Raw genomic sequence first — 71,328 nt, forward strand, 5'->3', positions numbered from 1 at the left:
TCCTCTGAAACCACTTTTCCATCACAATAATTATTTTCTCTAATTCTACAACAAATCTACATAATAATACTAATTTATAGCACTATATATTTACATTAATATACACAATAATACACAAATAATTCATAATTTGTGAGCTGTTCATCATGCTAAAATATTTGATCAAGTAATTTAAAAGCATCACTCTTATGTCACATGTCATCCATCTATACATATGTGTAGATTTTTTTTACTCATATCACGTACAAATAAATATTCTGACCGGAAGCGAGAACGTGCTCTCTTCTTGATGATCTAATGACATTCGGCAAGCATTAGTTGTAATGGTTGAATGTTGTATGAATAGAGAATATATTGCTGCAATGGATCAATATCTTAATAAGATAGCCATTGGTAATGCACACTTGGCCTTCTAGGATTTTTCTATAAACTCTGAAAGATTATATGGGCTATGATATTCCAAAATTAGTCTCAATTTTAATTAACGAGCAACTTTCATATACAGTAAACACAAAAATTATATTTGCATGCTATATATAGCTATAGTTTGCATAATTGTGTTTTATAGCAAATATAAATATTATATTTCGCTATACATATACAAAACAAAGCAGTTGTATATACATTGCTTCTGTTTCGATATACATATACAAAAGATCAATTGTATATTTTACATTTGCATAAAGCGAGAAAGAGAGAAAGGCAAAGGAAAACTGACAATGGAATAATTTTATTGTATAATTACAAGTGTATAGGACGAATACATATGTATGTGCATGTATATATACAATTTTCTCTTGTTTTATACAAACAAAAACGCAACTTATACATTTTTGTTTGTATAAGGGAGAGACTAGTTAGCCAGATCAAAAAGTGGTGAGCGAGATCTGAGAGAGGGGAACGAAAGTATTATATATACAATTTTCTCTCGCTTTATACTATACAAACACATTTTATACATTTGCATTTGTATAAAAACGAGAGAGGCGAGGGAGAGAACGTGAGTGGCAAGCGGGATTCACCTGGAGAGAGATAAAATTGCAACAGTTTGCTACGGGGTACAATTAAATCAAACTATGTTTATAGCATTAAATTTGAATTAATAGTTCGTTATTATATGCAATTTTCCGTTTAATTTACAATGTCAAACCCCTGTGGAGGCTTAAATTAAAAAGACATACAAATATATAAGTTTATTTATTAACTTGGATTTAACTTAAATTTATGTTCTATAAACATTTAAATTTGTATAAAATTATATAAATGGACATCCATATTTGCTCTATAATCAGTTTGAGTATATCTTACTAGAATTGTCACGTAGGACGTATTTTTCTAATTTTCAACTTTATGCAAGTTTTAGTTTCTATTTGTGCACCTTCAAAGTTGAAAGACATAAATAACAAATAAAACCAAGTCAAAAAAGCAATTATATATTATATCAATTATAAATATATTTAAGTGTTGTAGTAAACTCCATGCTAAGGGTAACACACGTTTAAAATCACAATTCCAAAAATAGATTTTCTTATTAATGAATCATCATTCTTGCTCAGTCAAATAGATTTAAATAAATTGATTTTAACTTTATTGAATCACTTACCCATGGTAAGTCAATACAATTCGATATGATATGTTTTTTATTGTAGAATTGTTTTTCTAGGCCAGTATCTTCTTTACGACATATTTTTATTTGTCTACATAAAAGATGTTTCCTCCTTCTAATAGGGAAAATTACGTTGGGAAACAAACTTATGGTATTTAATTACTCATTATAGATATAATTTGTTATAATTATCATTCACAATTAATATTATACATTAATTATATGGGCTGATTTCGTTGTATAATTAGTTATGCACGTTTGTATAACTATAATTCGCCAAAATATATAAATACATATGTATAATATACAGTTATTCAACATATATACATATAGAATTCACCTTTCTCCCACTCTCACTCGTCTCTCTCTTCCCTCTCCTGATCTCGCTCGCCTCTCTCCTCTCTCTCTCCAAGTCTTGCCTCTCTCCTCCCTCATTCTAACCGATATACATATATAATTCACCTTTCTTCCACTCTTTTCCTCCTCTCTCTCGCCTCTCTCCTCTCTCTCCCAGTATCGCTCGTCTCTCTCCTTCATATAACATGTAGCTATGAATTGTAATTATCAAACTATAGCTATGGAGAGTAATTAAGCTATTTTTAAGTGGCTACACGTGAAAGTTCTTCCTTATATTCATTTTGTAAGTAACGAAGATATATTAATTCCTCTGTTTTTATGCTCGACTAATTTTAACTATATATATATATATATATATATATATATATATATATATATATATCATATCATATTATATTATAAGTGGAAAGCCTCTACTTCAAAAGTTGAATTACAAAAATGTCCTTATAACATCATAATATTTTTGGACAAAAATGTAAATGTATATTATTTATAAATAAAAGCTATTGTATTTTCTATTAAATACTACACATTGATTATAATAAAAAATTAATATTCTAAAAATGAAGAACTTATCATCTATGACATGAATTTATCTTAGATACAATGAACATTTGTAATTAAATGACAAAAGGAAATCAGAAGTTTTGTAACCGTTAAAATTATCATTTAAGTGTACCTCCTTTACTCCTACAGGGTAAAGGTATATAATTTTTCAGATGAATTATATTCATAACATTATATTAAATGCTAAGTAGTTGGTTCAAAAATATTTACAATGGAAGCTTGCAATCGTTGGGCTTTCAATTTTCTTTCTGTTATAATTAGCACAAACTAACAATGAATTATATACTTGGTAAATTGATTAAATTTATCTTATAATATATATCATATTATATTAAAAATGAGAAAACTTTTTTTGGTGCAAAGTTAGATTTATCAAAATATCTATCAAAAATTAAAATTTTATACCCTTTTAAGGATGAAATTAGTCATATAACATTAATAAAAATATATTAATTAAATTTCTTGTAATTAATAATATTGTTTCAATTTTTTAAACAACTTAATATGTCATTTATGTGAAGTCTTTATAACTTCAAAAGTTATACTTTTCAAATTCTAATACCTTAATCATTTTCCCATTCTTTTTTCAGATTTTTCTTTATTAATTATTTAAAAAACTAATCATACTCAATCTTATTTAATAAATTTCATTAAATCTTAATTAATAATATATTTGATTTCTTATCAGTTATAACTTCAAAAGTTATACTTTTCAAATTCCAATACCTTAATCATTTTCCCATCTTCTCTTTTCAGATTTTTCTTTATTAGTTATTTAAAAAACTAATCATATTCAATCTTATTTAATACATTTCATTAAATCTTAATTAATAATATATTTGATTTCTTATCAGTTACAAATATTATATATTTTCATATTAACTTCAATTGTATTTGTCTTCTAAGAGCTTCTCTAAAATTGCATCATCTTATAAAAGTTCAAAAGTTAAGAGAGAAAATAATCAAATTTTCAAGAGTTTTTTCTCTTTATAAGTTCCTCCAACTCTTTCACCCCTTCCCTTTTTAGGCAATCTATTTAGTTATTTGACGTGTTTGTAGTTGTATCTCTTTTGTATAGACTATTCGTTTGTAAGAATATATTTATTGCAATTAATCGTTACTCTGATAATATGTTTGTTGTACTTTTTAATTGTCAATATCACTATTCATTGTTGATTTTTGTTTGACTTTATTTGTTTCTTCTTCTTTTTCTTATCGATACACTCTAACAATGTATTTGATTTTCTTCCTTCCACAGATTTACGGTTAATTGCTATCTATGTGATTGGACTTAGAAGGTCTTCACGGCTTGCAAGAACGATGAGGGAGATGGTAAGTTAATTATCAGTTTCTCTATATTTTCACAACTTTTATCATATAAATTATTCTAGCTAGATATGTTGATTAATATATTGATGTATAGACTTTGAAGTAAGAATGAAAAAAAAAGGGACAAGAAGTACTAAAATATTGTATATGAAATAGAGAATGCATTGAATTCATATATTTTCATTAATTAATATGTGAAAAGATGGATATATAAAGAATGACTAAATATCATTCGAACACATCAAAACAAGGTGTGATTCGATAATTTTTGTAATAACAAATATATTTTTATTTTTTTACAGCACTCTAATATATATATATCCAAAGTTGAGAAGTTGAATGAACAGTCATTTTGCCCTTTAATCTAAAATAATTCCTATAATAAAAAATGGAAACATCAAAACTTCAAAGTTGGATTATTATTTTGTCGTCTGTCCATATACTATAGTTAAATATTATACTAATTAAATAGTAAGTATTAGTTGTAATTCCTTTTTCTTCCTGTTAATATTAATTAAACAATAAGTTAGTTGTAATTTTTTTTCTCTGCATGTTATTTAATTTTCTACTCCTTAAATTTTTAATTTGATAATTAGTTGAATTTCTATTTTAATGCTCCTCATAATGCTTACTTTAATTCTCCATTGGATTACTATTTTATCTCTATATCAAATCGAATGTTATATAATATATGGTTATATATAAAATTTATATTATCACTACAAATTTTCAGATGAATTAGAATTATAGATCATTTTTTAATTTTAATTTCTAGAAATATCTCAACAATTTTATTTGTAGATTAGAACATTTTTCAGGTTGATGCATCATTCACTTTAATTATAAGAATAATTCAAACTTTCGGAGTGTTTAATTATTAATGTAGTATTATTAAATACTAAGCAATGACTACAATAAAATATTTAAATGAAAAAATATTTAAGAATAAATAGTAACATGTAATCACTATATGATAATGGTAAATCACTTAAACTATTTGTCATTGATATGCACTTCAAAACTCAATATAGAATTGAATTTTTTAGATTAATATTTGCATATTTGTTCTTAATAAAGCTTTCACTAAATATATACTTTAACACTTTATCATCCCATTATATTTTCTTCATTTACAGAAATCTGATATTTAAAATTCACTTATTTTGATACAATAAAATACAAAAATGAAGTGTTGTAAAAATAATTAATTATAATATTAGTAAAAGCTCTTAAAAAAGTTTTCATTTCTCCATCAGATACAAGATATTACAAATAAAATACTAAAGAGTTATTGTAAATAAATTGTTTAAAAGTGCAAGTCAATAATTTCTAGGTTTAATTTTTATTCATTATGTGTTTTAATACTATACACCTTGACTATCTCCTCATTAATCTTCCACACTCATATAATCTTTTCCACATTCTCAAGAAATTAATGTCATATTTAAAACACTCTTTGATTTTACTTAATCTGTTGAATGCCTTGAATCGGACTCGTTACAACAGAAAGGACGGAGAATTCAAGGACAATGTTGTTGTATTGGGCTCTTAATTATCTGTCAATTCTGTATGTTGGGCCCAAGCCTGTTAGGGCGTAGCTTAGCATTATATATAGACGTTATGGCAAACCCTATTCTGTAATTCTGTTTTTGCCTCTCCCTAATAAAACTGCTCCCTCTCTTCCCCGTGGACGTAGCCAATTTTTTGGTGAACCACGTAAATCTGTTATCTTGTTTTTCGCGTTTATATTTTCTCGTATTATCTCGAATTCCGCACAACAAATTGGTATCAGAGCCTCTCGGTTAATCGGTGTTCTTGGATAATTCGAGATGTCTGCTTTGAACGTGAAAATCAAAAAATTCACAGGGAGGAACAGTTTCAGTTTATGGCAGATCAAAATGCGAGCTTTGTTGAAACAGCAAGGCTTCCTGGCGCCGTTGGCGAAAGACAAGAACGCCGTCGTTACTCCTGAGATGGCGATTCTGGAGAAAAAGGCGCACTCGACGATCATGCTGTGTCTCGCGGATGACGTCATCACGGAGGTCTCGGATGAAGAGACTGCTGCTGGTCTGTGGTTGAAGCTGGAGAGTTTGTACATGACAAAATCTCTAACCAACAAACTGCTTCTGAAACAACGTCTATTCGGTTTACGAATGGCTGAAGGTACAAAACTCATGGAACATTTAGAGCAATTGAATACTTTGGTATTAGAATTGCGTAATATCGATGTGAAGATCGAGGATGAAGATGTTGCCCTGATTTTGTTAGTATCTCTCCCAATGTCGTTTGAGAATTTTGTTCAATCGTTCATTATTGGGAAAGATACTGTGTCGCTGGAAGAAGTCAGATCGGCCCTTCATAGCAGGGAATTACGGCATAAGGCTAACGGCACAAGTACGGACATACAGCCTTCCGATCTGTTCACCAGTAGCGGAAAGGGGAGGAAAAACGGTGAAAAGAAAAATAAGCCGATGTCGAAGGGTGCAAAGCCGGATGATGTTTGTAATTACTGCAAGGAGAAGGGACATTGGAAATATGATTGTCCAAAGAAGAAGAAGCAATCGAAAAAACAATCAGTTTCTGCTGCTGTTGCTGAAGAAGACATTGCCCTAGTTGCAGATGAGCACACTCATCATTTAGATGTGTGGGTTCTCGATTCTGGGGCATCCTATCACATCTGTCCTAGGAGAGAGTGGTTCACGACTTATGAGCAGGTAGACGGAGGCAGTATCTCGATGGCCAATAGTTATGTCTGCAAGGTGGTTGGGACAGGCTCGATCAAGATAAGGACACATGACGCTAGCTTCTGCACATTGAACGAGGTCAGGCACGTTCCATTGATGACGAAAAATCTGATATCTCTCAGTCTTTTGGACAGCAAGGGATTCAGCTGGTCGGGAAAAGATGGAGTCTTGCGGGTCTGGAAGGGTTCAAATCTGATTCTGAAAGGTGTCATGCGTGGTACTTTGTATTTTCTACAAGGTTCCACGGTTACAGGTTCAGCCCATGTTGCATCGTCAAAAGTTCACCCGGAGGATATGACTAAGTTATGGCACATGAGACTTAGTCATATGGGTGAAAGAGGGATGCAAATTTTGTCAAAGGAGGATCTTCTTGCTGGTCATAAGGTTAAGAGCCTAGAGTTTTGTGAACATTGTGTCTTTGGAAAACTACATCGCAACAAGTTTCCAAAGGCCATTCACAGAACAAAAGGCATACTTGATTATATCCATTCTGATTGTTGGGGTCCATGCCGTGTTGAGTCTTTGGGAGGCTGCAGATTTTTTGGGTCCATTATTGATGACTACTCAAGGATGACTTGGGTGTACATGATGAAGCATAAAAGTGAAGCTTTCCAGAAGTTCAAGGAGTGGAAAATTTTGATGGAAAATCAAACAGGGAAGAAGATCAAGAGGTTGTGAACTGATAATGGGCTGGAATTCTGCTGGTCTGAATTTGATCAATTCTGTAAGGGTGAAGGGATTGCTCGACATCGTACAGTCAGAAATACACCACAGCAGAACGGTGTAGCTGAGCGGATAAATCAAACACTTCTGGAGAGAGCAAGGTGCATGCTCTCTAATGCTGGGCTAGATAGAAGATTCTGGGCAGAAGCGGTTAGTACAGCTTGCTACTTGGTTAACCGCGGACCACATGCAGGCATACAGTGCAAGACACCTATGGAGATGTGGTCAGGAAAAGCTGTTGATTATTCAAATCTGAAAGTTTTTGGTTATACGGCTTACTATCACGTCTGTGAAGGTAAGTTAGAACCAAGAGCCAAAAAGGGAGTATTTGTGGGCTACGGAGATGGAGTGAAAGGTTTTAGAATCTGGTCTCCAGTAGAAAAGAGGGTTATTATGAGCAGGAACGTTGTCTTTGATGAAAGTTCTCTGCTTAGAACCATTGTGAAGCCTACAACTACGTCAAAAACTGGGAGTCTTGATAAACAGGTGGAGTTTCAAGTCATTCAGAACGAAAGAGATTTGAAAGAACCTGAAGAGGAGGATCAAGAGCCACAGACAAAAACCGATATTCCAGAATCTATGCCATCAGATATCCATCAGAGTATAGCTCAAGATCGGCCAAGGAGGGTTGGAGTTCAGCCACCTACGAGGTATGGTTTTGAGGACATGGTGGGTTATGCACTGCAGGTTGCTGAAGATGTAGATACATCTGAGCCGTCTACTTACAAAGAAGCCATTTTGAGTCCCGATTCTGAAAAATGGTTTGCTGCTATGATAGATGAGATGGAGTCCCTACACAAGAATCAGACATGGGATCTGGTCATACAGCCTTCGGGGAGAAAGATTATTACTTGCAAATGGGTTTTCAAGAAGAAGGAAGGGATATCACCAGTAGAAGGAGTCAAGTATAAAGCCAGGGTTGTTGCCAGAGGTTTCAACCAAAGAGAGGGAGTGGACTACAATGAGATCTTCTCACCAGTGGTCAGACATACTTCCATCCGAGTGTTACTAGCGATAGTTACACATCAGAATCTGGAGCTTGAACAACTTGATGTGAAGACAGCGTTTCTACATGGAGAGTTGGAGGAAGAGATATACATGACTCAGCCGGATGGTTTCCAAGTTCCAGGGAAGGAAAATCATGTCTGCAAGTTGAAGAAGTCCTTATATGGACTTAAGAAGTCTCCAAGGCAGTGGTACAAAAGGTTTGACAGCTATATGGTGAAGTTGGGCTATACTCGGAGCTCATATGATTGTTGTGTCTACAACAATAGGCTCAAGGATGATTCATTCATCTATCTGGTGCTTTATGTAGATGATATGATGATAGCTGCAAAAAAGAAGTATGACATTCAGAAGTTGAAGGGTTTACTTAGTGCTGAGTTTGAGATGAAGGATCTGGGAGCCGCTCGGAAGATTCTAGGGATGGAGATCATTAGAGACAGAGAGAGAAGGAAACTTTTCTTGTCACAGAGAAGCTACATTCAGAAGGTCTTGGCGAGGTTTGGCATGTCTTCATCTAAGCCCATTGATACCCCCAGTGTTGCCAATATCCATCTCACTGCCATGTTCGCTCCACAGTCAGAAGAAGAGAAGGAGTATATGTCACAAGTCCCTTATGCCAGTGTCGTAGGAAGTTTGATGTATGCTATGGTCTGTAAAAGGCCAGATTTAGCACATGCAGTCAGTGTAGTGAGCAGATTCATGGGACAACCAGGGAAAGAACATTGGCAGGCTGTGAAGAGAATTTTCTGGTACCTTAGAGGTACATCTGACGTTGGTCTGCATCATGATCAGGCTACGGTGTATTGTGACAGTTTGAGCACAATTTGTCTAGCCAAGGATCAAGTCCATCATGAGAGAACCAAGCATATTGACGTGAGGTATCATTTTCTGAGAAGTGAGAAGAGAATCAAGGTGAAGAAAGTAGGAACTGCTGATAATCTTGCTGATATGTTCACAAAGCCGGTTCCACAGAGCAAGTTTCAACATTGTTTGGACTTGCTCAACATCAGAAGTTGTTAATTGCCCTGCGGGGCAATTCTGAGGAAGAGGGGGAGGCCTGGCACTATCATAGTGCGTCTGAAGAATCTGTTCGGAGAATTCAAGTCAAGGTGGAGATTTGTTGAATGCCTTGAATCGGACCAGTTACAACAGAAAGGACGGAGAATTCAAGGACAATGTTGTTGTATTAGGCTCTTAATTATCTGTCAATTCTGTATGTTGGGCCCAAGCCTGTTAGGGCGTAGCTTAGCATTATATATAGACGTTATGGCAAACCCTATTCTGTAATTCTGTTTTTGCCTCTCCCTAATAAAACTGCTCCCTCTCTTCCCCGTGGACGTAGCCAATTTTTTGGTGAACCACGTAAATCTGTTGTCTTGTTTTTCGCGTTTATATTTTCTCGTATTATCTCAAATTTCGCACAACATAATCATATCCTAAAAATGGTGTCATTTTATACATTATGAAGAGACATTTGCCAACTTCGAAGAAACAAAAAAAACATCTCTAACTGTCACTATATTTCTGTTAGTTTTATCTTTCAGTAGTATTAATTTTAGCTTCATTTTATAACACTAAGCACTTTGTTACTCATATATTCTTTTGTTGCTTACAGAAACAAAATATATTATGTACAAATTCTTACTACTCCTAATCGAGCTTGCAATGAGAGAAGGCATGTTGAAATCTATAAGGAGACTGAAATCAATCTTTTGACGATCGATGTGGAATGTTAACAACTTAATTAGTAAATGTGATTATTTTTATATTTATAAAGTTAGGCTTATATAAATTTTATTGGATCAAACGTGCAATGCACTTTTCCAAGACTAGTATTATTATAAGAGGGAACCAAAAAAGTTGAAAGTTGAATTACGATTTTACCCTTATTATAAATTAAAATGATATAAAAATATTTAATTATTTAATTTAAATATTTAATTATATTATTTTAATAGAAATGTTTATGACTTTTGTACTTCTTTAGATTAATTCTTAATTAAAATATCTAATTTAATTTATCTTCTTTAAATATTTACCCTTTAAATAGATACATGTATATGGTTTATCTTCTAGATTAATTTATGTTCTTAATTAATATTTGTTTTTAAATTTTGTAACACTTGACCTTTCAACTTTGTAAGTTAATCTTCATATTCCAAAGCTATATTTTTTCCTATAAATACAATCTTTTAATATTATTTTTATAGAAAGATTTACATGTGATATTGTGTGTGGAAGACTAGAGAAGTTTTAATCAAGTGAAGAAAATTTCAAGGCAAGAGGATTTGTGTCAAGATGACAAGGCATAATGTGATTATAGGAATGAATGTTAATTACTAAAATATCGAAGCTTGATGTATTTATTTATTTTTACTTATTTGTCGAGATCAGAACTATGGTAAGACCCCTCCATTTATGTAGTTGAATATCACTTCCATTACCTTGTCTTCCAAATATTTTAACTTTTTATGGTCAAAAGTTGAATTTTGATTACTATAACTTTGTTTCTATTTGCATTATCAAGAAAAAACAGAAAAAAGATTGTCTTAACATTTTTCTATTTTTCGTTGGTTGCGTTATGCTAAACTTGCTCCTATATATGATACTTTTTCTTTGTATTTGTAATTTTGTTTTAAGAATATATTTGATTGAAGGGTGTATTTTTTGATTTAGAAAATGAGACAAATACAATCATAAAAATAGTGTATAAGACATGCAGAACAATTAATGCTTACAAGATATTCTTATTTCAAATATTAATAATTGTATTTTTGCATTTTAAATTTTAAATATTTGTAAAGAATCATTCTTACATGTACTTGTGGATAAAATCTATAGTTTTTCGATAATTTTCATTAAAATTATCATGAGATCCAAATTTCAAAGTCGAAAAAATGATACACCAAAATGCTTAAGAAGTTAGAAGATCTTTTTATCCTTTGACCAAATATTGCTCCTATTATTTTTTTAACAAAAAAATGTAAAATATATTTTAACAAACTTTTAATTGTAAGAATACTAATATTGTCATTTTGACTCTCCATTAAATTAAAATCTGATTTATTTAATTAATATTAATATTTTATATGTATAATTACATAATTTAAATATCAATCATTGCACTTTAAATCTTAATTATTTTCTTCTAATAAGTTTTTTATTTATAAATTTTAATTACTTAATTGCATTCTACTTAATGAGAAGGAGAATTTCATCTTTTATGAATTAATGTCAAACATTTATCTTCTTGAAATGTATAAATATTAATTTAATTTCAACATTTTTATGAGACAAAAAAGACATTTTAAGAAAGTTAATCATAAGATAGTGTGCCTCCATTTTTGTTTTTGCTACTTTATTTTATCTTTTAAAACAAATATATAATTTATATATCAAAATTATAATAAAGGGAGGACTAAATGTAAAAAAAATTCTTCAAGTTAATTGTACATTACAAACATTTTTTTAAAAGTTAAATTGTTTATCGTTTTATTCATCGTTATGAAGTAACGTGCAACGCACGTGTCCATATACTAGTATATATATATATATATATATATATATATATATGATTGGTTTTAATACATTTATGTGCTTACCAGATGGCACCCTTTCTAGAAGGGTGTCTTTGTCTTTTTTTTTCTTGTCGATTAGGAAAAGGAGAAGTTAGTTGTGGTGGAAATCAAGAGTATTCTTCTTGTATTCATTTTCATTAAATAAAGGGTCACATTTCGCCACGCCTGCCTTTCAGCTAAATTCTTGTGCAACATATGCATAATATATATATATATATATATATATATATATATATATATATATATATATATATATATATATATATATATATATATATATATATATATATATATCAAATGGTCGGGTTGGGTTGAAATTGAAAACATTAAAAAGATTAAATCTTAGCAATAATAAATATACTAATCGTATAGCTATAGTTTTGCTATTTCGGCTCCATGGCCAAATTATGTTTACTATAGAGCATCTAATTTGTATAAATCGGACGCTATAAAAGGATGACGGTATATATAACACATTAAATTCCTTAGGGAAAGGAAACATAAAGTAATGGAGATTGTTGCTTACTTCTTAGTCTTATTTTTATTAGCAATTACTTTTGTAATATATGCATGGAGATTGTTGGACTGGGCATGGTTTAGGCCAAGGAAACTAGACAAATGCCTTAGACAACAAGGTCTTAAAGGGAACTCTTACAAATTGATTTTTGGAGACATCAAAGAATTGTCGAAAAGCATTGAAGATGCTGAGTCCAAACCATTGGATGTCTCTGATGATGACTTAACACCAAGAATTCTTCCTTATTTCGTTCAAACAATCAAAAAATACGGTATGCTTTATGGTTTTCTCATGTATCTTTTTGGGGGTTTGAATTCACACTGCAATGTCACATACGGTTGAGCTCTCGTTTGACTATAGATTTTGAAGTTGAAGCTTGAGAATTGAGTTTTTGAAGTTATTACTTTTTGAACTTAAAAGTTGTTTACTTGGGAATTTTTGAAGTCATGTGAGTAAAAGTGAAATTTTTCCATTCAGTTTTTGGAACTTGGAGATAGATTTTCAAAGTTTGATTCAAATCTATGGTCAAACAGATTCAAAATCTATGACCAAACGCTAGGTAAGAATAGAGGGGTGCTTACCCGCCCACAACAACATGATCCAATGGCTCAGCTATAGTATCAAGTTAAGTACGAGTTCAGATAAACTAGTTACTTTTGTTTGGACCATATATTTTATAATAAGAAAATTTTTAAATATGCATATATACATTTAGGTTCAAATCCAACAAATAGAACGAGAATCTAGCTATAAACTAAATTTCAAATTTTAACTCCGCCTCTTTCTGTACTTATGAAAAGTAACAAAAGTTGAGATAAGAATTTTGGACTTGCAATATTTTACAGGTAAAAACTGTTTTATATGGATTGGGACAAAGCCTTTGGTGATTGTAGGGGACCCTGAGGTAATAAGGGATGTGTTTAACAAACATGCTCTCTATCAAAAGCCAAAATCAACTCCCCTGACCAAGTTGTTGGCTCAAGGAATTGTAAGCTATGAAGAGGTTAAATGGGCAAAGCATAGGAAAATTCTCAATCCTGCTTTTCATATGGAGAAGATAAAGGTACTCTTTTTTTATTCCTCTCCCTCCCGAAAGCATAATATCTTTTCATGTAGGGGCGAAGCTAGGGGGTTGAAAGGGTTCATTCGAATACGCTTTTGTTGAAATATCACACATTATGTGTAAGGTTAATTATTTTTTTTACGTATGTATAATAGAAGTTGAATCCCTTTGGCTTCTTGGTGTGTTCAATTTTCTAAGATTTTGAATTTTCTTAGTGAAAATGTTGGTTCCAATCCACCAAGGTCCACGACTCCACGTGGTTGGCCTATGAGAAAAAAACACTCTTACATACGCAACATTTTGAAGATATAACATAAGTATTAGCAATTTAAACTTTTATATAAATAGTCGCACAATTGAAAAGAAAATACTTCACTTTATAATTGTACTGATTATCACAAATCGATGATATCTTCTTGTATTGTGGAATCTTTTTTGCTCCTTTAGTGACTCTTACCCCACAATCTTAGGGTTGAAGGTAAGGGGTTTATCGTCGGAGCAACTTCCTCTTGTCACAAATCCATGATATTAACTCTGCTTTCATTTTGTCTTGTCTCTAGCTTGCAAATATGTTCTAAGCTCTTTGAGGAGATGATATTTCTACAAGATGCAGTTCATTTAATTTGTATTATTGAGTGGTTTACAAATATGTAGGATATGCTTCAAGCAGTTCATTTGAGCTGCAGTGAAATGGTGAGCCAATGGGAGGAGGCTGTCTCAATGAAAGAATCGTCCACCGAACTCGATATATGGCCTTACCTTCAAAGATTGACTAGTGATGTAATTTCTCACACAGCCTTTGGGAGCAACTATGAAGAAGGTCGAAAGATATTTGAGCTTCAAAAAGAACAAGCTGAGCATGTCATTGCAGTTTCTCGCACCTTATATATTCCAGGATGGAGGTAATACGATGCCCTTTTTCCATAGTATAAGTTATGTATTACAAAGTTCATCACTAATCTGTTGCCAAATCGTCCCTAGCTAACATATTTTTTGGTAATGATTGCTATTCCGTCCTAAAATAGGATCATCGACAAGTTTTTGTGGAATTTGTACGCCACTAATACCTATGTTTGATGTTTCTATAGTGCCTGCAATGACAAGTTAAAACATATTGATAACAAAAAAACTCTTTATGTGTGTATATAACTTAAACTCTTATTTCTATATCTATACATATCCGAATATAACAGGAAAAAAAGTTTAAAATAGTGATTTTTTAATGATGATATACATGTTTTGTGTGTGTTAAACTAATGTAGGTTCTTGCCAACTAAGAGAAATAGAAGGATGAAGGAGATCGAGGGAAAAGTTCAAACAACAATTAGGGGAATTATTGATAAAAGAGTGAAGGGAATAAAAGCAGGGGAGGCCAATACTGATGACTTATTAGGCATATTGTTGGAATCCAACTTTAAAGAAATCGAGCAACACGGTAACAAGGATTTTGGTATGACTATAAAAGAGGTTATTGAGGAGTGTAAGTTGTTCTATTTTGCTGGACAAGAGACAACCTCTGTATTGCTTGTATGGACTATGATTTTGTTAAGCAGGCATCCTGATTGGCAAGTTCGCGCAAGAGAAGAGGTTTTGCAAGTGTTTGGAGATGGCATGCCAGGATTTGATGGATTAAATCGCTTGAAAGTTGTAAGTTATTATTTTTTTTATTGTAAGTTATTTTAGCGTGTTTACCTTCCTTTTAATTTCTATATCTCCGCAACACATGGTTTTAATTTTATTTAGCATCGAATGAAGGATTTAAACTTAGGTTTATTAGCATTGAACTCATTGTTACACACTCAGACACTCTCCAATTGTTCCATTTTGTGTGCAGACTTTTCTTTTCAGTTTGTCCAAATGACAAGTTTAATCTTTAACTTTTCAATTACCCTTGATGAAAAACCTTTATAGCCATAGAAATACCATGGAATGTTTATGATCACAAGTTTTAAAAGTCTTCTTTTTTTAATTTAACTCTTTGCCAATCAAATAGTGAGTATCCGTGTGTTTATATTGTTTCGAGAAAATATTAGATTCATTTGACCCCGGTCGACATAGGCTCCATCAGTCTTTGGTTCTATGTTCTTGATTTCCTTATTACTATGCTAATTCAATGCTGAACTGATTTTAACAATAGGTGACAATGATTTTGCACGAGTCGTTAAGGCTATATCCACCAGTTGGTGCACTTGGTCGAAGGATTACAACTAAAACGAAGCTAGGGGAACTAAATTTACCAGCAGGAGTGATGCTGTCTTTACCAACAATTTTGGTGCATCATGACAAGGAAATATGGGGCGAAGATGCAACAGAATTCAAGCCAGAGAGATTCAATGAAGGAATTTCAAAGGCAACAAAAGGCCAAATGACATTTTTCCCATTTGGCGCGGGACCTAGGATATGCATTGGACTCAACTTCGCAATGATAGAAGCGAAGATGGCTATGGCTATGATTCTGCAACGCTTTGCGTTTGAACTATCTCCTTTGTACACTCATGCTCCACAGTCGGTAATAACTATGCAACCCAAATATGGTGCTCCTCTAGTGTTGCATAAATTGTAAGTTGAGACTTACATGAAATGTCTTACATTGAATTAATAACTATTTCAAACAAGCACAATTAAGTTGATATGTATTGCAGTTTTGGTCCCTGCTTTCATTCGACCATAGCCATATCTAAAGAATGCGAAAAGGCTCAAATATGTCATTGAACTTTATAACAAGTTTCCTTATACAATTTGTATTCTAAACAATATTGGTGATAACAAAACTTTGCAGAAACAGTGAATTACCAAAATTTAAATTGCCTGGTCAAGAACAAAAATTAATTAACAAGAAACTAAAATTTGTTGAAACGTATCAGAATCTGTATGAAACAGAATGGAAAGAAATCGAGCTCACTGAATTCACAGTGCTCCCTTAAGAAACCCAGGATAGAACGATCTTACTACTGGTATTGATACCCAAAACTTTGGTGTCAGCGAGCCACTCAACGGCAGTAAGTACACGCATAAAATTTGTGCAGAAGAAGAAGAAGTCAGATTTTGTTAGTAAGAATTTTGAAGATTCACATGTATTTATACCAAGAAGCAGTGGTTGCGAAAGATTGCAACATTTTAGAAATCACACGACCATTCATGAAAGCTTGCAACCTTTCAGAACAGTCATCTCCAACGCGGGTCATGCGAATCAATCATTTTTCAAAGTCGAGCGAGCAATGACGGCCCGAGGGGGTCCCTCTTTCCAACCCCTTTAACAACTAATAGAAGTGTTTCTCTATTAAACACTTCAATTTTGCTTCCCACCGCCAATGAGGGAGAAATGCTTTTTACTAAAGCAAACTCTTCAAGTTCCTCTATTCTCATCTTCCATCTATTCCCCATTAACTCTTTCTATATACCCAATGGGTTTATTTATGTCATCCGTTAAAAACTCGATTCAATTATGTCATTTTTGTTAAATTAAGTACTTATCCAGTATCCATGCTAATATAAGACAACTTTTACTGGATGACATAAATGAATCTTTTTTTTAATCAAAGGTCGATGATCAGGATGTTCATGATTTAGATAAAAACCAATCCAAACCAACAAATTGAACCAAATCGATTATAGGAACTGGTTTTATTTGGATTTGGATTTGTTTTGTTTTAGATTTTTAAAAACCAATAGTATTTGATTAACTTTGATTATGTTTTAAAGGCTCGAATAAATTACCGAACTGATAAATTATATATATATATATATCTCTATGCATTGCTATCATATTTGGTACATCTTTTTACTAACGCATATTCTTGCCTACATTCTTATACATATGTAGGGTCCGACGTTCCAAGCTAAGTTCTCATCCCCGTGACTAGAAGTCACCTTGATCACACTTAGTAGTGGTAAAGCATTTCACTTTGAGGACTGACCCTTTTATCACTTTCAGTCTTTACTTTTTCAATATTGTACGTGACGCCAGGGTTACGTCTTGATCACTCTTGATATAAATATGGCTATTGAGACTATGCAATTTTCCACTTCGCTTTTAACAACTCTTTTATAATGTAAACTAACCTTTTATAATCTCTTGAATTTCTATTATCTTGTTTATGTATGTTAAGTTCATTGTGTAGGACCTCTAGCAGTTCTATACGTGATGTTACACCTAGGGTATACCTTGGATCATGACATTTAAGTTCATGTAAAAAAAAAAGTAAATTAAATATATAACATTGGTCAAACACTTAAAATTGATTTTTTTGATTAATATTTTAAATTTATTTAAAATTATAAAATTCCTTAAAAAAAGAAGAAAAAAAAAGAGTATTCAAATATAAGCATTTGGTGAATGGAAGTTTTGATTCATTTTAAAGCTATTTTAAGTTATTTTTTACCTTGTCAAACACTACCTAACTTATGATAATTTATTTTTTTAAAACTTATTTTAAAGTAATTACTACATTTGTCAAACACTTCTAGAAGTCATTGACTTGAATGTAGGTTTGTCCAATTTTGGAGTCAATTCAAACATCTTTATATTTAATTTAATTTTGAAAATGAGACAAATTTTTAAAAACACAACATAACAAACAAAATTTGGTCAGAGAGAGTATTAAAAACTTCATAGTATATATAAAACACAAACACATTAAATTTCTTATAGGGGAAGCAAACATAAAGTAATGGAGATTCTTGCTTACTATTTCTTAGCCTTATTTTTATTAGCAATTACCTTTGTAATATATGCATGGAGGTTGTTGGACTGGGCATGGTTTAGGCCAAGGAAATTGGAAAAATGACTTAGAAAACAAGGTCTTAAAGAGAACTCTTACAGATTGATTTTTGGAGATATCAAAGAGCTGTCTAAAAGCATTGAAGATGCTGAGTCCAAACCATTGAATGTCTCTGATGATAACTTAACACCCAGAATTCTCCCTTATTTCGTTCAAACAATCAAGAAATACGGTAATATTTTGTTTTATTTTTTTTGGTTTTCTCATGTATCTGTTTTAGGGTTTGATTAGTTCAAATTCACATATGAATTTAAGATTTTTTGAAATTCAAGTTGTTGTACATGGAAATTGATGATGTTTTTTGACTGAAAATGAAACTTTTCCATCAGTTTTTGGAACTTGGACATAGATTTTCAAAGTTTGTTTCTAATCTATGGTCAAAAGATATTTGAAGACAATTTTTCCGAAGTTTTGATTGAAATTTTATGACCGAACGCTAGGTAAGGATAGAGGGGTGCTTACCCACCCACAACAACATGGTCCAATGACTCACCTATAGTATCAAGTACGAATTCGGATAAACTAGTTACTTTTACTTGGACCATATATATATAAAAAGGATATTTATTAAATACTTATATATATATTTAGTTTCAAATCCTACAAGTATAACGAGAATCTAGCTATAAATTTCAAATTCTAACTCTGCATCTTTCTATACTTATGGAAAGTCAGAGAAGTTGAGCTAAGAGTTTTCAATTTTCAATATTTTACAGGTAAAAACTGTTTTATATGGATTGGGCCAAAGCCTTTGGTATATATAGGGGACCCTGAGATAATAAAGGATGTGTTTAACAAACATGCTCTCTATCAAAAGCCAAAATCAACTGCCCTGACCAGGTTGCTGGGACGAGGAATTCTAAGCTATGAAGAGGATAAATGGGCAAAGCATAGGAAAATTCTCAATCCTGCTTTTCATATGGAGAAGATAAAGGTGTTCTTTTCATCCCTTTCCCTCCCAAAAGTATACTATATTTCCACGCAAGGGCACAGAAGGGGTTCATTTGAATCCCCTTTGTTGAAATGCTAAATTTGTTTATTTTTACGTATGTATAATAGATGCTGAATTAGCTTGGTTTCTTGGTCTGCTCAATTATTCACATTTTAAGCATTTAATTAAGATAGTCACACAATGCAACAAAAATAACTATCTCTGTGACAGTATAAACAAAAATTACTTCACTTGTATTGATCATCACAAATTCATGACATCATTTCCCCCCCCCCCCCCCCCGCAAAGAAGCTCCCCTCTTTTTACACCATTTCATGAAATTGGCTCTGCTTTCATTCTTTTTTCTCTCTCATCTTGCAAATCCAATTGATTTTCCTTTGTATTAATGAAAGGTTAACAAATGTGTAGGATATGCTTCAAGCAATTTATATGAGCTGCAGTGAAATGGTGAGTCAATGGGAGGAGGCTGTCTCAATGAAAGAATCGTCCGTTGAACTCGATATATGGCCTTACCTTCAAAAGTTGACTAGTGATGTAATTTCTCGCACAGCCTTTGGGAGCAACTATGAAGAAGGTCGAAAGATATTTGAGCTTCAAAAAGAACAAGCTGAGCATGTCATTGAAGTTTTTCGCACCTTATACATTCCGGGATCGAGGTAATACGACGTCCTTTTTCCAAAGTTTAAGTTATGTATTACAAAGTTCATCACTAATCTGTTGATAAATGGTCCCTAGCTAGCTAACATAATTTTTTAGTAATGGTTGCTAATCCGTCCTTAAATAGGATCATCGACAAGTTTTTTGTGGATGGTGTAAACAGCTAATTCCTATGTTTCTATAGTGCTTACAATGACAAGTTAAAAATACATTGATAAAGTAAAAACTCTTTACGCGTGTTTATAACTTAAATTCTTTTTTGCCATATTGATATCCGAACATAATAGGAAAAAAAGTTTATAATAGTGATAATATGATGATGATATACATCTTTTTGTGTGTTCACCTAATGTAGGTTTATTCCAACCAAGAGAAATAGAAGGATGAATGAGATTGAGAGAGAAGTTAAAGCAACAATTAGGGGAATTATTGATAAAAGAGTGAAGGGAATGAAAGCAGGGGAGGTGGCCAATACTGATGACTTATTAGGCATATTGTTGGAATCCAACTTTAAAGAAATAGAGCAACACGGTAACAAGAATTTTGGTATGACTACAGAAGAGGTTATTGAGGAGTGTAAGTTGTTCTATTTTGCTGGACAAGAGACAACCTCTGTATTGCTTGTATGGACTATGATTTTGTTAAGCAGGCATCCTGATTGGCAAGTTCGCGCTAGAGAAGAGGTTTTGCAAGTCTTTGGAGATGGCATACCAGAATTTGATGGATTAAATCGCTTGAAAGTTGTAAGTTATTCTAGCTTCTTACCGGTAGATTAAGGGTTTAAAGTTTACGTCCTTAACATTGAACTCATTTTACTTTTGAAATTTATATGTTAATAATTCATTACACACTCTCCCTTGATCCATTTCGTGTGACTCTCGTTTCTTTTAGTTTGTTCCCGAAATAATGACACATTTCTACTTGTAAATAACATAATCTTCAACTTTTCATTTACCCTTAACACTATTATAGCCAAAGAAATGTCATGAAATGTTTAAGATCACAAGTATTAGAAGTATTTTTTCTATTTAATTTTGTGTTCAATCAAACAATAAGTATGTGTGTGCTTATATCGTTTGTGGAAAATATTAAATCCATTTAAATCCGTTCAACATAGGCTCTATCAACACCTTGTTCTATGTTCTTGATTTCCTAATTATTACTATGCTGATTCAATGCTAACCTCATTTTAACAATAGGTGACAATGATTTTGCACGAGTCGTTAAGGCTATATCCACCGGCTAGTGCACTTCGTCGAACCATTACAACTAAAACGAAGCTAGGGGAACTAACTTTACCAGCAGGAGTGTTGCTGTCTTTGCCAACAATTTTAGTGCATCATGACAAGGAAATATGGGGCAAAGATGCAACAGAGTTCAAGCCAGAGAGATTCAGTGAAGGAATTTCAAATGCAACAAAGGGGCAAATGACGTTTTTTCCATTTGGTGCGGGACCTAGGATATGCATTGGACTGAACTTCGCAATGATAGAAGGAAAGATGGCTATGGCTATGATTCTGCAACGCTTTGCGTTTGAACTATCTCCTTCGTACACTCATGCTCCACAGTCTGTAATAACTATGCAACCCAAATACGGTGCTCCTCTAGTGTTGCATAGATTGTAAGTTGAGACTTACATGAAATGCCTTACATTGAATTAACAATTATGTCAAATTACAAGCATTATTAAGTTTATATGTATTGCAGCTTTGGTCCCTGCTTATCTAAAGAATGGAAATGGCTCAAATATGTCGTTGAACTTTAATAAAATGTTTATCTATTAACTCAATTATGTCATTTTTGTTAATTTAAGTGTCTATCCAATATCCATGTTAGTATGAGCCATTTTTTTTAACAAATGACATAAATGAGTGTTGAGTCTTTTTTTTGTGGGTTCATATCTTAAAAGATCATTCAACTTTCACAATTTATCTAACAAAATCATTGAATATTATATCAATAAAAGCACTGAACTTATATAATCAACTTAGATGGTCATTTAAATTTAAAAAAGATTAAGGGAGCTTCAGTGAATCATAAAATTAGAAAATTAGAAGATTAAGTTAATGATTGAACGAGTTTTAACAATAACGTTTTAGTTCCAATCACTTGAAACGAGAGCAGAGCTGAGATCAGAGACCTCAAATAGATGACGTCAGAGCTCTGTTTTGGCCATTATAACTTGAGCAAGAGCACAGCATTTTCATTGACTTCTTAGTGAGTTTTCTTCAATTTAATTTATTTTTGAGCTTTCATGTCATTTCTGCACACTTCTCTATAGAAATTTCTTGAAGAGAAATAAAAAAAAATTGTCTTTCATGTCATTTCTGCACACTTCTCTATAGAAATTTCTTGAAGAGACAAATTTTTATTGATAAATTTAGTTGGATAATTTTATTGAGAAAAGGTCTAAGCTGGATGATTTTGTTGATATAAAATAAAGTTTAATGACTTTATTAGATAAATTGTTAAAGTTGATCAATCTTTTAAGATATTATTAACCTTTTTTTTTTATCAAAGGTTGATGACTAGTGAATGGATGTTCATGGTTTAGATAAAAACCGATGTGGACCAAAAAAATTTGAAGCAAATAGATTAAATAAATCAATTTTATTTGTATTTGATTTGGTTTTAAATTTTTAAAAACCGATAGTCTTTGATTTGATTTTTTTAAAAAAAACTCGAATAATTAAATCATTATATACATATATTTTATTATTATATATGCATAATATAATATTTTTATAAATAATTTTTAATATCTTATAAACATTTTCATATAAAGTTTATTTATAATTTATTTATGAAAGATAAAATGTTCAATATGAGAACATTTATATTATTGGTTTCATGTGTATGAGTGTTTGTCGCTATTCTTAGTGGGACTAGAAATGTCAGTATCTCTCCCCTCTAGGTCAAAAAGATGAATTTTGAAACTTTATTCACGTTAAATTTAGTGATGAAAGCCCTTTAATGTTAATCATTCTAACTATTTTTCATTTTGAATGAATTGTCGTCTTTTTTCCAACTTTTGAATGAATCATTTTTAAAATTTTGTGTATGGTTAATGACCTAATAAACGAGTCGAACCATAACAGATAACAACCAATTAGATAAGTGTATATTCTATTTGTTTTTTCAATTAAAAATCAATTACAGTAATTTAATTTTGATCAATAATTGATCCAATCGGACTCATGAACACCCTTATACATGACATATTTGAACGTTTTTTCTTTAAAGAATGGTGACCTACAAGATACTCTAGTTTATACATAATGTCGGAACTGATTATATAAATTTAAAAACTTTTAACCCAAAAATAAATAACGGATTATTTTAACATCCCTAAATTTGACGTGTTTTATTATGATTTTCACCTAAGATATCAATCATGTTAATTACCCTATCAAATAAGTCAAGTCAATTCGGGGATAATTAAGACTATTTATAGTTAAGCAAATCTGAATAGAACATGCCAAATTTAAGTTCATCTATAAAAAATAAATAAAAAAAGAAGTAAATAGAGACAATAACATTGGTCAAACACTAAAAAATGAATTTTTTAATTAATATTTTTAAAAATTTATTTAACGCGGTAAAATTCCTTTTAAAAAATGAAGAAAATAGAGTAGTAGGTGAATGGAAGTTTTTAGTCATCTAGAACTTATTTTAAGCTATTTTTAATCTTGTCAAATACTTCGTGGCTTATTCTAAGTCAATTTTTTTTACTTATTTTAAGTATTTTTATATTTGTCAAATACTAAGCCAAAAACGAACTTAAAAAGTAGGTTTTGACCAACTTTCAGGTCAATACAAGCACTTGTAATCTAATTTAACTTTGAAAATTAGTCAAATTGACTTTCAAAATGCGCAACATAAAAAATAAAGTGGACAGAGGTATAGAGAATAGCAGAACAAAAGTATATTCGAAAAACATTCTGCTAGCCCATGATCATTAACTAAGATCAAAATATTCAATTAAAGAAGAGAAAGCTAAAAAAAGAAATAATATTATTTTGGATTGGTTAGGAGAACTTGATTATGGACTAAAATTAATTGATTTGGGTTGGGTTACAAATGTCTAATGTTACCCTTATTTATATTTGTATATGGATGTTTCTAAAAAGTTATTCTAGATACATCTATAAGAAATATCTATATATTCCTATTTTTAACTATGTACAAAAATCTAGATATTTCTATACTTACTATGATTATCTAATTATCAAGAACATTTTCTTTTTACTCTACAAAATTCTAGAGAATTCTACTTTAAAAAAAAATGTACCTCCAAAAGTTGAACTTTAATTTTTCACAAGAGGGAGTATTAAAACTTCAAGTAATGGGGATTCCTTCTTTCTATTTCTTAGCCTTATTTTTATTAGCAATTACTTTGTAATATGTGCATGGAGTAAACTGTATTTTCATTTCAAATCCCAAACTCGAGATCTTTGACTAAGTTCTTGTTTGACCATAGATTTTGAAGTTGAAGCTTGAGAATTCAATTTTTTAAGTTATGATTTTTTGAACTTAAAGTTGTTTTACTTGGGATTTTTTGAAGTTCTATGAGTGAAAGTGAAATTTTTCCACCGGATTTTGGAACTTGAGATAGATTTTCAAAGTTTGTTTCAAATTTATGGTCAAACAGATATTTTTTCAAAAGTTTTGATCCAAAATCTATGGCCAAACGCAATATAAGGATAGAGGGGTGTTTACAACAACATGATCCAATGTCTCAGCTATAGTATCAAGTACGAGTTCGGATAAACTAGTTACTTTTGCTTGGACCATATATTAGTAATAGGAAGTTTATTAAATATACGTACATATTTAGTTTCAAATCCAACAGGTATAACGAGAATCTAGCTATAAATTTCAAATTCTAACTCCTCGTCTTCCTATACATGTGGAAAGTAAGAAAAGTTCAGCTAAGAATTTTTGGACTTGAAATATTTCACAGGTAAAAACTACTTTATATGGGTTGGGCCAGAGCATTTGGTAATTGTAGGGGACCCTGAGGTAATAAGGGATGTGTTTAACAAACATGCTGTCTATCAAAAGCCAAAATCAACTCCACTGACGAAGTTGCTGGAACAAGGAATTCTAAGCTATGAAGAGGATAAATGGGCAAAGCATAGGAAAATTTTCAATCCTGCTTTCCATATGGAGAAGATAAAGGTATTTTTCCATTCCTCTCCCTCCCAAAAGCATAATAATTTTTCACGTAGGGGCGAAGCTAGGGGGCAGAAGGGGTCCATTTGAATCCCCTTTGTTTTGACATGTTAAGTTTGGATATTTTTACGCATGTATAGTAGATGCTGAATTCCCTTGGTTTCTTGGTGTGTTCAATTATTCACAGTTTAGGATTTTAAATAAGATAGTCACACAATGCAACAAAAAACATCATCTCTATGATAGTATAAACAAAAATTACTTCACTTGTATTGATCTTCACTAATTCACAACTATTATTTCCCCCCTAGAAGCACCCCTCATTTTTGCTCCTTTGGTGACTTGAACCGACAATCCTAGGTTAGAGGTGAGGGGTGCTTACCGTTTGAGCAACTCTCCACTTATCACAAATTCATGACATCGACTCTGCTTTCATTCTGTTTTCCATCGAGCTTGCAGATACGGCTTAAGTTTTTTAAGTCATCTGCGATCCCTTAAAGTTGTCCACATAATTCACTTAGACACCTCAACTAGGACTTATATCTATTGAACACCTAAATTATCAAGAAATGTGCCTACTCATCTTCCTTCAACCCACCATTTTAAAAACTTCAAATTTCTCTGTCTTTTGTTATGATTCTTTTTTTTTTTTCATTTTCTATAAACAAAATACCTGCTGGATTTTCAAGAAGAAAAAAAATGGACCATTTGGAGTTAAAAAGTTGACCAATATCTGTACATTTTTATTTTCAATAACTCCAATTGAGCAACTATCACCATTCATAAACTTATAAGAAATGCTATAAAATATTTGATATAATTTTAATTTTTTAAAATAATTTATCAAGGTCGATTATATTTACAAAATCGGAATAGTCGTCGAAGGAATAACATATAACGAAGAAAATGAAAGAGGAAAACATTTGGTGGATGAATTCGGAATGAGATGGGGTTAGGCATTTTCTTTTTTGTTATGCAGAGTAATGGTGATTGTGGAACAACAGAGAAGAAGATAAGAAGATGGAGAAAAAATGGCAGTAAGTTAGATAGGGTGGGGTGAGGGTGGGGGGAAATATTTTTTTTTATCAATTTAATTTTTTATATATTATTAAAGGAAGGAAAATATTTTTTATTTTTTAAAATTAAAATTATGGGCCCATATGCCAGTGGTCGTAGTTCTATTTGTAATTTTTGTCAAGATAACGAGTGTGCATTACACGCACAATATTTGTAAAGGTGGTTGTTATTTTATGTTCAAAAGATAAATATTTATTAATATTAAAGTGTCTAATAGGTAAGAGTCTCAGTTGAGGTGTCTAAATGAATTATGCGGACAACTTTAAGGGCTATCGATGACTTAAGCCTTTTTTAACTGATAATATGTCTGCAAGATGCAGTTGGTTTAATTTGTATTTGTGAGTGGTTTAAAAATGTGTAGGATATGCTTCACGCAGTTCATTTGAGCTGCAGTGAAATGGTGAGTCAATGGGAGGAGGCTGTCTCAACGAAAGAACCGTCCACCGAACTCGATAAATGGCCTTACCTTTAAATATTGACTAGTGATGTTATTTCTCGCATAACCTTTGGGAGCAACAACGAAGAAGGTCGAAAGATATTTGAGCTTCAAAAAGAACAAGCTGAGCATGTCATTATTAAGCTTCTTGCACCTTATATATTCCGGGATGGAGGTAATATGATGTCGTTTTTTCATAGTTTAAGTATGTATTGTTAGGATTGGAAATAAGCAGGTGTAAACGCGGAAGCTAGCAAAGCAAACCTCGAAAGATCACGAGTAAGAAGACAATGAGAAACATACCAAAAGACACAAAGATTTAACGTGGTTCGGTCAATCGACCTACATCCACAAAGGAGATGAGCAATCCACTATAAATATGAGAGTACAAAATACAGAGCGAAACAACCTCAACCAATTCACTCAGAATACATGGGAGGTTCACACAAGTGATAATGTATCAAGCTTGTGACCCACAAATTCTCCCCCTAACCAAAACTCTCAAAGCCTTTAAGGCTACATTGTGAATGTTGATTAAGTTAGAAGGAACATGCCTCTATTTATAGAGTCCTAAACCTTTTCCTACAAGAAAATGATTAGTCAATCCAAAACCTTTTCCTACAAGGAAAACCTATTTATGGTAAGAAATTTAGGGCAAATAAAATCCAACATGTATTACAAAGTTCATCATTAATTTGTTGCTAAATGGTCCCTAGCTAATATATTTTTTGGTAATTGTTGCTAAATGCTAATCCGTCTTTAAAGAAGATCATCGACAAATTTTTGTGGAAGATGAACGCCGCTAATACCTGTGTTTGATGTTTCTATAGCGCCTTTAATGACAAGTTAAAATACATTCATAGAGCAAAAACTATTCACGCGTGTATATAACTTTAACCCTTCTTTCCCACATCTTTATCTGAAATATAACAGGAAAAGAAGTTTATAATAGTGATAATATGATGATGATATACATCTTTTTTGTGTGTTCACCTAATCTAGGTTTTTTCCAACCAAGAGAAATAGAAGGATGAATGAGATTGAGAGAGAAGTTAAAGCAACAATTAAGGGAATTATTGATAAAAGAGTGAAGGGAATGAAAGCAGGGGAGGCCAATACTGATGACTTATTAGGCATATTGTTGGAATCCAACTTTAAAGAAATCGAGCAACACGGTAACAAGAATTTTGGTACGACTATAGAAGAGGTTATTGAGGAGTGTAAGTTGTTCTATGTTGCTGGACAAGCGACAACCTCTGTATGGATTGCTGGACAAGAGGCAACCTCTGTATGGATTGTATGGACTATGATTTTATTAGGGAGGCATCCAGACTGGCAAGTTCGTGCTAGAGAAGAGGTTTTGCAAGTGTTTGGAGATGGCATGCCAGAATTTGATGGATTAAATCGCTTGAAAGTTCTAAGTTATTTTAGCTTGTTACCTTCTTTTTAATTTTCATATCTCCGCTACACATGGTGTTACTTTTATTTAGCGTCAGATTAAGGATTTAAACTTAGGTTCTTCGCATTGAAGTCACTGTTATACACTCTTCCTTTGTTCCATTTTGTGTGACGGTCTTTTCTTTTAGTTTGTTCATAAAAGAATGACATATTTAATCTTTAACGTTTTCAATTACCCTTGATGAAACACTTTTATAGCCATAAAAATTATCATGTAATGTTTATGGTCACAACTTTTAAAAGTTCTTTTTTATATAACTTTATGCCCAATCAAATAGTGAGTATGTGTGTGTTTATATGGTTTCTGGAAAATATTAATTTGAACCTATTCGACATAGGCTCCATTAATCTTTGGTTCTATGTTCTTGATTTATTTTATTGCTATGCTAATTCAATGCTGAACTCATTTTAACAATAGGTAACAATGATTTTGCACAAGTCGTTAAGGCTATATTCATCGGCTAGTGCACTTCGTCGAACCATTACAACTAAAACGAAGCTAGGGGAACTAACTTTACCTGCTGGAGTGATACTGTATTTGCCAACAATTTTGGTGTATCATGTTAAGGAAATATGGGGTGAAGATGCAATAGAGTTCAAGCCTGAGAGATTCAGTAAATGCATTTCAACGGCAACAAAGGGCCAGATGGCGGTTTTCCCATTTGGCGCGGGATCTAGGATATGCATTGGACTGAACTTCGCAATGATAGAAGCGAAGATGGCTATGGCTATGATTCTGCAGCATTTTGCATTTGAACTATCTCCTTTGTACACTCATGCTCCACAGTCTGTAATAACTATGCAACCCTAATGTTGTATAAATTGTAAGTTGACTTGCATGAAATGCCTTGTATTGAATTAATAACTGTTATTTGTAATTTGGATGATATAACAAACTCAGAGACCTTGCAAAGGGACCTTCTCCCAAGTGAAAATAAACACAAACTGTCAGGTTGGAGAAAGTATAAAAAGTTAGAGCACAGTCTCCAACAGTGGCAGAAACTTTGGTCAATGGCATGGCCTTAAAGATTGCGACTATTCTACATAAACATGAAGTTCAATAGTCACAATCTCAATTTTTGCAACTTGAGAAACATCTCAAGAACTCTTGCAAAAGCTGAGCAAAGAAGTGAAGAAGCATTTCAAAGATCAATTCAAATTAGAAAGAGCTGGAAGCTTAGTTGTCTTAGGAGTACTTCTTTTGAACGTATATTGTAAATTTGTTCATAAATATATAAAGGACTCAGATCTTTTGGATTGTTGAAAAGTCTATGTTATTTGAGTCTAACTGATTTAGTGAGCAGCCTTGTGCCTTGCTTAGTCAAATTCTAAGTCATCCGAAGTGTGGTGAGTTAGTGGGCAACTAGCGTATTGCTTAGTTGAATCCTAAGTTGTCTAGTGGTGATGGCTTAGTGGGCAGAGTGACATCTGCTTAGGCTCTTCAAGCAACAAAATCATTGCTTGGTTGTGAGATTAATAGCTTCTTCTCACATTGTTGTAATCGGGTTTCGCTTTTGTTTTAGAAGATTAGTGAAAACAATTGTAAATCCTATGTGACAGGTCGTGGTTTTACTCCCTTGAGTAAGGAGGTTTCCACATAAACTGCTTGTGTTGTTTTCTGTTTTTATTTACTCTTCGTTCTTACATCGAGTGTCTCAAGGAACCTGGCCCGTTGACTGATAGTGGATCCACGTATTCTATCAATAACTATGTCAAACAAGCATAATTAAGTTGATGTATGTAATTCAGCATTGGTTTGTGCTAGGGGTGTCAAAAATGAAGTCAAACATAGGTAAACGTCCAACTCGCCCAGACTCCAATTTTAACCCGTTTTAAAACAAGATATGTTTATATATTGAAAGTATGAATTATTATCTATTTAACATCTTTTAGAATTTATCTATCCATTAGTTACTTTTTTAACAAAAAAATTTTGAGCGAAAATTCAAATTCTGATTATAAAAATTAAATATCAATATATTAAATTATTGAGATTAATCAGGTCAAATTGACGAGTCAACACCCAACCCGTTTTTAGCCCATTTGAGTCAACCCATTTGAACCGAAAGTAAACTTGGACAGGTAAAGAATCTAACCCGATTTTTATTCAACCCATTTAAATATTTTTAATTTCAACCCAAACCGTCGATTTGACACTCCTAGTCTGTGCTTTCATTCAATCATAGGCCATATCTAATGAATGGAGAAAGGCTCAAATAAGTCGAGTTAATTTGGGGATACTCAAGACTATTTATAGTTGAGCAAATCTGAAAAGAACACACTAAATTTAAGTTTATTGGTAAATAAATAAATAAATAAATAAATAGAGAATATAACATTGGTCATACACTAAAAAAAATGAATTTTTTAATTTTATTTAACACTGTAAAATTCCCAAGAAAAAGAAAAATGAGTATTTAAAAATAAACATTTGGTTAAAGGAAGTTTTGTTTGCCACAACTCACAAGGAAGCGTTATTTTCGCTGTTAGCACCATTCTGGACATGCATAAATTATGAGTCTCACAATTTATACTACAGTTCTAATTGGGTCCCACCATGTTGCCATCGTTTGCTGCTTTAGCTTATACACCAGGCATAAGCAGGTGTACCTTGTGTCAATAGGAATATAAAACGTTTGCTATTATTATCAAGTACTATTTCTCTCCCTTATAAAATACTTTTCCCGCTTCTCAACTTCTCAGTTCCCTCTTCTCTCTGTTTCTAGATAAACTGAAATAATTGCTGCTGAGTGTTTGACCTCTTTCTCGCCGGAGAATCGGAAGCACTTCGTTTTCCGGTAAACAACGATAACTCCTCCGTGTTTTTTTCCGTCAAATTTTATGTGCAATTTTTAAAAAAGTTGGTTTTATGATAGGAATGTGTGATCACTCGTTCTAGTTGATTATAAATTTTTGTGTTTCCCGATTGTTACCGCCGACTGTAATGATTTCATCCGGTGATTGTCCGAGAAGAAGTTTTAGAACTAGTGTGACAAATTGAGATTCTCTCATCGTTCATGTTTTTTTTTTGTGTGTATGTAATGAGCTGTTTCTAAGTAAGTGTTATGCACCTGTATAGAAGGTTTTGTACTTCGATTGCAAAAATAAAATAAAATAGGTGATTAGAGTTACCGAGCACTGACAAGCATAATCATAGAGATTATGTCTGCAGATTCGATGCACAATCCAAGCTTAAATGAGGAAGGTACTTGTGTTTCCTAGCGTATATTTTTTTCTGATGTAAGATATTTTTTCTTTGGGTCAAATGCCTCAGCAAAGCCTCAATATACAGTGTAACTTAAGTGATATTTTGCCTCAGCAGAGCCTCAATATACAGTGTAACCTAAGTGAAATTTCCCAAGTTTTTGTATATAGTTGTTCTAACCTTTATTTTAGTGATGCATGACGCCTAGAGGCTAGTGTTATCCTGTATATGAAACATGGTATGATTTGCATTGTCAAGTGGCGAAGCCTGAATTTTCACTTGGGGCATTAAAAAATATAAAGAAAGTAAACATACAAAGAAGTCAGGGGATTTAACAATTGCTATACTTGCGGTACGTTTTTTCTGCCCATGGCATTGTCAACTTTGCTGTTTAGTAATGTAATGTTTCTATTTTTGGTTAGTTGTTCACACAGCAGAAGTTTTCAATGCGGTGAAACAAGAACAAATGGATGTAGTTACTGAAAAAGAGTGGGAGTATCGTGCATTGAAGGCAAGGATAGAAGAAAGGAAAAAAGACCGCAAGAAGAAACAAGAGGACAGACCAACTTTAATGTGGGAAACTTGGGAAGAAACATATGACAAATGGCTTGTGAAACACTTCGCAGATGATTTGGATAATCAGAATGAGTTATTGTGTGAAACGGTGGAGCCATCATCAGATATGATTGTGCCATTGTTCAGGTACCAGAAGGAGTGGTTGTTTTGGGCTCTTAAGCAAGAAGAATCTTCATCCAAAGGGGGTATTCTTGCTGATGAGATGGGAATGGGGAAGACTATCCAAGCGATAGCACTTGTGCTTGCTAAAAGGGAATTAGGGAAAACAATTAGCAAACCTAGTTTATTGTCATCTTCATCCAGTACTAATAAGCAGGAACCCTCAGCAGTAAAAGGCACTCTTATCTTATGCCCTATGGTTGCTGTCCTTCAGTGGGTTACTGAGATCAATCGATGCACCATTGAAGGTAGCAACAAAATTCTTGTGTATCATGGTTCTAACAGAAGGAAACTTAGCCGCGATATTGAAGAATATGATTTTGTCATCACCACATACTCCACTGTTGAGGCTGAATATAGGAAATTTGTCATGCAGCCAAAACAAAAGTGCGAGTGGTGTGGCAAAGCATATTATGAAGAAAAGTTGCCCATTCACCAGAAGAGTTTTTGTGGACCAGATGGTGTTAAAACTGCCAAGCAGTCAAAGAAGCAGAGGAAAAAGTTAAAACTTGACGAGGAATTGTTGATGCAGAAAACAGATTCTACTGAGTCAGAGACTTATTTGCAGATAACAGATTTTATGGAGTCAGAGACGAATGTGCAGGAAGAAGGTTCTACCGCAGAGACTGATATGAAGAAAACGGGTCGTAGAAAGTACATGAAGCGTAGTAGCATGGCAGAAGAAGGAAAAAATGATGGTTCTATGGATACTTCATCCAGTGTAAATCAAGATTTGCCACAGAGGAAGTCAATTTTGCATTCAGTGAAGTGGGATCGCATCATCTTGGATGAGGTAAGTCACGCCTTTGCATATCATGTGTACTCACTCGTATATGTTGTTACTTTCTTCAATTATCATTATGTCATAATTTTTATTTGTTAGTATATGTGAGTGAAAATGGTTAGTTTCCTAAGGACTCATTTGATTTAAATGCTAGTAGTTTCCTCACAGATGATCAAGTTTTTTACAAATGCTAAAGAGTGACGAACATTGATATCTGTAGTGCTATCTTAAGGACTTAGAATGTGAAGTACTGTATGGTTTATGCAGTCTGCGGAAACACTATTGTAACTGCTGAATAATATAGATGAATGTACCTACCTACCTCTAGGATGTTTCAGCTCATTGACATTTAATTAGCTGTGTGAACGAAAATATCCTGATGCTCATGGTTATGCTCAATTGCTCATGTGAAATATTATCTTCAATTTTGGTTTGGTTTCTATCTTCTATTCTTGTAATGAATCTGAACATTCTGTTCTCAGTTCCTACTGAATACTGTTGTATACTTATATTTGATTTGCAGTGTGTGCCTGTCCCAATCATCTCACTGCATTCAGAATTTCATAATTGCATGTGATACAAAATCTTGTCTGCAATGTTTCAACTCATTTCACTTATCTGATACAGGCTCATTATGTAAAAGATAGGCGCTGCAACACGACAAAAGCTACTCTTAGTTTGAAATCTTCTTATAAGTGGGCCTTAAGTGGTACTCCGATTCAGAATCTTGTTGGAGAATTATATTCACTTGTAAGTTCAACTTTTGCTGGTTATTGTCTTCCAGATGTTTGTGTTATGAGATTAATTAAATGCTTTACTTTTGCACAGGTCCGTTTCCTACAAATAGTACCCTACTCTTTTTACTTTTGCAAGGACTGTGATTGCAGAACACTTGACTACAGGTAGTAATAGTTCACTATCTTTGTACCTACCCCCTAGGGTTAAAGAAGTATGGTGCTCTAAATTTAATTTATAATTTATCTGTTCTTCCTTTTGCTCTTCAGCAATTGTCGTCTGAAACCTTTTATATTCTATATCCTTTGATCAACTTTTGTCTTGCAGCTCTACATCCGAGTGCCCACAATGCCCCCACAAATCAGTACGGCACTTTTGCTTTTGGAACAGAGTAAGCTACAAATTCTATTATTTAAACTTTTGAGGCTCTATTATTTCCAAAAATAAATAAATTGCTGACAAGGTGAGATTGATGCATCTTCTCTTTCTAGTACATTGCTACACCTATAAAACGTGAAGGAAGCTATGGGAGTGGTAGAGATGCGATGTTCCTTTTGAAGCATAAAATTCTAAAAAGCATCCTACTAAGGCGTAGTAAAAAGGGAAGAGCTGCTGATCTTGCTCTTCCTCTTAAAATTGTAAGTTTTGTCGGGCAGGAATGTAGTCTGATTTAATCTGATATTCTCTTTTTAGCTTATTTCTTGGTTGTATATGGTCTCAGGTTACTTTGAGAAAAGATTCTTTGGATGTCATAGAAGAAGACTACTACACGTCATTGTACAATAAAAGTCAGGCACAGTTTAATACGTATGCTATCTATCCTGTATATGCTGTTCCAACCTTCGCTTTCTTGGTGAAAGTTCTGGTTTGTCTGTGGTTTCTCAGTTTTGTGTCACCCTTATGTAGTGTTTCCTCATTGATGTTGTATCATGAGGCTGGCTGATTGATTCTTTCCCCTTGTCTTATGTGTTGACTACCTTCCTGGAGTATGTTCTGGAACACATTGCTTCCATTTCTTGTAATCTTGATGATTAAGGTCACGTGCTTTCATTTCCCTTCCAATGTAGATCATGAAATATTGCTATCATCTGATTATCCCCCCCCCCTCCCCCTCCCCCTCCCCCTCTCCTCTTTCTCTTTCTCTCTCATTGTGTCTATCTCTCTGTCAATTTGTTTCTTTTTCTTCCTTTCTCATTTCTCCTTACCTTTCTTCTCTCTTCTCTTCTCTTTCTCACCGTGAATTTTTTTCCTTAATTATTTTTACCTTGCCAAAAGGTTAAAAAGAGATAAAAGACAATTTTAGCTTTAATTATATATTTCCCTGTTGTGTTTTGTTGCAGTTATGTTAAAGGTGGAACAGTGATGAACAACTATGCACACATTTTTGAGCTGCTTACACGCCTACGGCAGGTACCAAGATGATGTATAAATGCTTGAGATGCATGGAACCAAAATGTTCTTGATAATTGTAATGTACACCTTCATTCATATACTTGTTCGTTCTGATTGACTAGTTATTATCTGCCTCTCAATTTGATCTACATGCACTCACTGCACCTTCTTATCTACAATCTCGATGTGATTTTCTTCCTTGCAAATGTTTTCACATTCAGCTACTTTTCCTTCGTTTATTCTTCAACTTATTTCATATAAATACATAGGCAGACGTTGTGCAAGCTCTTTAATCGTTACTTTTTCTTTTTAATACTCGGCAACTTCTTTCATATTCACCTCTTTTTTTCCTATCCCGTTTTCTGGTGTAGTTTTATAACCCTTCTGGTATTACATTATTTTTGCTTTGTTAAATAATAGAAGTGATAATTTTGGAATGTTGAATGCGTACTTGGATGATAGCTTGTTTTTTTGCTGTTTAAATTTTTTCAAGTGGTTAACTTAATATGGTTAAATGTGTACTTGGATGATAGCTCAATGGATAGTCAATACAATTTTTCATGGGAATTTAGGGACCACGAAATTAATCTTCACTTTATCAAAGTGTAGACTGGAGCATAGATTGGATTGCAGAACTTATCTGATGTGTAAATCAGCTTAGCTGATGAGCCCTAAAGGTTATTATAGCATATTCATTTGCTCTAAAGTTTTGTTGTCCTTCTCTTTTGTGAACATAATTTTGAAGTGGCCCTTCTTTATCATGCTTCACCCCAGGTATACATTTCGGTTTTTGTCACTTGTTACATGCTTTTGGTTTTCACTTTTCTTTTTGCATCTTCCAATCATGCCTCCTGAATAACAGGCTTTAAAATATTGGTTGAAACTTGTAATAAAGTAGGCAACTATCTAAAATATGCATGTGCGTGTTTTATTACTGGTCCATCTTCAGCCAAATTTTTATGAGGTAAATATCTGATTGATGTCTTTTCTTTAATCGGCAGGCAGTTGATCATCCTTATCTTGTGGTGTACTCGAGTACTGCTTTGGCTAAAATGGCAAACTCTGGAAATGTTGAGCAACCTTGTGGCTTATGTCATGATGCAGTAGAAGATCCAGCTGTGAGTTTATACACACACACACCAAAAGAAAAAAAGAAAAAAAAAGGAAGAGAATCTTCAGCTACTCCATCTGTTATTTCCATTTTGCCAGAAACCTCTTGAAGTTCATGAATATCTGGGGGAGCATTTCCCCGGTGCACCAAAAACATTTTTTCCAGTGTGTTCTTTTTATTATCCTTTGAATACCCAAAAGATTTTATCAAACTCTTCTGGTGGCATGCTAAAAGTCCTTGATTGTCATCTCTCTTGATTGTCGCAGGTTACTTCTTGCATGCATGTCTTTTGCAAGACGTGTTTGATAGACTTTGCTGCAAGTGCTAGACAAGTGCCATGCCCTCTGTGTTCTGAACTACTTACAATTGACTTCACTGTAAATACTGATAAGGTGGATCAGAATTCTAAACAGACTCTCAAAGGGTTTAGATCCTCAAGTATACTGAACAGAATTCAGCTAGACGATTTCCAGTCCAGCACTAAAATAGATGCTTTGGTATGAAATTACCTTCTCGTCTATGATATTTTCCTCGAGATGTTTTTTTCTTTTGCATTGTAGTTTTTAAACTTCTCACAATCAGCATGCAGGTACCTCATCATGTAAAGGCAGTGAGCCACTACTTATAATTGTAGGGCTTACAGTCATCTTAATTACTGAATCAGCTTATGATGCTGTACATTTATGTATATGCTTTTGCATTGATGCTAACCAACATATTCTTGTCAACTTAGAAGTGTTTCAACCTGGCATATAATTTGAAGCTTACGGAGTAAATATTTTCCCGCTTTGAAGTGCGCAGAGATGGAGGAATCTCATTCTTATCATTTTCTATTCAGATTGATCTTTAAATCTTCTATTATTATTTTTCGTAGTATAGCTATAACACCATTATTTTGTCTCTCTTTGTTTCAATTTATGTGACAGTCTTTTCTAATTGGGACTACACTAGAATTTGACATCAATTCCCTAGTGGTATTATGTTCAAACATCAGTTTCAAGCATTTATTTCACTCAAATACTCAAACTCAAGTTTGATGTGATATTTTAAATTACACTTTTCAACCTTTAATTTATATTTCTTCCATTTATATTGATTAAATAAAGTGAAATTATATTGGCATCTCAAAACTTAGTATCCAATACAAAGATCCATCTTGAGACTCAATGTGAGAGGTTGTGTGTGAAGTACCCGAGTGGTTCTCATTGCTTGTTTTATTGATTCTAGAGGGAAGAAATTAGGTTCATGATTGAAAGAGATGGTTCTGCAAAAGGAATAGTTTTCAGCCAGTTCACATCGTTTTTGGATTTGATACACTATTCTCTTCAGAAGGTAAGAGAAAAAGATAGCTTAGCTCCCTTCCTACTCTTCCCTCCTTTATTTTTGAATCTGGGTAACAAGAAAAGCTCATCTTGTGTATTTTTCAGTCGGGCATCAATTGTGTTCAATTAGTCGGATCTATGTCTATTGATGCAAGAGCTGCAGCAGTTACCAAATTTACTGAGGATTCAGATTGCAGGATATTTCTTATGAGCTTAAAAGCTGGAAGTGTTGCACTCAATCTTACTGTTGCATCACAGGTAGGATGTCTCATTCATTTCTGTAACATTTTCCAGATCTCCTGCTATTTAATTCGTTCAACATATTGTGACCTCACTTGAAGAACCAGCTTAATTACCACTGTCGCATGTATCTATATGTTGTCTCAGTGCCCAATTAATGTCATGATAGGTGACTTATCTTGCCTATGCTAGGTTTTCATGATGGATCCTTGGTGGAATCCTGCTGTGGAGCGCCAAGCACAAGACCGAATTCATCGAATAGGGCAATATAAACCTGTCAGGTCTGTTTTGCATTTCTTGTTCTTTTTATGTCATTTAGTGGAGCTTATATTGTCTTTTCTCATTTCTAGGATTGTGAGATTTGTGATTGAAAATACAGTTGAAGAGAAGATCTTAAAGTTACAGGAGAAGAAGGAACTTGTTTTTGAAGGGTAAGTGAGTTTTTCTTGTAGTTGATGGTTGTATTTGTGTTCTGCTAAGAAATAGGAGATAAGTTGTAAGTTGAAGTGATTTTCAAATGCATTCTTTATTGGAGAAGTCTCTAGAAATTATCTTTGTGAAGTAATTTTCTTTGAAATTCTATAACTATTAGGTGTGACTCTTGATGAGAATCATTGTCTTCCACCATGTAAGTCAAGAATTCAAATATATGCCCAAGTAGCTTCCCCTTCCCCTTCCGCTTTGTGTGTTTACAGCTCATCCTACTTATTTACATTGTTTCCCTGTGCTGATTTCACAATCAATTCTTTGCTATAACAGTTGTTTGTAAAACCACTGTGCAACTTCGTTCTTCATCTATGATTTTCCTTGCAGTAGAGTAATTATGAGAGATGGCACTCATCAGTTTAATTCTAACTAGAGAAGGCCATCTCAAAGTGGCTGGAAGCTGCCCCACTTTCTTCCTTGCTCTAGGGTGGAGGTAGGTTTTGAGGGGGTTCAAGTCCTACTGAAATTCCTTGTTATAAGGGAAAAAAATTACTCTAGTGGCAAAGGGGTTCACAAAATTGCACTAATTCTTAGGTTCAATTCCAAATTGTTTCCTATTGTGTTGCTCAATAGCTTCTTGCTTCAGTGCCTGGACACATTACATAAGTCCTAACTTGCTTCCCTAGTTGTAAACATCAGTTTACTTGCCAGAATATCTTATAATGCCATATTCTACGTCTTGTGTTCTCCAGAAATTATTGATTTATCTTTGGAAAATGATATCATTTCTTGAATTCTCTTCAGAAAACTGGAAAATGCAAGTCAAGTTTGTGCTTTACTTGGACAAGTTGGCTTGTATGTTTAAAGTGTCTCAGACTGCCTGTCGGGTCTGGTGGTTGTTATAAATCTTGCCAATATTTGGGAGCTGTAGAAGTTGGTGTGACTGTTGTATGCTCTTTGCTTCCTCTTGTTGCAAGCCAAATGGTTCCGCCATCTTCATTCGTATACTGCTGTTTGGCAGTGTCAAGAATAATTTTTTATATTTCCCAGTCCCACTGTATTTAGCTCTTTTGCTACCTCACACCTTCCACCCTGTGCAATAATAACAAGTTCAGAAATAATTGATGAGAAAAACCATTTGATGATTTTCTTATTCAATGATTCAAATAATTTCTGGATATAAACTCTATGATGATTTTCTAAACATATCAGAGCACCTTATTGTTTTACATTTGCTTTCTATATGCTGTCTCTCTCCATTTCCAAACACCATAACATTTCTCCTTTTTTACATCGACATACTTAAGTTTCTATTGTTACTGCAGGACAATTGGTGGCTCTTCAGAGGCCTTTGCAAAGTTAACTGAAGCAGACTTGAAATTCTTGTTTACAACTTAAATTGGTTGATATTTTGCTTTTCAGTTCAAGAAGCAGATTCACTTGTATTTTTTGCTTTTAGAACAAAGTTCTTTTATAGACTAGTATATATACTTCTGAATTTAGCCATTTCCCTTTTGGATTGTCCAGGAAATGTCGCTTTTGCATCACCATCATAGCTTATGATCTGTGTATCACCATCATAGCTTATGATCTGGGCAGAGTATCTGTGTAGTTCTCTTTTCAGCACAATCAAATTTCTGATTTCTTGGCACTGTTCATTTCTAGTAATGTAATATTTTGACGAGATGGGTCTTTCAAGTTACATTTTGGGGAAGTTATAAGCATCTACATATTTGTAGATAAACTCCGCTACCTGTGCAGGTGGCTTGAGCATAACCCTTGGTGCAGCGGTAGACTTTGAGCATTTTAATTTCTCAGCATATCCTAAAATAATTCTCTTCTATTATTTTCCTAATCTTCCTTTTCCTGTGTCTTTCTTTGTGAATTGTGATGCATCATCATATTCAATGGAGTAGCATTCGGTACTCAAGATACATCTCTTTCCAGTTTTATGTTGGCAAGAGTACTTCTGATTAAATAGTATGAGGTACATCAGTTGCATTACGCTTTTAACTCAGTGTAAGAAGCAGAGTGAATTAACATATAACTCTTGGTTGTCAAAGAAAGAGTTCAGAATGATTAGATGTTTGTAGAAGTTATTGGTGCAAAAAACTCTATGGTTGTGGATTGAGTTACTTGGAGACTTTCAATATCTTATATGGGCATTGTTCATATGGATATCATGTCATTTCAGAATATTTAGTGTTTTCTTTTAAGTGGGAATTAGGAACTTTTTTTGAATGTTCTCTACATTGAAAAAATTGGTTTTCAGCTTAAAGTCCGGGAAATGATCTCAATTTAAGGATTTTGACTAGATTTTTCTAAAAAGGAAAATAAAGTTGGGCAACTTTCACATATAGCAAACAAAAAATTTATATTTGTATAATATAGCAAACTTTGCATAATTGCGCTCCATAGCAAACATAAAAACTGTATAATTCGCTATACATATAAAAGTGTATAATTCGCTGGCCTAAATTATATAATTCGCTGGCCTATTTCGCTGCAATTGTATAATTAGCTTTGCATACAGTTGAATCGAATTAAAATGAATGTATATTGCATAATTATAAGTGTATAGCAAGAAGATATGTGTTTTTCTCGCTTTATACAAAAATAGAAACACAATATATACACTTCTGTTGTATAAAGCTAGAAAAAATTGTATTTCACTGCAACTGTATAATTCGCAATTGTATAATTCTTTGGCCTTTTTCTCTGCAATATTTGAAGTAAAATGTTTGTAAATTATATAATTAAGTGTATAACACGAAGATATACATTTTTGCATGTGTATATACAATTTTCTCTCGCTTTATACAAAACAGAAACAGAAATTATACACTTCTGTGTATAAAGCGAGAGAGGCGAGAATGGGAGAGTGGCGAGCGAGACTTCTGGGAGAGAGACGCCTGGCAAATTTTTGTCAATGTTTGCTATGAAGCACAATTAAATCAAACCCTATCTATTCAATTTAATTTAGATTATTAATTTGCTATTTTATACAATTTTCCGAATAAAGTAAGTTTATCCTTTCAGTTTGACTTGTTTTTCACTAGGACTAGTTAGAAATAGGCATGCTTAGCTCAACATTACATGTAGATATATTGATATATGGTCCAGACAGGAGAATGTTAGAATTTTTTATGGACTCACACAAAAACTCGTGAAGATTTATATACTAAATTGAGATTATATGCTAATTTGAAAATATCGATATACACTAATGGAAAGATGTAATTTTAAATTAATAAACAACTATTAAATAATTAATATAGATATGCATTATAATTTTTTAAAATTATAACTATGTATATAAAAATAAATTACGCATTTTTATCTTGCTATGTTATTTATGTGTGACAGGCTATTTATGTCAATTTCAATAAGTGAAAATAGGAAAAAATGGCAACAGCATGTACTCCCTTTTTATTAATTGGCAATATTTAGCCCATTTTTATTTTTATAACATAAAAAGTTCTTTTAAAATTGTAATTGGCATAATTTAGCTCACGTTTTTATGAGAAGTTATTTATGTTATTAAAGTTTAATTAATTGTTTTAATTTGTGGGGAATCTGCACGTGGCATTTAAAGGGGGTTGTGGGCACTATTTACTTTTTTTTTTCTCTCGAATGTAGACATTTACATTTATTGGTGAAGTAGTATTGATATTGTAAACATCTTCTTTTCTTTTAGTTAAAAGATTTTGTTTCATATTCTAGCAGTTTTTCGTCCATTGTGCCCTCTTTTTTTTTCTTCAACTTAGTATTTTGTTATATAACTTTCTTTGGTTTTTAAAATTTCAAGCATCTAGGTTATATATCCCGGAGAAAATTTAGAAAATTGTATTTGTTTGTTGGTACCAATTGTTATGGTTAAGAAAAAATATATATAATTTCTCCTAAAAAGGAGATTTTAATTCTAATTTTGTTGATTCTTCACCTAAAACTTCAAATTTTAGTCATGCAAGTACTTTGCGGTAACTGATTCGTAGAAAGTATATTTTTAAAGATAAAAAGTGTGAGTCGATTGGTGCACTTTGAATATTTTTGACTTGTACAATACTGAGCATTTTAATTTTCAAGTGCAATCCTCATTTACACACGAAAGGAAGAATCTGAAATGTATACAAAGTTTTAGTGAATGAATACACAAATATGTATACATGAATGCAATGTATATATGAATGCTCATTTCAGTGAAAGAAACCCAGTCATGATAAATGATAAATTATTTGTTGTTCGATTTTTCAAATGAATAAATACATAAATATGTATACATTAATGCATTATATACATGAATATTCAATTGCGAGATTATATTCAAATCTTTTGATAATACATAATTTCAGTCATCTGTTTAAATAAGTGATTGGATTAATAAAGTATAACATTTTTTAAAAGGTATACATTGTAGTAGATAACATAGATTTATAATCTATTTATATTAGTAGATAATATAGATTTATAATCTATTTATATTAATTGAATAATACCTCGATGCATTTGATCTCTTCACTTTAAATTAAAACTTCTTTCGAATTGCATAATTTTCAATGAAAGACTTCAAAAATTTCCTATCCTTATATAGTTGACCTTCTGAGGGTACGTTAGCAACATCACTTTCAATAATATTGCGTTGTTGAAAATATGCTATCTCTCGAGCAGCCATATCATTATATTCAAGCACACTTAAATTGTATGCATTTGTGTTACTATGATGTATTATTTGGATATTGACCTCATATTCTTCTCCAATAATTGAAAGTGTACGATGAATATTTATAGTTTTCCAAGTTATACACAGTGGATACTCTTTGAAGTTTCCTAAACCTTTTTTCAATTCGATTTTTACTGGTAATCCCATAGTGTTTCGTATACACATAGGTACATAATTTTCATTAATCTTGTAATGAAAATCAAAAGAATTCAAGAAAGTATCGATATTTAGATGACTTGAAATCAAGCGAGTGAATCCGTTGAATTCAATGATTGTTGTAATAATCACCCCATCCATGGAATAATTCACAAAGTTATTTGCGCTATCCCATTCTCTGCTATGATAAATTAAAACTATCAAAAACACCATTTATTTGTTGAAATTTTGTAATAATATGTCATTGATTTTTTTTTTTCGTATCGAATACATGAAGTTTTATGAGTTTATGAATGTTGAATCACTTTTTTTATCTGGAGAATTTTATATTTTTCACGTTCTGTTTTTAATGTTGTGTGTGAGTGGCGATTAGCTTCATAATTAAAAAAAAACTAATAGTTCTCGCAGGTTAATTATTATGGGCTATTTCGTGCTATTTAATTAGGGGCTATTTGTTGCTAATTTTCCTTAATAGTTGTATTTAATAAGAAAAATGTATAAGTAACTCATCAATCTATATTCAAAATCATAGAGACACACTTATACTACTATTGCTTCCTTGAACTTATTTTATAAGCAATTTTCTATCTCTTTTAGGCTTACATAACACTAGCTTGAAGGAAAAAGTCAACCAACGCTGGGCCAAGATAGTGCCACTTTGATCGAAAATAAGTAAAAAATTATTAATAAAATATATTCAGGGCAAATAGTATCTTAATATAGTATAAATGTCTCTTTGAGATTTCAGACATAAACCGAGGATATTCGTACATTATCCTTAAAAAAAAAAAAATAGGTTGAACTTGGACCCATATTCTTAACCTAAAACCCATACCCATATTATGGATTCAATTTACAAAATTAGTGCGACTTTAGTCCTTAACATCTCTCTCTTTACAGCTTCGCTTCTCTCTTCACTCAGCGCCCCCCTCTCTGCCCCTCTGATTCTCGCAGACAAGAGAAGAAGAAGAAGAGTTAATAAGCTTCTCACCATCTCTCCAACCGCAACTGCTCTCTCTCCGGTACTCTTCTTTTTCTTTATTTTTTTTTTGCCGTGGTAAGGGATTTTGTAGGCCAATTACCTGTTCGGCTGTTTCTAATTCCGTAAGAAGAATTTCATTTAGACTTGATGTGAAAGAGTTGAAGCACCTACATGTAATCCAGTGGCGGAACCAGAATTTTTAGATACATGTTGGAAATAAAGGAAGTCTACATATGTAGTATATATATAAAACTAGAATTTTGACATAGCTAAATAGTGTACTTTTTGCTAAAATCTGGGGCTCAGCAGCAGAATTCTCAACATTAGCTTAAATATATTTGTTTGTGTGTGTGATAAATAAAATGAGCTATTCTGAAATTAAAAGAAAAATAATTTTGTTATATGATTATTAGTTTAGGTAGAGATATTGATGATATAAGTTCTTTCTCTAGAGTGAAAAAGCAAACTTCTGTTGTTTGGGATACTTATGTGAAACAGCGTGCGTAACAGTGAGGGAAGGTTAAAGAGTAGAATGCAAGATTTGTGGTAAAATTGATATGGCAGGTTGTAAGGTTGACACTTCAAAATTGAAGCATTATACTTTCAGTTTTGCAGAACATAAAGGAAATGATACATCCATTTGTATTTAAATCATACTGTAAATACCATATCAAGAAATACAGCTAAGTCAGATATTTTGAAAGTAAAAATGTCTGAAAAATGAGCTTAAGCATGAATGCACTGAACAACCTTGATGTATCTGGCCTTGTAGTTTAAGTTGTTATTTTGGGATTTAGATCGTTGCTAAAATAATTGTTGCAAAGATATGAAGTCTCCCAGTATGTTACTAAATTAGCTTGAAAAACTGATGGACTTGTATTGGAGCAAACTGCAAAGAGACATGTTTTGAAGTTTGCTAGTATGAGTTGATTTTCTGTTTGAATTAGTAATTGGAATGCAGAAAATTAAACAAATAAAAAGATCAAGCACAAAATTTGCCAATAGATACTGAAACTGAATTAGCTTTACAATGTATAGCTTGACCCAGGCAACCCATTTCAACCCGTATTAAACATAGTCTGGTTGGTCTGAACCTATTTTTACTCAACTCATCTTCAACCTGCCCAAACCCATCCCGATCATTTGCCAGCACTAGTGTATTCTAGTTTTCACTTTAAAAAGAATCAACTTCCTGAAAGTTTAACTGACTTAACTATAGAACTCTTTGGTGCGTCACATAGTTTTAAGTGCTATAGATTATAGAAAAGGGTTTTGTTGATTTTTCTTTGTGGTGCAAGTTTTGGATGTAAGCTTCTATACCGTCTCGTAGGTGCTAGCTATTGTTATTTGTGAAGGATTCTGACACTTTTTGTTGCATCTCAGCTAAAATGGCTGGTAAACTCGGTAAGAAAGTGGGTTCTAAATTAGGGAAACCACCAACCAAGAAGAAGCAGAAGAAGGAACCTTTGCCACCTAAGCCACTGGAAAAGGAGGATCTTTTTAGTGACAGTGAAGGAACTGATGGAGATTTTGAAGAAGATGGAGGTTCTGGTGATGAAGAACAACAGGAAATGAACTCGGATTCTGACATGTCTTCTGACTTGGATGACCCCTTTGCTGCTGATATATTAGCAAGCGGTGATGCTGGTACTGTCTTTAGTGCATTGGTATTCCAATTTTATCCATCCATCATGATTTATGACTCGCTAAACATTTTTCTTTGCTTTGTCATTTATGTTGCAGACGATTGTTCCGATGTTCATTCCGATTCGGATGTAGATTCTGATTCAGATGCAGATGATACTGATCTTGTAAGGAAGTCAAAAGCTATTGATGATGAAAGGAAAAGAGAGGAGGAGGAGGGTGATTTAGAATTGCAGCTCAATATTAAAGAAGAAGCTGATGAGTTCAGATTGCCAACAACGGAGGTTTGCATAATGTTCAAGTTCTTGATCAAAGGTTTTACTTGTCATATACTCATGCAGGGAAAAAATATGAATGATAAATATGTCATTTTAACTTTAGGAGCTCGAAGAAGAAACAAATAGACCCCCGGATCTCTCTAATCTCCAAAGGAGGATAAAAGAAAGTGAGTTTCTTTTCCTTCATCTTCCCTTTCTGAATTATCTTTCTTCGGAGGAAGTAAGTTTCTCATTCACATATAATAAAATAAATGCAGTTGTTCGGGTGCTCTCAAATTTCAAGTCATTGAGGCAAGAAAATGTGACACGTAAGGATTACGTTGATCAACTTAAAAGGGACTTGGGTTCATATTATGGATACAATGATTTTCTCATTGAATCGTTAGTGGAGGTAATTCTAAGTCAAAGTAGTCTAGACTCTGCACCTTTTGGCTTTTCAAGTTGCACTTTCATTTAAATCTGGATGTCTTGATAAGTGACCTTACTGCAGCTGTTTCCCCCTGTTGAGTTGATTGAACTTATTGAAGCATTTGAAAAGCCCCGGCCAATTTCTCTGCGGACAAACACTTTAAAGGTCATGGTTTTTCTGCCTCTTTCATCTTTACTTTTTGTTGCTCTAATGGTTGACTCATAGTTTATTGCGTCAATGGGATTTCAGACTCGCAGACGGGATTTAGCAGGTGTTCTTCTTAACAGAGGTGTCAATTTGGATCCACTAAGCAAATGGTCAAAGGTACGAGGATTAGCTGTGGTTCTCTGTGTTTTGCTTGGGTTGACCCATTATTTCAGTATCAATTTGGATTTGTTATTTCTTGTTTTTGTATGTATCAGTATTTATTTCAGCATATGCATTGTTTATTTTGTAGGTTGGGCTAGTTGTATATGATTCTCAAGTTCCAGTTGGTGCCACTCCTGAGTATATGGCTGGTCACTACATGGTATCCTGACATTACACTTTAAATGATGTCTTTGCTCTTAGTACGCAACTGTAATGCTTATTTCTAATAAATGACTTGCTTACAGCTCCAAAGTGCGAGTTCGTTTCTGCCTGTAATGGCCCTTGCCCCTCAAGAGAATGAACGTATTGTTGATATGGCGTAAGTAAATAATTTTGTCTAACCAATGTTTGCTTCAATTGCCTAAAATTGTAATTTTCACTATCCCATATGTTTTTAGTTCAGATCTTTATTGATTTATTGCCCTTTCATAATCTTAAATGTATCGGTAAGAAATTAACGAGCTTGATCGCTGAAATAGTTGTCCGGTGCATATTTAGATAGTATAGGAAAAAATTAATTGAAAGAAATAAAGCATCTGCTGATCCCCTCACTTGTAATCTCTACTTCCTTTAAATCAGCATCTTTGTGTTGGATATTGCTTTGTCAGTCTTAGGTTTAAATTATCCATTTTAAATATCTTTCTTGTGAGAGGAAGCTAAAACAATTTCTGTGAACTTTTTAGTTATTAGCTCAGTAAGCAGAAAAGTGGACTCTTTTGGTAACTTCTGTTCTTCTAAAGTGGGAAAACTTGTAAATGGTGCAGTGCTGCTCCTGGAGGCAAAACAACTTATGTTGCTGCACTGATGAAAAATAGTGGTATGTATTATTTACAGTTAGTCATGTTGTATTTTTGTGAAGAAATCCATTTTCTCCATAATTCATCCATAATTTCTGGAATACGTATGGTTGAATGAATTTCCAATACATTTTTCTCCCCTGGTATTAATATCCATTATCTTTATTTCCTTAAAAAAAATTGCTGTTTTTACATTTCTTGCACTGCTAATTTCTAATGCAGTGAACCAAAATATACTGGGTGCTTTCGTTCTATTTTACTATGTGCTCATGTTCATTGTTCTTACTCAAAGTAGTTTATGTGAAACACCGTGTTCTATTTTTGTGAGAGAATCCGTTTTCTCCATTATGCATCCATAGTTTCTGGATACCTATAGGTGAAATGAATTTTAAATACATTTTTCTCCCCTTTGTCAATATCCATAATCTCCATTTCCTTAAAAAGAATTCTTAGTTTTTCCATTTCTTGCACTGCTAATGTCTAATGAAGTGAACCAAATGTGCTGGGTGCTTCTGTTCTATTTTACTATGCGCTCATGAACAATTGTACATATTCTTACTCAAAGTCATTTATGTATACTTGTGCTGCTAATCTGTTTGCTTTCTCTAGTGAAACTTCTTCAGTTTATTTGTTCTCAAAAATTGTTGCATTGAATGAACATCTTGTCCTGATGTGTCGTATATACTACCTGTTATTTGTCATCAGCTTTTGTGACATGATAATGTTTGCCATGATAGTTTTTCTAACTTCTCTCTTCTCCCTTGTTCTGCTTTTGAAGTTGTTTGTAAGCAATACTGTCTTCCATATTGGTTTAATAGCATTTTCCATTTCAATTGTCTGAATGACACTGACACATTTCACCTTGGGAAATTAGGTATTATTTATGCAAATGAGATGAAGGAGTCGAGACTTAAATCACTCACTGCTAACTTACATCGCATGGGGGTAACAAACACCATTGTCTGTAACTATGATGGAAGAGAGGTTAGATTCAGACTATTTTGTGATCTCCCCTTTTAGAACTTGCTGCATTTTATTTGTACGTTAAAGTTTCATGCTGGGCAATGTTGTTCTACTTTCTTGCTCATTTTAAGCTCTTGTTCTTGTTGGGAGTTGCTATGTAGTAACGTCATTGAGCTACAGGCACTGATCTGACAGATTTTGTTGGACTTGGGTCTCTGTTTCTTGGCTTACCTAGTTATAATATATGGACAAGTCCTCTGATCTAATACCTTTCTTGGGAATCATTTCAGCTACCTAAAGTCTTGGGTCAGAACACTGCCGATAGAATTTTGCTGGATGCTCCCTGCAGTGGCACTGGGGTACGTAGTAATGTTTGATGTACATGTTTGCCTGAAATCACTTTTAATCAGATGTACTTCGTTGGTTCTGCAGGTGATTTCCAAGGATGAGTCTGTTAAAACTTCCAAAACTGCTGCAGATATACAAAATTGCTCACACCTGCAGAAGGTATAAATTGAGTTCAATGTGCAAATTTGGTGATTTTGTGTCATCCATATTTCTAGACTTGCAATCATGAAAATTTCAATGAACTGGTTGTATGCTTGCAAGCTTGTCATGCTTCATAAGAGAACTCGTATACAACATATCGCCAGCATCTGACTTCACTAGATGTTAGAAAATACTGGTTTCTGAAAATATTTAATTTTTGAGAGATTAAGTTGCTAGGAAAACTGAACATTATCTTTGTTGTTTTTAATTATTGATTTCATCAATCTTATTTGTTGTATGAGGGAACAGATTTTGCAATTCAAGTTGCCTTATTGCCCTGATTTTTGTGTGTGTTGTTATCTGTACCCTCCAAAGCAGGAGGGTGTTGCTGATGATAATGGAAGGTTCATGTCCCTCCCTCCTACAATAATGTTAATTTTGCTCCATAATGTTTATGCTTATCTTATATTCCCTGTTTCACATATTGATGTCTATTATTCGCCTCTGAGAAACCTGATTTATGGTCAATTTTCATTTGCAGGAACTGATACTTGCAGCAATTGACATGGTCGATGCCAACTCAAAATCGGGTGGATACATAGTGTATTCTACCTGCTCCATCATGGTTGATGAGGTATCTTTTTAAACTTATATTTGTAATGAATCTTATAAAAGAGGGTACCCTCCTAAGTGTTTGTATGCTTATCAATTTCTACTTCTTTTCTTAACTTGGGCTGCAGAATGAAGCAGTTATAGATTATGCACTCAAGAAGAGAGATGTTAAACTCGTGCCTTGTGGACTTGATTTTGGCAGGCCCGGGTAAAGCTTGTGCCTTTTATGTGCATTTACTTGAAAGATTGATTAATTCTACAGCTAACTAAAGCTGCTTTGAATCCCAGATTTGTTCGCTTTAGGCAGCACCGTTTCCACACATCGTTGGACAAGACACGGCGATTCTATCCTCATGTGCACAACATGGATGGATTCTTTGTGGCAAAGGTATACCATTTCATTTGGTGATAATTTGTGTTTGTCAATAGCTGCATAACAAATGCACTATTTAGGAATTTCAGTTTAGAGAGAACTATGGACCAAGGAGAAGGATGAGAACAGGGGTGAAGGTAGTATATAACATGTGGGTTCGGCAGAAATGTAGCTTTGGTTCATACCCTGTATTGTGTTGAAAAATCACTGAACATGTGTAGAGCTTAATTTAGAACCCTACTAGCACTTGAAGCCATGACCTAGAACCAAAAACTAAGGTTCAAGTCCTGGATCTAACTCTGGATGGGAAGTCTTTTGGAATGAAAAGTATCATGTTGAGAGAGCTCTTATGCAGGAATCAGAGTTCTACCTTTATAGGTCAATGATGTCTATTCTTAACATTGATCGTAGCACCCCAAGTGAAGTATTTTGGGCATATCCAATCCTATCCTCTATTTTACTCTCTAAATTTTGAGTTCTCTATTTTTTCAAGCAATTAACTCCAACCAAATTCTCTATTTTTTCAAGCAATTAACTCCAACTCAATTCTCTATTTTACTCTCTAAAAAAGAATCTTTTTTCTCTCTCCTCAATATTATATTATTATTTCTATTTCATTCTTATTTTCTTATTTCATAATATAAAATCATTTCTTCTTTTTGAAAATAATCACTCTAATCTTTATGTAATACAAAAATTTTATTTTTTTCAAATTCTTCATTTAATACAAAATTATATTTTATTCTAAATAACATAAATTGCGATAAATATCATATATAATACATATTAACGAACAATTCAAATAAAAGTGAAATCATTGATGAAATATTATTGCATCATAAATATTGTATTATCATAAAATTTATTTTTAATCTTACATTAATACTCAACTTTCTAGATTATTACGTTACTCTCATGAATGTTCTATTAATGTATTACAGAGTTCAAAATGAGCATTTTTTGTCCTTATTTTTATGTGTAGCTAAAAATTGTATAAATTAACAAGTTCATCTTGTATCCAATTATTTCGTGTACTAAGTTACTTCCCATATTCCATTTTGAACTATTGAATCAAGTATTTTTATGCTATTTACAAAGTGGAGTTTAATAATTTATCACTATAACATAAGAAGTAGATTGTTTGAATTATCATGTAAATTTTGTGCATTACTTCATAATGAAAAATAATTATAATCTAAATTACAAATTTAAAATGACCAAAAAAATTAAAATCAATAATATGTTAGATTTTATATTAGTTTGAAAATAACTACAAATATTAGAGACTTAATTAATAATTTTACATAATACAAATGTCAAATAATATTAAAATAACTTTAAGTTACATATTTAAAGTGACAATTTCTTTTAGAAAATAAAATAAAAAAATGATTAATTTGGCGAAAGTAGTAACTTGTTAAGTTTTATATTGCATTAGAAAATAATAACAAATGATAAAAGATTAAATTAGTATATAATAGAAACAATAATGTAATAATCAAAAGTAAAATTGAGAGGTGAGAACTACTGTTCACCTCTCTATTATTGAAGAATAGAGAGTTAAATAGAGAGTGGTTGGAGAACCTATTCTCTATTTTACTCTCCAAATATAGAGAATGGAGAGTAAAATAGAGATGGGTTGGAGATGATCTTACAAGGAGAACAGGCCACATAAATTACTCTGCCTTTGCCATATCACTCAATTCTCCTGTGAAGTCTTCTCTTTTCAAATGATTTTTCCCTTTTTGGTGTGCTTGTTTCTATCGACCATGAAAGTTTTGAACACTAAACACACTAGGTCACCGTTTGGCCATGTTTCATTGGGAAAATACCCCTTGGTATATAACTAATCAGTATGGATTGGTTGGTTTTCAAAAAAAAAAAAATCCTTCTCAATTTTAATTAATAATAATAATAGCACGAGATTTAGCATTTACATTGAGAATTTATAATGTCATTAGTCTGATCCTTTTTAGAAACTACTTGTATTTAACGATTTTTGTTTTTCAAAGTGAAGATATTTGAAAAATATAGTTTCTGTATGCATCTCCTCAGTTCTCAGACTGTTGTAATCGCGTATATATCTAGCTTAATCATGCCAAACAAACATTTCATCTTTTTATGAAGCTTGTGGAAACTGAAATAATTATGATTTTCTTACTTCATAACGATCGTGAAACGATTATGGTTTCTGGGATTCAAAATTAATTGGGACTGACATGGATGTAAAAACTAATGAAAAATTATAAACCATCTTCTTTGAAGTTGCTGCAAGTTTGTTTCAGCTGAGAATAATTTGCCCCACTTGGCTCTTTTCTTCCAGTTGAAAAAGATGAGCAATTCCAAGTCTGCTGCAAAAGCGTCAGCTCAGTCCGAAGAAATAGAAGATGCTGATACCATTGAGAGCAGTGACCAGCAGAATGCTGAAGAGGATGATGACAAGCATTCAGAGCAAGAAGGCATTGCTAAAGAGAGCGGAAAATTGAATGAAAAAGCAGTAGCTGATAAAAAAAGGAAGAGAGATTTCCAAAAGCATTCAGATAAAAAAGGTGTTGGACAAAATGGTGGTGGAACTAAAAATGGGAGGGCAGAAAACAAACCGGTGGCACCAAAAAGGAGGGAAAAGAAGAAACCCCCTCCTATAGAAGAAATCGCAAAAGCCAGGTAAAGTTATTCAGTTCCACGATCATGAGTTGATGATATAAACACTGATGTGCTCATGGAACCGAGCTAATTTCATGTCATATAACGTATTCTTGTCTTATATTTACAGGGAAGAGAAGAGGAATGCTCTTAGGGAAGAAAAACGAAAAGCCACATTGAAGAAAAAATCTGGAAACAAGTGAGTTCTCTGTAACATGCAGATTATATTTTCTTAGAGGCGACATGAATGAACACAAAACTAAGATATAACTCGGGTAATATTAGCAGCTGCCAGCTAGAGGTAATATATATCTTGTCGTTAATTGATGACACTCCGAGAAAGGGTTGGAGATCATGTTTGATTTGCTTTAGGAAAAAAAAACCAAAAACTAGGATTTGTGGTTGCACGAAAATCACGAATCCAAAATTTTGTATCTGTATTTGTTGATGTTATATTTTTTCCTTTTGGAAGTGAGCAATGAAAACTAAAAAGAGCAAAGTAGTTTGTTACAGTGCCAATTACTAGGGTTGGGTAGTCGAAAGACTAATCTATATATAATGCTAGGTGATTTTATATATATTGTAGTTTGTATTAACTGTATCAAAGCAGTCCATATATCAATTGACAACCATAACAAAGTACATAAATAAAACATAGGCAATTTTAGCTAAGCTAGAACTTAGCACAGAAATAAGCAACATCAAAAAATGTTAGATGTTTATGAAGTACTAGTAGTTTCATTGTAAAGTTCTCTTATGTTGTAATAGGATCAATTAGCACCAAAGAGATGATGTCTTTCAAGTTATTTGTGGAAAAAGTATAAGCATCATCATCTTTATAAAAGAACTCTGCCACCCTCGTAAGGTTGAGCACTGGCATGAGTAAAACTCTTGGTACTGTTGTAGGCTTTAGGCATCCTCTATTCAAAACCTTCCAATTATTCTCTATTATTTTCCTTGTCTCCATGTAAGCTTCTTCTTTTGTGGCACCATACTCGTTCATGTAACATTCAATACCCGATGCTACATCTCCTCTTTCCACTTCTATCTGTATCCATAATATAATCAGACAAACAAGTTTAAAGACTAGCAAAAATAGTACCTCATATTCAATTTGTATATGTAGCACTTCCTATTTATCCTTGAGTTATTATTTACACGTACAATATAATACCTCATGTGTTACGAGATCATTGAGTAATCTTGCAATGATAGACAAAGCTACAAGAATTGTAGGTTCATTCGATATCCAATCAAACGCATCCTTAGTTGCTACATCTCCCATGCCTAACCAAGAAGTAGTAGCAAGCAATAGGTAAGTGCTGGATGGAATTCCATTCTTTATATATTGTTCCATTGTTGGCACAACTTTCTCATGATACCATTTGGCCTCTTGGAAGTAAGCCCTCAACAACTTTTTCATCTGAAAAAAGTAACAAGCTTTTTTAATTTTGACTATATTTTCATCATTCAGTAATAATTCTTTGATTACCTCATTGATGGAATATTTGACTCTAAATGTCATCTTATTTCCAAGATTTTCCAATTCTCTCTCTGCTTCAGTGTAAACTTGTACAAGAGCACGGTAGGAGAGCTTCATATAGGGCGGTAATTGTTCCGAAGCATCAATGTCCCAACTACGATACATATATCACATTCTCAAAATTTCTTATATTTTACGGTGATAATTCATTTTTAGTGTTAGAAACATAAAAATCTTGATGTGAGAAAAGAACTTAAACCTTTCAATGGCCGTTGTGAGGAGAGTAAGTTCATCCAGTGTGCCATAGGTATCGTAAGTATCATCCATAATAGAACAGAAACATAACACTTTGGTTAGTATTTTCCTTGCAACACTATAGTGAGGCTCAAAATAGACACCCAAACTCCAAAAATATAATTCAACCACTCTATCTCTAGCAAAAGGTAGTGCCTGCGCGATTTCCGAGTCTTTCCACCACCTAAAATTTGTAGAGACAAAATTATAATTTCAGGAATTATATAAGTTAAATCGATTAGTAAATGTTTAACTTGTCAATTACCTTGTGATATCACATAGCTCCCTTTTGTGCAGCCTTTGTAAAATGTTGAAGTCCAATTTAGCAAAATGTAGTAACATTTCATTGTGTGATTTATCTTCTTGGTAAAATGAAATGTATTTTCTAGTTGCTACCCTCACTATAATATTGTTGATTGGAAATTTCAGCGCGTTACTAACTTGAGTCGCAAGGGGATCACTCAAATTAGGCAAAAGTAGCTTCAAGTGAGTAGTGGTGAAATTAATTGCTTCATCCAGAATTTCTTCATCATCTACTCTGAGTTGCGCTGCCTCATACAAGCTCAATAATCCTTGTACGTCGCTGGCCAAAGTTTCCTTGTAATTTCCTCTCTCATCAGTGAACTTCCTAAAAACATCTGCTTAAAAAATAACCATACTTGTACCGTTAGTATAGGAAAGTTAAAAAAACTTTTACCAACAATTTAAACTCATCACATAATCTCTAGTTGGTGTTGGGGGTACTCACCTGATGAGACGTAATAACCTTGTTGCCTGAGTAATCGAAAGCTTAGAGCAACATCATGAAGGTCATGACTTTCACCAATCCATTCTTCATAACCATTATAGATTTCACTCAATGATTCCTCAATCTCATGTTCAAAATGGTATGACACTCCAAGCAATTGGATTGTGTTTATAAGTTCAAGTTTTTGCAAAGATTTGGAAGGAGAAAGCACTAGCATTTTCCTCGCTTCTTTTTTTAGGTCTTCATGTTTCTTCTTTTCACATTCATTGGCTCCCTACGTGCAAGAGTAAATTTCGAAATTTATGGTATGTATATACGTATAATAATACATAAAGAATATATATAACATAAAGTAATTAATTAAATCCAAATTTACCAAGAGATTAGCATAAGCAAGAAAATGGTCTCCCCAAACAGAAGGATGATGATTGGCACACCGACGTATAATCTCTGCCTCATCACCAAATCCATCCATTTTTCTTGTTCATTTAGGTGAAAGAAAAGAACCAACATTTTGATTAAATAGATGTTAGTTGGATATTCAACGAGCTCAACTGACCAACTTATAATGGTCAAAATTCAACTCTGAAAAGATTCGTTAAGAAAATACTTTTCATAAAAATAAATAATTTTATTTATTTATCATCCTGCATGCGCTTTGTACGTAATAAAATAAAAAAAAATTATCTTAAATTGTGAGTAACTTGCCTTTTTTTGTTCTCGACTCTTCACAAAATTCGAATTAATGGCTTAGGCTTTTGTAATTTGCCTAAAAACCAATAAAGTGAATTAAGTATACCACTAGATTAATTAATATTCATCATATAATAAAGTGTATTTATATGTAGTAGTACTAATTAAGTAACAGCCAACGAGACGCATTTGACAATATAGAGACGTGTATGAACCAATGACATGACCAATTCAGGTCCATTTTTGTGATCTCACTTTGAATTCTCAATTGGTTTTGTCCTAACACTGGGTTGACTATACGTGCCAAATTATAATAGCGGATTCGAGAATGTAATTAAAGGGTGTCAATGGTTAAAGTAAAACATATAATTATGAGAATAGAGGGCTATATCATATATATACGACCTCAAGGAATTTTCATAACTTAATCACTATATTTATTAAAATTTAACCTTTATATACAAGATAATTATCCGATGAAAAGTGTCGCTTGCAATGGTGTAGCTACACACACTATGTCGAGGGTGTTCGAATATCTTATTTAATTATATTTATATGTATATATATACAATGTACTTTTTTGACAAAGAGAATAAAACGGACCACACAAATAACATCTTTCTAGCCGCCTAAAGGAAGTATTGCACTTTGGTGCTCAGCCAAAGTTGATGTGAACGTCATGCACGTGAGTTCAACTTCCAATATTTTATTTTTATGTTTTTAAAAAGCTATTAATTAATAAATCTGCTATTTTTTTTTCTATAATTCAAAACTAATATTATCTATTAAAATAATATTAAATTAAATATCTGCAACTTAAAATTTTAAAGAGAAAAAAATTTAGTAGCCAAAATTTTTAATCAATTTGACTTTTGAATTTTTTTCTATTCATTAAATTTTTTAAAAAAAATTAAAATTAATTATTTAATTTAAAGTTATTAAGAAAATAATATTTCTTTTTTTTTCTATAAAACTATTAAAAGTGAAAAAAACTTCATATGAATTTTCTTTAAAAGAATCTTGTTTGATTCTATTCTTTATTTTTTATTTCTCAGTGAAATATTTAATGTAAGTATAAATGTGATATCATTCTAAATTGATTCTTTTAAAATTTTATTTTAATTTTTTTGTTCATTCACTTCCTATTAAATTAAATGAATATGAATATTCAAGCTAAATATTATGTAGTTTGCTTTTTAAAATTTTAATATATTTTTTAATTAGAAATAACATTTATTTTTGTTACGTAATTTGATTAACAAAATTTTGGAGCACTGATTCGTTAATTTTTTTTTTATCTATACAATTCTTATGAAACTTCTGACTCCATTATTAAACTCGCTTGACACCCATTACCCAAGGGTCGGTCCGCCCTTGAGCCAGAGCAAAGCGACTCAATTAAATTGGGGTGTAAAACCAAACTTCAAAAGAGATTCTCCTTCTAAATTATGATCGAAATTTCAGAAACACATCTTAACTAAACTAAGGTCTTATTACCCCCTCAACTTATTTTTTTTGTAATTTTGTGCACCTTTTGTTTTACGTAGCACATTCTGTGACTTCACGCAATTAAGACGCGCGAGAGATATTTAAATGTCACGTAAGTCAAAAAGGTGCACAAAATTATTTAAAAAATTAAGTTAGGAGATAATAAAACCTTAATTTAGTTAAAATATGTCTCTAACATTTTGATCATAGTCAAGGGGTACTAGTGCATTTTTCTTTTAAGACATCATGCTATATATTTTTTTAAAGCCAATTTTTCTAGTTTTTTTTAAATGTCAAGCCATTAATTATTAGAGAAAATTGGACGGAATATAGTCTAATTTTTTAAATCCAAAATAACATAATTACTTATTACGTAAAATGACAATTTAGCCAATGCCATTAAAGACGGCTTTCTATCTTCTAGATGTCTTCCTCGTCACCACCAAATCCATCCATTGTTCTTCTTCTTTTAGTTAGGTGAAAAAAAAGAATCAAAAATTGATCAAACAACTTAATTTTGTTATGGGTATATTGCGAGTTCAGAATCTAAATAAGTCATAAAAAACAAAAATAATTAAAATAAGTCATTATTTTAGAAAATAACTAAAATATAATTAGTAGAAGAAAAAATTTCCCTTTAATCAATATTCTAAATATTTTTCGTTAGTCTCATAATGTGTATATTTAATATATAATGAAACTATTTATACACTTTATAAAGTACAAGTTTTTCTTAAACTTTGTAAAGTGAAACTTTTTTTCTTCACTTTATAAAGTGGAAGAAAATCTTACACTTCATAAAATGAAGGGAAAAAAATTATATTTTACAAATAGAAATATTTTCACATTTTGAAGCTTTACAAAGCTTTTGCAGTGTTTGTCATACAATTACATTGTTTTGACATATCATAAAAATAAAAAAACTATTACATTCTAAAAACTCCTCCAATTTCGATTTAACGACATTCAAACATAGTACCTTCAACATTTTTAGTCTTCTAATTTTCTTCATTTCAATCACAAAAAAATATATTCTACTCCAAAATTAAAGTTTCAACTTATTAGGATAACAAAATTATACATGACTGAAATATCGTTTATTATAATCGTCATAAATGACTTCTTTTTCCTTCTTTCTTCCCATATATCAAAGGCATTGCATTTATAAATTGACAATTTGAATCGATAATTTGGTTATTGGATAAATAGTTCAGGTTAATGGTTTAACGGTTTGAGTCTCGATTTATTATAAACTCTTTATCGACTTAACACAAATATATGGGTTCAATAATAAACATAACCGCATAATGAAAATCAAGTCATGAACAATACATTAGCTAATGTCCATATGCTTTGACATTCTCGAATTACAATAACTTTTCATTTGATAACATTGATACTAGTATTTATTTCTTTCACACTATTGATACGTGATTCCTCATCTTTTGTCCTTACCCATTGTATATCTCATTTTTAATTTTTAATTAGAAAAAAAATGTCCATACCTCAAATATTGAACACGTGTCATCAATCTTCAAAATTCCATCCTTTCGTAAAGCTTTTGTACGTTCCCAATTTATTAGATATGCATTATTCATAAGTAAATGAGTCCATAAACACCATATTGCTATACTTCTAGCTCGGACCCCAAAATCACCCAAAAATCATAGAATCTAAATTTATAATCAAGTTTCAATCTTGATTTGATTAATAGGTCAAATCTTATATATTCTAATTTTTTAAATCTAAAATTAAATCTCAATTTCTTCAATATCATGAATATAATGATATTCATATAAGATAACATCCCTAATTTTATTATGTATACCAATATATCACAGTTTAAATTATAATATGATACCATACAACAAACTATAACTCCAAAAGAACAACCTTATACAAAACTAAACTATATCAATAATTGCAGTTATGAAAAATTATATACAAAACTAAAACAATATTGCAACAATTCAATCCTACCTATCATCATTTCCTAATTATTATCATAATTATCCTATAATTATTGTAATAATTGACCATTAAAAAATTTCACAATAATAGTAGAGAACCCATGTTAACCCCACACCAATTGTGTCAATAATTTCCCAACCTCGTACATGTTCGCCATCGTTTGACGCCACACTAGATATTGTAATCTATGATTTCATCATCTTCTTCTTCTTTGAAAAATAATTATAAATTAAAGGGATAATGCACAAGTACCCCTAAATCTATATCCGATCAATCAATATTGGACCCATAAGATAGTGTCACGTAGATCAAAAAGGGATGGAAAATTATTAATAAAATAAATTCAGCGGGTAATAAGACCTTAATATAGTATAAGTGTGTCTCTGAGATTTCAGACATAGATTGAGGGGTACTTGTGCATTATTCCTGAATTAAAAGTGCTTAATTTCACTATTTTATTTACTATTCAAGTGAAATAACACATTAAATATAAAATTAAATTGATTATTTAAAAGAATGTGAATCTCATATGCATGTGAATCATAACACACAGATACATACAAATACATGTATCTAGTGTAATTCACATTTATCTGGAAAGCAAATATATATATATATATATATATCTTTCTTAATATCTGGTAGAAAACTCTTGATTAGTGATAAAATATAATGTTATGTATATATTTTCAAAAAAGAAATGGCCGTTGAACATTGGTCATACCCTTCTTTTTCTTCCTTTAGATTTTGCCATTAATGACTTGTTTTTCTTTCTTTCTTCCCATATATCAAAGGCATTGCATTTATCAATTGACAATCATAACACCAAATATATTAATACAACAGCTGACACAAAGATAAAACAACATCAAGATACAAAATAGTAAAAACAAGCCACAACCTCCATAAAGAAGCAACATCAGATGTTGTTCATGCACTACTACTTTTATTTATTATTTTCCCTTCATAGTGAAATTCTCTCATGCTTTTATAGGATCAATTAGCACCATAGAGATGACGTCTTTCAAGTTATTTTTCGAAAAAGTATAAGCATCTTCGTCTTTATAAAAAAACTCTGCCACCCTCGTAAGGTTGAGCACTGGCATGAGTAAAACTCTTGGTACTGTTGTAGGCTTTAGGCATCCTCTATTCAAATCCTTCCAATTATTCTCTATTATTTTCCTTATCTCCATGTAAGCTTCTTCTTTTGTGGCACCATACTCGTTCATGTAACATTCAATACCCGATGCTACATCTCCTCTTTCCACTTCTATCTGTATCCATAATATAATTAGGCAAACAAGTGAAAATATAAAGAAATTATACCCTCATAATTAATATTTGCGCGTACAATATAATACCTCATGTGTTACGAGATCATTGAGTAATCTTGCAATGATAGACGAAGCTACAAGAATTGTAGGTTCATTCGATATCCAATCAAACGCATCCTTAGTTGCTACGTCTCCCATGCCTAACCAAGAAGTAGTGGCAAGCAATAGATAAGTACTTGATGGAATTCCATTCTTTATATATTGTTCCATTGTTGGCACATCCTTCCCATGATACCATTTGGCCTCTTGGAAGTAAGCCCTCAACAACTTTTTCATCTGAAAAAAAGTAACAAGCTTTTAATCTTGACTATATTTTCATCATTCAGTAATAATTCTTGATTACCTCATTGATGGAATATTTGACTCTATATGTCATCTTATTTCCAAGATTTTCCAATTCTTTCTCCGTTTCATTGTAAACTTGTACAAGAGCACGGTAGGAGAGCTTCATATATGAAGGTAATTGTTCCGAAGCATCAATGTCCCACCTACGATACATATATCACATTCTCAAAATTTCTTATATTTTACGGTGATAATTCATTTTTAGTGTTAGAAACATAAAAATCTTGATGTGAGAAAAGAACTTAAACCTTTCAATGGCCGTTGTGAGGAGAGTAAGTTCATCCAGTGTGCCATAGGTATCGTAAGTATCATCCATAATAGAACAGAAACATAACACTTTGGTTAGTATTTTCCTTGCAACACTATAGTGAGGCTCAAAATAGACACCCAAACTCCAAAAATATAATTCAACCACTCTATCTCTAGCAAAAGGTAGTGCCTGCGCGATTTCCGAGTCTTTCCACCACCTAAAATTTGTAGAGACAAAATTATAATTTCAGGAATTATATAAGTTAAATCGATTAGTAAATGTTTAACTTGTCAATTACCTTGTGATATCACATAGCTCCCTTTTGTGCAGCCTTTGTAAAATGTTGAAGTCCAATTTAGCAAAATGTAGTAACATTTCATTGTGTGATTTATCTTCTTGGTAAAATGAAATGTATTTTCTAGTTGCTACCCTCACTATAATATTGTTGATTGGAAATTTCAGCGCGTTACTAACTTGAGTCGCAAGGGGATCACTCAAATTAGGCAAAAGTAGCTTCAAGTGAGTAGTGGTGAAATTAATTGCTTCATCCAGAATTTCTTCATCATCTACTCTGAGTTGCGCTGCCTCATACAAGCTCAATAATCCTTGTACGTCGCTGGCCAAAGTTTCCTTGTAATTTCCTCTCTCATCAGTGAACTTCCTAAAAACATCTGCTTAAAAAATAACCATACTTGTACCGTTAGTATAGGAAAGTTAAAAAAACTTTTACCAACAATTTAAACTCATCACATAATCTCTAGTTGGTGTTGGGGGTACTCACCTGATGAGACGTAATAACCTTGTTGCCTGAGTAATCGAAAGCTTAGAGCAACATCATGAAGGTCATGACTTTCACCAATCCATTCTTCATAACCATTATAGATTTCACTCAATGATTCCTCAATCTCATGTTCAAAATGGTATGACACTCCAAGCAATTGGATTGTGTTTATAAGTTCAAGTTTTTGCAAAGATTTGGAAGGAGAAAGCACTAGCATTTTTCTCACTCCTCCTTTTTGGTCTTCATGTTCCTTCTCTTCCCATTCATTGGCTCCCTACACAAATAAATTTCATAATTTGTTTATAATATGATTTGTTAAAAATCATGAATAATATTCACAACATAAATCAAGCACTTAATTACCAAGAGATTAGCATAGGTAAGAAAATGGTCTCCCCAAACAGAAGGATGATGATTGGCACATCGACGTGTAATCTCCGCTTCACCACCAAATCCAACGACCATTTTTCTTCTTCTTTAAAGTTACTATATATATAGTGAAGAGAAAAAACAGTATTGAACAAATGGGTGTTAGTTTGAGCTCAAATGATTAAGTTATAACGGCCTGTAGGAAGGAAAATCGTTTATCGCAAAATAAGTTTATTTAATAGGCGTTTGGGTGTGAAATTTGAAAGAAAAAAAGTAATATTTGTTTTCTAAGTTAATTAAAACGGTAATTGAAAACATATTCCACACTTGCTAGTCATTTTTTATAAGAAAAATATACATATTGCAAGCTACTCCCATGCAACACTGAATTATTAAAAGAAAATCAGAATATACCTCTTCTAATTTCTTGCTAGTTACTTGTCTCTCTTTTAAAACTAAGAAATTGTGTCCCTCCTATTTATAAAGATTTAGAATACCATTAAGTTAATAATTTCAATGGCGGAGCTAGAAATCCTATTAAGAGTGTCTAAGAATAATGGTGTGTGGCTGTTAAAATAAAATAAAAAAATATTGTGTCTAAGAATAATGGTGTGTGACTATTAAAATAAAATAAAAAAATTATTGTGTCTAAGAATAATGGTGTGTGGCTATTAAAATAAAAAAAAATAAATATTGTGTCTAAGAATAATGGTGTGTGGCTATCCAAATAAAATAAAAAGTATTGTGATATTTGGAATTTGAACAAAAAACTCCTTCGTTCAAATGGAAATTATTACAACTATACAGAAGGTATTACTTTTGTTAAAGGGTGTCCAACTTTAAATATATATTTTTTAAATGTAGAATTTGACATATCTATAACGTAATTTACCAACGGAATTAGACATCTAGTGGTGTAAATAATCCGCTCATCCGTTCAATTTTATTTGTTCATTATTTTAAAAAGAGATTTTCATTATTATTAGTTCTCACTTTTAATATGTATCAAGACAATATTTTTTTTTTCATATATTCCCCAAATAATTTTTCAAGACTTATTACTAAATATTAATTAATTAGAATAGTGTGATAATATAGTCATATCAAATATTATCCTGTTAATAGGTACTCTTTTTATTTTTTTTATTTGTCATGTTACGTTTTTTAAAAGTTAATTTATCTAAATATCAAAGCTAAATTAAATTATATTTATTCAATATTTTAAAACAAAGTTTTAGATATTCAAAAAATTTATGAAAAGTATTATAAACTACAACTTTTTTCACTGTAATACAATAAAAAATATATTTTAAAATATTTACTTAAAATTGATATCCTTTTAACTCTCGATAGAGAAACTGTGACAACTTAAAAAGAACAAGTGGATATGTTAATATCCAAATATTTGAAGAGCTCATCATACAATAAACAGTAAAAAAAAATTAAAATAACTTTTAACGGCATTAAATATTGACACTAATAAAGAGTGTTAAAATCTTTATTGACATTAGTTAAGTGTCATTAGAATCAATATTGCTAAATATTTTATGGACATATAAAAAAAATGATAATCGTAAAATACATATTTATTAAAAATTAAAAATTAAATGTCGCTAATAGTTGTTTTCGTTGAATGACCCCAATTCAAGTCTATTTTGGGATCTCACTTTGAATCCTCCCTTGTTTTTGCTCTAACAACTTGTAACAAGTGGATAAATGCTACTTTCTCTCCCCTTTTATTTAATTTTTTTCGTCCATTTTTAATTATTATATTTTCTTTATAAGAATTTTAATTATTATTTTATGATATATTTTTTATTATGATATAAAATAAAGATGCAACACTGAATTATTTAAAGAAAATCTGAATATACCTTCTAATTTCTCGCTAGTTACTTGTCTCTCTTTTAAAACTAAGAAATTGTGTCCCTACTATTTATAAAGATTTAGAATACCATTAAGTTAATAATTTTAATGGCGGAGCTAGAAATTCTACTAAGGGGTTTTAAGAATAATGGTGTTTGGCTGTCAAAATAAAATAAAAAAATATTGTGTCTAAAAATAATGGTGTGTGGCTGTCCAAATAAAATAAGAAATATTGTGATATTCGGAATTTGAACAAAAGACTCCTTTGTTCAAATGGAAATCATTACAACTATACAGAAGGTATTACTTTTGTTAAAGGGTGTCCAACTTTAAATATATATCTTTTAAATGTAGAATTTGACATATCTATAACGTAATTTACCAACGGAATTAGACACCCAGTGGCGTAAATAATCCACTCATCCGTTCAATTTTATCTGTTCATTATTTTAAAAAGAGATTTTCATTATTATTAGTTGTCACTTTTAATATGTATCAAGAAAATATTTTTTTTCCATATATTCCCCAAATAATTTTTCAAGACTTATTACTAAATATGAATTAATTAGAATAGTGTGATAATATAGTCATATCAAATATTATCTTGTTAATAGGTACTCTCTCCATTTCTTTAATTTGTCATATTACGTTTTTTAAAAGTTAATTTATCGAATTATCAAAGCTAAATTAAATTATATTTATTTAATATTTTAAAAAAAGTTTTAGATATTCAAAAATTTTATGAAAAATATTATAAATTACAACTTTTTTCACTGCAATATAATAAAAAATATATTTTAAAATATTTACTTAAATTTGATATCCTTTTAACTCTCGATAGAGAAACTGTGACAACTTAAAAAGAACAAGTGAATATGTTAATATCCAAATAGTTGAAGAGCTCATCATACAATAAACAGTAAAAACAATTAAAATAATTTTTAACGGCATTAAATATTGACACTAATAAAAAGTGTTAAAATCTTTATTGACATTAGTTAATTGTCATTAGAATTAATGTCGCTAAATATTTTATGAACATATAAAAAATGATAATCGCAATTAAAATACATATTTATCAACAATTAAAAATTAAATATCGCTAATAATTATTTTCATTGAATGACCCCAATTCAAGTCTATTTTGGGATCTCACTTTGAATCCTCCCTTGTTTTTGCTCTAACAACTTGTAACAAGTGGATAAATGCTACTTTCTCACCCCTTTTAACTTTAATTTTTTTCGTCTATTTTTAATTATTATATTTTCTTTATAAGAATTTTAATTATTATTTTATGATATATTTTTTATTATGATATAAAAAAAGATGCAACACTGAATTATTTAAAGAAAATCTGAATATACCTTCTAATTTCTTGCTAGTTACTTGTCTCTCTTTTAAAACTAAGAAATTGTGTCCCTCCTATTTATAAAGATTTAGAATACCATTAAGTTAATAATTTCAATGGCGGAGCTAGAAATTCTACTAAAGAATTTTAAGAATAATGGTGTGTGATTGTCAAAATAAAAAAAAATATTGTGTCTAAGAATAATAATGTGTTGCTGTCTAAATAAAATTAAAAAAATATTATGATATTTGGAATTCGAACAAAAAATTCCTTCATTCAAGAAATCATTACAACTATAATACCTCTTGTGATACGAGATCATTGAGTAATCTTGCAATGATAGACAAAGCTACAAGAATTGTAGGTTCATTCGATATCTAATCAAACGCATCCTTAGTGGCTTCATGTGGTGTAAAATGTGGTACACATTAGGAATGCTAATAATATTTAATTTCTCTATTTTACATTACATAAATTCTTCCTTCTTCTTATTTAACAATTTTAAGATATGAAAAAGGATACCTTTTTTTTTAAAAATTATTGCCAAATAAAAATAAAGTAAAATCCCACTACAAATTAAAGAAAATATTCGAACTTGTTGCCTCTGAAAGACTATGATGGAAAAACCACTTGTTTAAGTCATGGTTGAAGTCTGAAGATGAAGAAGTTAAACAGGCAGTTTAGTGTGAGGGATAGCAAAGTAAAATAGTGATGGGATAAGAAAATAGCGATGGATAAAAATTTTATTTTTTATTTAATAATTGGAATAATTTATTTCATCATTTATACCATAGTGATAGGATAAGTTATTCCTTATTGTTATACTCAAAATCATCAAACGTTAAATTCACAAAAGAAATTAGAATTTTAATTTTATGAATCTTAAATTTTATAATGATAATAAATATTTATGTATATTTAATAAATTTATTATTTGACTTCGTCCTGGTCGAACCGATCCCTTTCAACAGACAAGCTGTAATTAATCTTCTAGAAAAGTTTTCAAAACCCGCTACTAAAAACCCACTTGCTCGTAAAAATTGACTATTTATTTTTTAATTTTATTTTAAAATGAACTTTTTAAAATCTAAACTCAAAGTGAAAATTTGGTTATAAATTTTTTTAACTCACTATTTTTTCTCCCAATAACTATAACCATCTATAACTCAAAAAATAATAGTTCTACTCTTACTTTTTAATACGATCGCTTCGAAAACATTAATCTAAACCTTAATTGTTGATGATATTGAAATTATTTTGTTGAGGGTGAACTAGGATATTCAAATTGACTATAAAATTATTTTTTCTGTGTTTCTCATGCAATTAATGCTAGTTGCCTGCTGATTTGGGTCACTAATTAATGACAAAATAACGTCTTGTACTACTTGTGTGGTTAGTTATCTGAACCACAGAATAATTTTTTTCTCTAACTTTTCCTTCTTTTTTAAGTTAAATTATAAAATTTTTAATTAATATTTTATGATATTTTTTTTTATTATATTAATATATAAAAAATTATTTTATAATATTTTTATATATAATTTCTAAATATTTTTTAAAAAATTATCTTAAATATTAAATCAATATAATTTAATTTAATTTTTAAAATTGATTAAATTAAAGGAAAAGAGCCTAAAATACTTTCAAATTAAATTATTTTTAATAAATTAAATTATAACCAATAGTTGAAAGCCAAATATTTATAAAATATTTAAAGAATTTAATTTTAAAATAATTAAAAAAGTGATCAATTTTACACTCAAAAATAAAAAGAACATTTTAAAGCCAAGAATGAACATAATTTTATATTATTTTTAATAATTTAAGAATATTTTAGACTATTTTCAATTAAATTAATTTTCGATCAAAAGTGATCGGAGGAAGCACTATGCGAGGTGCATTGACGGCTAGAGGATGTAGTGAGGCAACATCAGGCCTCATATATTTTGGTATTTCTGTTATTAATTTCATTTTGGGGAAGCGTTTTTTTATAAAAAAAAAATATAAACAAATGATATTGACGGCTTAAATTTGTAACTCATATTTTAATGTGGCTTTGTTTTTTGATAATACAAGTGAAGAAAAATTCGTGTTGTATACCTGCTCAATATTTATAAATATTATTCTTTAGGTGGTGTTAGCTAGTTACGTGATTTTATTTATTTTTAATTAAAATAAGTTATATATTTTTATGTGGTCGTAAAATTGTCTCATTATATGTAAATAAATATTAAAATATTATAAATATTAATAAATTTTAAGTGGTGTTTGATTAAATGATTTTTAATTATTGCACTAAATTAAATACAATTATAATATAGAGTAACTTTCACATATAATAAATATAAAAATAATATATGTATGTTGTAGTTATAGTTTGCATCATTTTGCTACATAGCAAACATAAATATGTATATTTCGTTATATATATAAAAAAAACACAATTGTTTAATCTGTTTCTGTTTCGGTATACATATACAAAAGGTCAATTGTGTAGTCAGTATTTGTATAAAGCGAGAAAGAGAGAAAGATAAAAGAATATTGTGCAAAAAAAGATCGTATTTGTATAATCATAAGTAGATAGGATGAAAATATATGTATTTGTATTTGTATATACAATTTTTTCTCGTTTATACAAGCACAATGTATACATTTGCGTTTCTATAAAGTGAGAGAGGCGAGTGAGCAAGCGAGATCTGGGAGAGTGGAGAGAGAGAGAGGAATGAAAATATATGTGTATATACAATTTTCTCTCGCTTTATATAAACATAACTACATTTTATATATTTGCGTTTTTGTTAGTGAGAGAGGCGAGTGAGCGAGCGAGATCTGGGAGAGTGGAGAGCAAGATCTGCGAGAGGGAAGAGGGGAAAAAGAAAATATATGTATATATTCAATTTTATCTCGATTTATATAAACACAAACACATTTTATACATTTGCATTTGTATAAAAGCGAGAGAGGCGAGGGAGAGAATGAGAATGGCGAGCGATATTCACTAGGAGAGATGCGAAAAAGCAACCGTTTTGCTATAGGGTACAATTAAATCACTATAGTTATAACATTTAATTTGAATTAATAATTCGTTATTATATACAATTTTTCCTACAATATATATGCAAGTTGTTTTTTTGAAAGATTTAAGCCCTCTTTTTAAAACTACCTAATTACAAAAACATTTCTATCATATTTATTAATTTTGCCTATAGTTTTAAATAATTACATATTGTCTCACTAACAAATATTTTTGTATCATATACACTTAAATACATGTATTTTTGCTACCAGATACATTGAAATGGAGAGAGAGGCAAGCCGCAAGCGAGAGAAAGAGTGAATCACACTAGATACATTTGTATGGGATACCAAATACATTCCAGATAAATTCTAAAATACAATTATATAGGAAGAGACGAACAAGAAAATCAAATCGATACATACAAATCTACTTGAGTACAGTGTATCTGAAATCATTTACACTTAGTTTCAGTCTCATATATCCAAAATACATATATCTAGACACACTAAATACTTTTATCCGAAATTTCAATTCTGATAATATTTGCTAAATTAGAAACTCAAGTTAAACTAATGGAATTTGTGTTTCTCATGGCCAAAATTTATAAAGCCGCCCCTAACAAGACGTCATGTCGATTTAATAAGTGCATAATTTTGCAGGCAAGCAATTTCAACAATATATATACCACATTATCAACAAAGGTTAGAGATATCACACAAATAGAATACAATCTACTTTGACTCAACTTGTGAACTTGGATCTCACATAATTAACACTCAAGATCTTCTGAAGTGTATGTAGAATTTCGAGATAATTGACACACTATTATAAAAGAATTGAGCTAAAAAAATTAGGAAATTTAAATGTGACAAACTTGAAAATTTTGAAATATATACCATAAAGTAACTAATTCACAACAAATATAGTCATGTTTTTATTAATATATAAAAAGAAAAATTATGTAGATAAACATATATAAAATAATTAATTAGCTAACATAGTTATAGTTTCCACTAATCGTCATTCACAACTTAATTTTAGCTATAATTACGTGTATCTTTCTCCTTTCTTCCTCTCTCTCGCATCTCTTCTCTTTTATAAATATTCAAATACAAACACAAATTATAAATATACATATACAATTCACTTCTCTCCACTCTATGTCCTCTCTCGCTCACATCTCTTCTCCCTCTCTCAATCTCGCTCACCAAATATACAAATACTTATGTATATTCGTTACATATATACAATTATTTGACAAATTTACATATACAATTTGACAAATATACATATACAATTTGTCTATCTTCACTCTCTGCCTTCTCTCGGTCACCCACCTTCTCCTCTCCCAATCTCACTCTTCTCTGTCCTCGGCATCTAATATGTAGCTGTTTTAACGAAAAAGTGATTTTCGAAAAAAAGTTTATTTATTTTTTATATATTTTCGACTTTCAAGAGTCGCCACTTAATTTTTAAGAAAAATCAAGAAAACTAGTTTCTAAACAACTTAAACAGAAAAATTATTTTGAAACATTTTTAAGGGGGTTCGGGATTCATATTAGTGTCTTAGGAAGGTGCTTAAGGCACCTAAGACACTCCGTTAAACACGATTTTTCGACGACTAACTATTTGACTATTGCAATTTTGAAGTTGAACCATTTAAAGTTTTATTTAAACAAGTTGAAATATTTAATACAAATTTACAAGTTTCAAAATATTTATCTTGCAATTTTGCGAATCTATATTTGAGTCAAGCCTTTTTTAAAGTTTTATCTAAACCGAACTTCACAAATTTGAAATACCATTTTTAAGACTTATTAAATTTAGTAAAGTAGAAAAACTTCTCGGCGGGGTTTGGAGGTTCCTAAACTTAGACTAACGGCATTCAACACGAAAACGACATAAGCAAATAATAGGGAGAGAGAGAGAGGAAGAGATATTCGGGTCCAAGTTTCGGATGCTGTTCGCCTTGGCCGAAACTCGGACCCCACCTGCTTTTGGATTTTTTAACCCACTTCCTGTCCTAATCTAAACAATACGAACATAATTACAAGAAAATGAAACAACAAGGGCTTATGCCCATTACAGATAAGATACAATGCATAAAATAAAGGAATTTCTAATCTATTTCTTCAAGTTCTTCAATCTTTGTGACATTGGGGTCCACACTTTGCCTCGACTCGGTAGAAGAATGGAGCCTTTACGGCTCCTCCGAAATGCTAAAAGAAGAGGGGAATCCCAAAGGACTCGAGAGAAAGATTTCCCATGCAATGAAGGAGAAATACATTAGCATACTCAACGACAGAGTGAATCAGATGTATTTCGAATGAAACAAAATAAATGAACATACGATTCTGAAGAAAGCCGAATAGATTAGCAAACACACTATCCTTTTATGACTCATTAGATTTCCCAACATGCAAAAGCCATACCAAATACCAACAGCAAGTAATGAAACATTCCAAAACGTGAATAAATTAACATTCATGGATTTGCATCATGCTAAAGTAGCAAACAAACAGTAGCCTGAAGTCACCAAATTGACAACTATGCTCTTTCATCCTCAACTATACATAAAACTTTACTACCAACATCAGGTGAGATCTCCAAAAGTTTATACCAAGCCAAATAAACATGAGGATCTGACCCGAGCCACAGATAGTTCAAACTCACAAATTTGAAAGCGATAAATGCCAAACTCACCGGAGCCAAACAAAGCATTGAACAAGCCTAGTTGGTATTCCGTAATGAGTAGCTTGCGAGAAACAGCATAGACCACCAAAGCTCCAACATAAAGAATGAAAGCGAGCGAGACAGAAACGGGATCAAATTGGACAACTATAACACGACGAACTTGTATAACAAAAACTCCACAGCAACTCATTATGATCATGCGATTAATGCGATAACCGCATGCTAATAAACCCTA

The 71,328-nt window shown here is 31.8% G+C and overlaps 6 protein-coding genes and 1 pseudogene across 7 annotated transcripts; 5 read left to right on the forward strand and 2 right to left on the reverse strand.

The window, feature by feature from the left end:
• The first annotated feature begins 13,356 nt into the window (after positions 1–13,356).
• On the forward strand, positions 13,357–16,104 carry LOC101252201 (cytochrome P450 CYP72A219-like). Its single transcript, XM_004243797.5, has 4 exons — positions 13,357–13,489; positions 14,144–14,391; positions 14,752–15,136; positions 15,627–16,104. Exons 1-4 carry the CDS (start codon positions 13,475–13,477, stop codon positions 16,050–16,052), a joined length of 1,074 nt encoding a protein of 357 aa, XP_004243845.2. The 5' UTR covers positions 13,357–13,474; the 3' UTR covers positions 16,053–16,104.
• A 2,041-nt stretch (positions 16,105–18,145) lies between these two features.
• Positions 18,146–21,659, forward strand: LOC101256895 (cytochrome P450 CYP72A219-like). Its single transcript, XM_069286719.1, has 5 exons — positions 18,146–18,442; positions 18,987–19,204; positions 19,631–19,878; positions 20,235–20,622; positions 21,079–21,659. The coding sequence occupies exons 2-5, from the start codon at positions 19,190–19,192 to the stop codon at positions 21,502–21,504; spliced, it is 1,077 nt and encodes a 358-aa protein (XP_069142820.1). The 5' UTR covers positions 18,146–18,442; positions 18,987–19,189; the 3' UTR covers positions 21,505–21,659.
• A 2,089-nt stretch (positions 21,660–23,748) lies between these two features.
• LOC101251904 (cytochrome P450 CYP72A219-like) lies at positions 23,749–28,870 on the forward strand (annotated as a pseudogene).
• Positions 28,871–30,682: 1,812 nt separating this feature from the next.
• LOC101251601 (ATP-dependent helicase rhp16-like) lies at positions 30,683–39,677 on the forward strand. 2 transcript variants are annotated; one of them, XM_010325535.4, is made up of 15 exons: positions 30,683–30,823; positions 31,653–32,758; positions 33,377–33,499; positions 33,578–33,651; positions 33,812–33,875; positions 33,976–34,122; positions 34,206–34,291; positions 34,825–34,894; positions 35,878–35,994; positions 36,254–36,484; positions 37,215–37,319; positions 37,415–37,567; positions 37,742–37,830; positions 37,900–37,980; positions 39,301–39,677. In XM_010325535.4, the coding sequence occupies exons 2-15, from the start codon at positions 31,697–31,699 to the stop codon at positions 39,371–39,373; spliced, it is 2,475 nt and encodes an 824-aa protein (XP_010323837.1). In that variant the 5' UTR covers positions 30,683–30,823; positions 31,653–31,696; the 3' UTR covers positions 39,374–39,677. The 2 variants fall into 2 exon arrangements, with proteins under 2 accessions (XP_010323837.1, XP_025887827.1); XM_026032042.2 differs by lacking the exon at positions 39,301–39,677 and adding an exon at positions 38,780–38,956.
• Positions 39,678–43,688: 4,011 nt separating this feature from the next.
• LOC101256604 (26S rRNA (cytosine-C(5))-methyltransferase NOP2B) lies at positions 43,689–52,929 on the forward strand. Its single transcript, XM_004243430.5, has 18 exons — positions 43,689–43,873; positions 45,217–45,480; positions 45,577–45,761; positions 45,859–45,922; positions 46,013–46,146; positions 46,246–46,329; positions 46,414–46,488; positions 46,622–46,693; positions 46,779–46,852; positions 47,298–47,350; positions 48,205–48,314; positions 48,584–48,652; positions 48,726–48,800; positions 49,324–49,416; positions 49,523–49,602; positions 49,683–49,782; positions 52,091–52,431; positions 52,541–52,929. Exons 2-18 carry the CDS (start codon positions 45,222–45,224, stop codon positions 52,611–52,613), a joined length of 1,941 nt encoding a protein of 646 aa, XP_004243478.1. The 5' UTR covers positions 43,689–43,873; positions 45,217–45,221; the 3' UTR covers positions 52,614–52,929.
• A 50-nt stretch (positions 52,930–52,979) lies between these two features.
• Positions 52,980–55,465, reverse strand: LOC101251305 (sesquiterpene synthase 15b). Its single transcript, XM_010325534.4, has 7 exons — positions 55,312–55,465; positions 54,936–55,209; positions 54,453–54,825; positions 54,153–54,371; positions 53,903–54,047; positions 53,585–53,833; positions 52,980–53,458 (listed from the first exon to the last, which is right to left on the reverse strand). Exons 1-7 carry the CDS (start codon positions 55,408–55,410, stop codon positions 53,165–53,167), a joined length of 1,653 nt encoding a protein of 550 aa, XP_010323836.2. The 5' UTR covers positions 55,411–55,465; the 3' UTR covers positions 52,980–53,164.
• A 4,424-nt stretch (positions 55,466–59,889) lies between these two features.
• LOC101258081 (sesquiterpene synthase 15b) lies at positions 59,890–62,617 on the reverse strand. The gene is made up of 8 exons (XM_069287031.1): positions 62,581–62,617; positions 62,161–62,283; positions 61,798–62,071; positions 61,315–61,687; positions 61,015–61,233; positions 60,765–60,909; positions 60,449–60,697; positions 59,890–60,361 (listed from the first exon to the last, which is right to left on the reverse strand). The coding sequence occupies exons 2-8, from the start codon at positions 62,260–62,262 to the stop codon at positions 60,068–60,070; spliced, it is 1,656 nt and encodes a 551-aa protein (XP_069143132.1). The 5' UTR covers positions 62,263–62,283; positions 62,581–62,617; the 3' UTR covers positions 59,890–60,067.
• Positions 62,618–71,328: the final 8,711 nt, after the last annotated feature.

The sequence above is a fragment of the Solanum lycopersicum genome, chromosome 7, assembly GCF_036512215.1.
Source record: "Solanum lycopersicum chromosome 7, SLM_r2.1".
Taxonomy (NCBI): domain Eukaryota; kingdom Viridiplantae; phylum Streptophyta; class Magnoliopsida; order Solanales; family Solanaceae; genus Solanum; species Solanum lycopersicum.

What these genes read in the sequence shown, in the direction of transcription:
- LOC101252201 (XM_004243797.5), top strand. An exon ending in TTATATATTCCAGGATGGAG is followed by an intron (nt 14,392 to 14,751) that starts GTAATACGATGC and finishes AAACTAATGTAG; the next exon opens with GTTCTTGCCAACTAAGAGAA. An exon ending in GATTAAATCGCTTGAAAGTT is followed by an intron (nt 15,137 to 15,626) that starts GTAAGTTATTAT and finishes TTTTAACAATAG; the next exon opens with GTGACAATGATTTTGCACGA.
- LOC101256895 (XM_069286719.1), top strand. An exon ending in TTATACATTCCGGGATCGAG is followed by an intron (nt 19,879 to 20,234) that starts GTAATACGACGT and finishes CACCTAATGTAG; the next exon opens with GTTTATTCCAACCAAGAGAA. An exon ending in GATTAAATCGCTTGAAAGTT is followed by an intron (nt 20,623 to 21,078) that starts GTAAGTTATTCT and finishes TTTTAACAATAG; the next exon opens with GTGACAATGATTTTGCACGA.
- LOC101251601 (XM_010325535.4), top strand. Translation starts at nt 31,697, where the DNA reads ATGGATGTAGTTACTGAAAAAGAGTGGGAGTATCGTGCATTGAAGGCA. An exon ending in TGCTTACACGCCTACGGCAG is followed by an intron (nt 34,895 to 35,877) that starts GTACCAAGATGA and finishes TTTAATCGGCAG; the next exon opens with GCAGTTGATCATCCTTATCT. An exon ending in GGGCAATATAAACCTGTCAG is followed by an intron (nt 37,831 to 37,899) that starts GTCTGTTTTGCA and finishes TCTCATTTCTAG; the next exon opens with GATTGTGAGATTTGTGATTG.
- LOC101256604 (XM_004243430.5), top strand. Translation starts at nt 45,222, where the DNA reads ATGGCTGGTAAACTCGGTAAGAAAGTGGGTTCTAAATTAGGGAAACCA. An exon ending in GCTCCATCATGGTTGATGAG is followed by an intron (nt 49,417 to 49,522) that starts GTATCTTTTTAA and finishes CTTGGGCTGCAG; the next exon opens with AATGAAGCAGTTATAGATTA. An exon ending in ATGGATTCTTTGTGGCAAAG is followed by an intron (nt 49,783 to 52,090) that starts GTATACCATTTC and finishes CTTTTCTTCCAG; the next exon opens with TTGAAAAAGATGAGCAATTC.
- LOC101251305 (XM_010325534.4), bottom strand. Translation starts at nt 55,410, where the DNA reads ATGGATGGATTTGGTGATGAGGCAGAGATTATACGTCGGTGTGCCAAT. An exon ending in AGGTTATTACGTCTCATCAG is followed by an intron (nt 54,826 to 54,935) that starts GTGAGTACCCCC and finishes TTTTTTAAGCAG; the next exon opens with ATGTTTTTAGGAAGTTCACT. An exon ending in ATGATCTCGTAACACATGAG is followed by an intron (nt 53,459 to 53,584) that starts GTATTATATTGT and finishes TTATGGATACAG; the next exon opens with ATAGAAGTGGAAAGAGGAGA.
- LOC101258081 (XM_069287031.1), bottom strand. Translation starts at nt 62,262, where the DNA reads ATGGTCGTTGGATTTGGTGGTGAAGCGGAGATTACACGTCGATGTGCC. An exon ending in TTACCTATGCTAATCTCTTG is followed by an intron (nt 62,072 to 62,160) that starts GTAATTAAGTGC and finishes TTATTTGTGTAG; the next exon opens with GGAGCCAATGAATGGGAAGA. An exon ending in TCAAATATTCCATCAATGAG is followed by an intron (nt 60,698 to 60,764) that starts GTAATCAAGAAT and finishes ACTTTTTTTCAG; the next exon opens with ATGAAAAAGTTGTTGAGGGC.